Source organism: Spinacia oleracea, chromosome 4, assembly GCF_020520425.1.
Source record: "Spinacia oleracea cultivar Varoflay chromosome 4, BTI_SOV_V1, whole genome shotgun sequence".
Lineage (NCBI taxonomy): Eukaryota > Viridiplantae > Streptophyta > Magnoliopsida > Caryophyllales > Amaranthaceae > Spinacia > Spinacia oleracea.
Window position 1 is genome coordinate 79,469,962 of NC_079490.1, and position 68,752 is coordinate 79,538,713.

Genomic DNA, 68,752 nt, shown 5'->3' on the forward strand with positions numbered 1-68,752 from the left:
TAATCAAAAGTTAAGACCTTTTAAAGTAAATCGGCCATAGTTGAGACCAATAATATCAATTTTTCCTTTTAATTAATACGTAACTCTTATTTTCGAATCGTATTAGGAATAGGATTCTCTCGCAATTTCTATCTCATTTAGGATTTATGTTGGAGTGCAACACCTAATTCTGACAGGTCTCTATCTTTTATGACTTGCCACTTTTAACAACTACCCATTACGGTAGTTACTATTTTTAGCAGGTTTCCATAAATAGCAGGTTCCTATAAATAGCAGGTTTCGGGTGAAATGAAAAGGGGAATTGAGACTCGTTATTTTATAGGAGATGCGTTGCAAGTGGAGATTTATGTTCTCATCATCGAACCTTCCCTTTCGGGAATGGGGACAAAAGTAGGTGTCTACAGTTAGCCCCCACTTTGACTGAGTCTTGGAGTAAGACGATGGTCAAAGTATTAGACGGAGTGCGTCACACAAGCCATGGTGTCCTGTTTTTTGCGAGGGTCTCACGAGCCCCCGAGTTGATAACATTTGACTGAAGGGTCATCACTTGAAGTGTCGACATATCCCTCACGTGTCATTGGGATTTGTCAACGGATAGTATAGAAACTCCCTCACTTTGTCATTGGAAGTATCTAAAGATGCGTAGAAATTCCCTCACTTTGTCATTGGGAGTAGCTACAGATGTTTTCGAAATCAAAGCTATAAAGTGTAATTGGGCCTGGCCAAGCCCAACCACGAGGTAAAAATGTTTATAAAGATTCTCATTTTCAGGGCTAGCTAAACGAGAAAACCCCCTTGTTTTTATGGGACGTAAAACGAAGGAAAATCCAGCACATCGCTCTTTTTTGGAAAAAAACGGAAAACCAATCCTTTAATTTTTTGGAAAAGGGAAAACCAGAAAAAGTTATCGCTGCAGCGACTAAGGACCTGCGCGGTTAGTGGCGCAGACCTCGCCGGCTAAAGATGGCGAGCCTGTCCGCTAAGGGTGGACGCCCCGTCCGAAAGAAGTGGACGAATCTGTTTTGAAGTTTGTTTGCTTTATTTTGAAAATAAGGACCTACGCGGCTTGTGACGTAGACCCCGCCGGCTAAAGATGGCGAGCCTGTCCGCTAAGGGTGGAAACCCCGTCCGATAGAAGTGGACGAATCTGTTTTTGAAATTTGAAAATAAGGACCTACGCGGCTTGTGACGTAGACCCCGCCGGCTAAAGATAGCGAACCTGTCCGCTAAGGGTGGACACCATAGAAGTGGACGAATCTGTTTTGAAATTTGTTTTGTGTTCATTTTTTGAAAATAAAGACCTACGTGGTTTGCGCCGTAGATCCCGCCGGCTGAAGATGGCGAGCCTGTTTCATTTTTTTTTTTTTTTTTTTTTTGAAGACTTTTTTTCGAAAGCTGAGGATCTGCGCGGCTAGTGACGCAGACCCCGCCCGCTGAAGGTGGGCGAGCCCTGTCCGCTAAGGGTGGACGCCCCTGAATTCGTCTTTTCGATTTGGAACTCGCGTGGTTCGTGGCGCGATCTTGCCCGATTGAGGTGGGCAAGTCGTGATTTCTTTTGAGAATTTCTTTTATTCATTCTTGCAAGAGCGAATTCTTTCGAGGGATGCTCAGATTTAGTTGTAACCTGAATGTGGGTTGACAACGTGCTTAGACGGACCATTGTCTTGTGGTCATCATCTTTCATGGTTTTGAGCTAGTCTTTATGGCTCAATCTTGCCACTAACTGGGTCCTTGATTAGGGGATTATGTATAAGTGTCAATGGCGACCTTTGTCTTGAGGTCGTAAACCGGTTTTATTTTTTGAGACATCCAAACACGGGACTTCGTACAGCGTAGTCTGGGAATATTGTTTTAACTTTGCATAATATATATTTTCTTTCGAGCCCCCAAGCATTCGTGCTTGACGGTCATTTCTTGTCAAAGAGGTTCCTTGGGGATACGCATTTTGTAATGTCCTTGATCGTGTTTGGGATTGTGCTTGTAAGTGTGAGCGATCTTTGTAGTGGTGTGCTACTCTTAACAAAGCCGTGAGGTGCGACTTTCAGTAAAGTAATCGGCAATTTTCAAGTCGAATGAATATGGCAGGGCCCTATAGAAGTCAGGGGCCTTTTTGGGTCTGGGATCGTTTTCGGCGCCCATGCCTGGGCGTTAAAGATTTCGGCGCCCAGCACTGGGCGCTGAAAATGATTTCTGGCGAGTTTTCTTGATGACACAGTTGGCTTCTTGTTCGTTCGTTCGTCTACTTCACTTGGAAATTCTACGTATTCTCTTCTTTTTTGTTTTTTCTTTATTTTTTGGAACGTAGAATTTTATTAGAGATTATAATTAGTTGAGTGATGATTTCTCGAAAAGCCGTAGCCTATTGGTGGACTACGGTGTTTGTCGCTTTGGGGCGATTATTTTAAAGGAACTGTTGCTCTTTAAGGTGTACAGTTATTGCAATAGCTGGGTGAGTCTATATGGCCCGAGGAACATACCTTGAGGCGTATATTTTGATCGCTCGTATATATTTTTCTTTTGAACGCGTTCGTGAATGTTCGATGTATGTGCGAACGGGCGTTCATAGAATGGCCGTTGTGTGCGGTCCATTAATCAGTTTGCTTGAATCTTTTTTGAGCAATGACTGATTTTGAATAATTTGCTTAGAGGCTTGATAGGGTTCAGGCCCATTCACGAGATGGGCTCAAACATCGTGCCCTTTCGATTGTTCAAACATTTGCTTCGAGATTTTTTTTTATTTTGCTATGGTTGTTTCTTAGCTTGGAGCCCCCAAGTATGCATGTTGGGATGCTTCCTTTTGGCGTACGATTTTTGTAGGTTCTTTCGAGAAAGATGCCTTGGGGTTCCGCTCGTGTAGGTGCGAGCTATCTCTTCCGTGGTAGGTAATATTTTGCTACCTTTAAATGTAGAAGTCGTGTGGCTTGCATTTTGGGCGATAAGTAGTCTTTGCCTCTTTTACACATGCTCTTGGTCGTGCCCGCATTAGTGCAATATGCCTTACTCTTTTTTAGACTTGTACTGTGGGACGGTTGAACTTATGGTGCGACGTAGGCTTGTGTGGCCTAACGGCGTGTCTTAGAACATTCCTCCAGGTGTTGGGATATCGTCATTATTTTTTGCATTGGAGTACTTCACCACGCTTCGTTTAGGTGTTCGAGCAAGTGTAGCACCTTCCGCGTGGGTATGCACGGCTTATTACTTCGTTCGATGGGAGGATTCATAGGTGTTTCTTTCTTATATTTATATCTGGGCAAAACTTGGCTAGCAAAAAGATTCAGCGCCCAGGCTGGGGCGTTAAAGATATCGGCGCCCAGCTCTGGGCGTTGAAAATGATTTCTGGGTATATTTTGACAGTTCTTATCCTTGATTTTTTTTTCTTTCTCTTTTGCTTTGGAACGAGGTAGACTGTGTAACGGACGCTTGTAGGGCGAGCGTTATGTGCAGTAGTTTGATCGGAGTTTTGGTGACTCGCGATTTTCAGTTATCCTTGTTAGTGGGGTGACTTTATATATTCTAAGTAGTGCTTAGAATTTGGGAGGGATTGTAGCCATTCTAAGGTTCGTTTTACACGATTAAAGGTTAGGATTGTGCCCCTATTACGTGTGCATAGCATTAGCATCGAGAATTTGCGATAAAATTGTCATTTCGAGCATTTTTAGAGTGTTTTTCTCAAGCCCTTAATTGTAGCTACGGGATTGGCTTGGTGTTATAATGCTTGGCATACGTTTTTATGCATTCATGGTGACACGGATCATGAATAGTCTGAACCAGACTCGTTTAGTGCGAGGTACGTTCGAGTAGTGATTTTGCTACTTCTCTTGTAAATGTCGTATTGTGCGACATTGCCATGGTCAAGGTAGTCACATGTTGTAGTATGCCTTGGCCAAAACCTAGGTGCCTTTTTCTTTACCCATAATCATATTTAGAAGTCTTTTTGACTCACTTGCAACATCGAGATAAACGCATACTTAAATTAAACCAACGACTCTTTATTATGTTCGAAGAAGTGTTTGAAAATTATTTGGAATCCGAGTCCTATTGTGTACAATGCGAGGTGTCCTAAGTAGGTTGACTTATAGAAGGGTTCGTACAGGATTACATGAGTGAATCAAAATACTGTTACGATTTTTGGAATGCTGTCTAAGGATTTGCTGGAAGCCAGGGTGCAGGCGTCAAGATATACTGTGCCCGTTTGGCATATGCTTTCAGGCTTTTAGGGCCATCTTTTCCAGAATATAAACCGTTTCCAAATTGACTTAGATTTACTTGGTGTATTTCCGTACAAAAGGTCAAGGTATATTTAGTTCTTTCCCTAGCTCTTTCATTTCAATTTTGAGCCCCCAGTTGCTGTTATGTCTTCCCATTAATGATGCTTTCAGATTTCGATTTTTAGATGCCCGTGTCATATGTCTGAGTAGGGTGAGCCTTGGTTAAGTGCCAAGTCCTATTGACAATGTCTAATTTTTTTCAAAGGGGATTAGAAAGCATTTGAGTTACCATGAACGGGTGCCCTGAGTTCGAAGGAACGATGGGGCGATGCCGTAGAACAATCCTCTTTATTGCAAGCTTACTGCCTTTACTACTTGTTGGCAATTATGACTGTGTCTAGTGGTGAAAGAAGGTCTTTAAGCGAACGACTATGCCTGGTGGTGAAAGAAGGTCTTTAAGTGAGTTAGTTCGCTTTAGGGAGGGTCAAGTCGAGTACTTTAGAGGTCATGGACGCTTGCGCTACCCCCATTCAATTGAGGCAAAGCGATCTTTTGAGTCTTGGCTAAGTGCCTAGGAGTGCGAGTGCTCCTTCTGGCAAGGGTACGTGCCCTTATTATTTTTCGATGTGTGCTCGTTTTGGCATCTTGATGACTTGGATTCTTCCTTTGACTTAAATTTTTCTTTTGACTTGGGTTGCAAGTAATTATATTTCAATAAGGGACTCTATTTCTTATTCTTGTTATTCTATAGGCTCTAACATTTTTGCAAATTGGTTGGACCGAATCATGGATTGCCTACGTATCCGCCTTAAATAGATTTAATTTGGAATCAGGTCTTGCGTAGTTCTTAGCCAGAAAATGGTTTCTTAGAATGCCGAATTCGATAAGTATGTTCTGAGGTGGAAACATATCATTTGAAACGGTAGAATAAGTGAAGTTTATTATTATTTTAATCTGCCGCTTTGCCGTAAGCCAAAAATTTGTTTAATATTTTTTTTCGAGTACATGTATTTTTTGGTGGTACGTATATCTGAATACGTGTTGTACCCCTCCAAGTGTTCGTTATTGTTCCGTGTATGTGCGGATAAAATGACGAGCACTTCTGGACAAATTTTAGCAAGCAGAGAGATTCAGCGCCCAGGCTGGGGCGTCAAATTTTTCGGCGCCCAGGTGTGGGCGCTGGAAATGTTTTCTGGGAGGATCTTTTTTGGTGCGCTAAATGCGTCTTTTTCTTTTTTAGACGAACTTTTAGAGGCGCTTTGCAAAGTTTGCTTTTTTATTATTTATTATTTTTTGTACTTTTCATTGGTCTTCTTTTTTTTATTCGTGACTCAAGACGGTTTGAAAGATGGGTTGAATGAGTTGGGATAATTTGTATAGGTATTAGTCAAGCATGAGGATTACATCTGCTAGGGCTCACAATTTGCAGCTTCGTGCTAGTGTCACGAGTTTACATCAACCAAGGCCGATGAGTAGCATGGGGACGGCTCAAGGGTATATCAACAGGATGTATCCACACAAGTTATATGGTCATTATGCTAATGGTGGTGTAAGAGCAGGTTTTGGAAATAATGGGTATGACGCACGTGTCAATGGCCGTACGTGGTTTGCAGTTGACAACAAGTTCAAGAACAAGAGTCGAGTTAATGGTTTCTTGGGTTATGGCGATGAGAACATGGATGGGTTAAATGAGCTGAGCAGGGACCCCAGAGCGAAGGCGTCTAAGAGCATAAGGATTGGAAAGGGTAGACATCGTAGAATCTTATGTAGTTTTTGTGGCATGATTTGGTTGACTCAATTCTTTTCTTCGTTTTACTTGTGTAAATTTTGCGCTTTGGGAGGTACGGGCTAAGTATTTCATGGCTCGTTCTTTTCGCTCTCCCTTTTCTCTTTCTCTTTAAGTATTTCATGGCTCTTTTCGCTCTCCCTTTTCTCTTTCTCTTTTTTCTTTTTGCTTGGGATTATCTCCCCAACATAAATCCTTCAATCAATTTTTTATTTATTTGGGCTAAAAGGTAGATGGTTGTGGTCTTTGAGTCACGAGGCGAGACTGAGTGGGCCTCGTCTGGTAGGCCTATAGTGGACCTTTAATTTTAGTAGGGCCTAGGGTGGACCTTTAAATCATCTTACTTTGCAAGCGTATTTAGTCGTTTCTTAAAATGTGCAAATAGCGTAGATTCGAAATCTTGTTTTTACCTTATTGAAATTTAACGAAAGAATTGCATCGAAAATAACTTTTTTTTCCTTCTTTTCAGATTCCAGTTTCTGGGATTTAATTGGAAGTTGTGATTTAGACTCGAACTTTCATTCATCTTTCTGATTATAACACGTGTATGAATACAAGGAGGTGGCCTAGACTCAAAATAATGACGTGGCGTAAGCCTATAATACTTGACCAAGCGACTCTCAGACTTAGGCTAATTGGACCATAACTTTCGTTGGTTGACACTTTAGATTTTAACCCTTGGGTGTTCATTTGTCATGCGCCATTTTGCTTAATGTTGGCAAGGTAGTTAATTGGGGAGATCGAATTTCCATTTTTACAAGGCTAGAATCATTAGTGCGGCTTCTCTCTTAGTGTGTATTGCTTTACCCCAATGGTAGTCTTATGGTATGCCGATTTGGGTATTTTCATGGTTGGTCATGTTGCATTCATGGAAAATCTTTTAGTCCGTACTTAGGAGTATTTCAAGGAGCGAGTGGCTCGAGAGGACTATGATGGTCGTGACCCAATGTGATCATAACCCTTGAGGCCATTAATTTTTCTTGCCAATGGTATTGACACCTTAGGTTCACTTTGGGGGTTGTGCGACTATGGGGGAATGATTTTCAGAATGTGACTGTTTCCATTTTGCAAATACTATAATATATTATTTTTATTGGTGAGAAAGAGTATTGAGACCGTAGATTCTTAGCAAGGGATGACAATTACATATGGGTGTTTATTGATTTAAATGTTAGGAAGGGAGACTCAATATGGTTTAACCTTTTAACTTGCAGAACGACACCAAGCATTAGGACCGATTCTATGGATAAGACAACTAAGACTTTAGGATTTAGATTGTACTTTGGCATAGCCTAGTCTAGACTCGGATTTACTTTTTATTCGAACAGTATTTTTCCTTAAAAACTTCATTTGAACATTATTTTTGAATACTTTGCCCATGTGACATTCATAATTATTAGCATGTTCGGTTTTGATGCCGAGCATTGTCGTCGTATGAGGCCTAACAACGACGCAAAGAGTTATTCTTTTTTATGAGTCGCTTTTAGAACCGAGTGCTTTCCTTACGCCCTCGCAGCAATTTTTTTTACGAACGGTTTTTTGCTAAGTGTTTTCTTTTTCGCGAGCACCGAGGCTGCTGTGCCTGACCAGAAGGCCAAACAACAACTTCAGCGCCCAGCGTGAGAAATTCTGGCGCCCAGCCTGGGGCGTTGAAAATGCGTCCCTGGCTGGTTCTCATTTTCTGTTTGCGTCTACTTTTGTTTATGCGACTTCGATTTTGCGTGCTTGCCTAATAACGTCCTTTACGCGTTGTGCAGCGTTTGTGGGATTCGTTACAGGCCATCCCGAGCGTCGCTTATTTTTGTGGCGATCGTTCGGGTTTGCGGAACACGTATTTCGGTATAACTCTTTGGAAAATTGGTTTATGAATGTTTGGGCAATTTTTAAGGTCGTTGGTTTTTCTAGGATAGTTTGTCACACACAATCATATATTTCGCTACACATAACTAACATTCCATCATGAGGCAATAATAATATGTCATGTAGTTTATGATAGGCTTCTATGGGTAGTTATTTGTGCCTGGCTTGGTACCGCTTCTATCGCAGATCCACCACATGCCCCGGTCGGGGTAGTGCTTTCAACAGACGAATTTCGTCCCAGAAGGCCAACCCGCAAGTGCAAGCTAAGGGGGCATGCAGGCGAGAGGGACCTAGTGGGCAAGCGATTGGGTTTGGGACAGGTGTACTACTAGCGAAAGTGCCGAGTGGACAACATTCGAAGCGTATGCACCCCCCGGTTGGCGATGGTATCCTTAGTCCTAACTCCCGAGATGAAACACCAAGGGAGCCAAGATTCGTTATGCGGTTCTGTCCGTTCACATTAATATGCTGATTTTCGGGTCGTCCCAACTTGATGGGGAAATAAACGTGGGGTAGGATTGTTTCACCCTTCGGCTATTTTGATTACCTACGAGCACGTGTATTTCCTTCACTATCCCCAGTGGAGTCGCCACTGTGAGGGGGTCGAAAAAGCACGAGGCTAATGCGTGACCTCGTCCCTCGTGGGTGTGACGCTTCTTTTTGTCAAATCAAGTGTAATTGGATTTCCTGTGAGTTTAGACCCAATTGACTAGTAATATAGGAGTCGCCACTTAGTTTTTAACGACAATGAGAAAAACTGACAAAACCCGGTTATCGTGACATAAAGGGAGTGCAATTATGTTTGACCACGACGGCCGTAGGTTCCCTTGTGATCCCTGGTGGTGGGGATCGCTCAACGTACACCCGCAGGGTAGAGATTGAGGGTTCGGGGGACTATAACTACCGAGAGGAGTACTCGCTCTTCGATAACTCCAGAGGCAGGATATCCTTACTATCTCAGCATAAATAATTGAAGGGACATGCGTTAACTATTAAACTAATCTGAGTTGATTTTAACAATATGCAACATATAGTACTAGATCAAGCGCGTTTATGTGATTTAGATTGTTTTAAGGGACCTAGCATGATAATCTAGTTTTCCAAAAATATCATATTTATTAGGCGTGATCGAATAATCAGATTTAGTTAGTTTAACAGTTCATAAAAGGGGGAGGAAAGCAATTAAACCATGGAAAAGGGACACATTACGACTCCCCCTTGAGAGGTGCGTCACAGTTCTCAGAAAACTAACCACTTTGAGTTTGCTATTTCTCCTTTTATTTAACGAATCTCAAATTATGGGATGGGATACGTTCTGTTCGATTTATAGATCGATTGCGACAGAACGCGTGATCAGTTTTGCAGCGTGAGGCTTAGGCTTAGGGGTTCAGAGTCAATACTCAGAATAATAATTGTGTGTTGTGTCCTCTTCACGTTGAACTTAAGGCCCTATTTATAGAAAAGAGTTCATGGAAAGATAGAATTGTAGAACTTTAATCCACGAGGAACTAGGAAAGAACACGTCCCAGGTAATTTCAGCGCCTAGAGCCAGGCGTTGAAAATAGGATCCAGGCAATTTCAGCGCCCAGGGCTGGGCGTTGAAATTGATGTTTGGGCCGTTTCTTTGTCAGATTCGGATTCTCGGAATCCAGAGTGTATGAGACTTTCATCGAGTCTTTTAGTGCATATTAATTTTATGATGGAATGCATCTGGGCCCGTTACGAATTCTAGGCTCGTTAGGATTTTAATTAATACGTAACTCTTATTTTCGAATCGTATTAGGAATAGGATTCTCTCGCAATTTCTATCTCATTTAGGATTTATGTTGGAGTGCAACACCTAATTCTGACAGGTTTCTATCTTTTATGACTTGCCACTTTTAACAACTACCCATTACGGCAGTTACTATTTTTAGCAGGTTTCCATAAATAGCAGGTTCCTATAAATAGCAGGTTTCGGGTGAAATGAAAAGGGGAATAGAGACTCGTTATTTTATAGGAGATGCGTTGTCAAGTGGAGATTTATGTTCTCATCATCAAACCTTCCCTTTCGGGAATGCCCCTTCTTCTTGCAGTAGAAGCATTCAGAGTCGGCAGGAGAACGAGTTGCCCTTTTCTGTTTACCAGAACCGGCGCCATTGGACTTGGATGAGGGCGAAGCCTTGCCCTTACCCTTCTTGCCCCTTGTTCTTGCCTGATTTATTGAAGTTCTTGCCCTTACGCACCATAAGCATATCATGCTTATTCTCTTGCTTGAGCATCTTTTCAGCGGTTTTCAGTATACCGTGAAGCTCAGTAAGAGATTTCTCCATGTTGTTCATGTTGTAATTCAACTTGAACTGATCATAGCCATTATGAAGCGAATGGAGAATGATGTCAATAGCCATTTCATTTGAGACGTCAGAATCTAGAGCTCTCATGTTCTCAAAGAGTCCAATCATTTTAAGAACATGTGGGCTCACTGGTTCTCCTTTCTTGAGCTTAGTCTCAAGGATCAACCTCTGAGTCTCGAATCTTTCGATTCTGGCTTTGTCCTGAAACATGTTTTTCAACTCCGAGATGATTTGGTAAGCATTCGAGTTAATGAACGTTTTCTGAAGTTCAGGACTCATGGATGCAAGCATCACACATTTGACATCCCTGTTGGCCTGAATCCAACGATTAAGGGCAGCTTGAGTTACCTCCGGCCCAGCCTCTTCCGGTAACTCTTCCTCAAGGACATATTCCTTTTCCTCGTGCATAAGAACTATTTGTAAGTTCCTTTGCCAGTCGAGGAAATTGTTGCCATTCAACTTCTCTTTGTCGAGAATTGAACGCAAGTTGAAAGTGTTATTGTTTGCGGCCATTTTTTATTACTACAATCGAAAAGAATTTGCAATAAATAACCATTCATACAATTCAATAACTTTGAAATAAAAGCAAAAACATGCAATCATTAAATCTATTAAAACATTTCATTCATGCAAAAGGCAAAAACATGGCCCAAAAAATGAATGAAACGATTCCAAGACCCCAAAAGTCCTAAATCCTTAAGCAGCTTTAGCATGTCTTAAGTAGTTTAAGATTTTAGGTAAGCAAAACCTATTGCTAGTAATCTCCAAATTACTCTTGGTTAATAAATTAATGCCATAATTTATCCCATTGCCACAACTTAATGCCATTGTTGTTTGAGTTGCAACCACAATCAACGTGCTCCTTTAGGACGCCTTACCACCTAAGTCAACTAAAATAGCACCTCGCTTTAGCGTAAACCTACTATCTTAGATCCCTAGATTTTTGTAAGTGTTGATTTGGAAGGCAATTTTTAAACTCAATATTACTTGGACCTAGTTGTTTCTATGTTGGTTCGATTATTTAGTGAACTTAAAACTAATCGATTCATAGGAAACAACCTGTTCATGCAAAGCATACATACATTCATACATTCACGCATAATATATATATTAAAATAGCTTTTCGGAAATTAGTTCCGAAAAACATAATATACGATACGACCTTGCATCGGAATCGTATATTGTATCGTGAATATTCGTAAGCTGGGAGAAACGAATAATCGTGTCGTACGACGGTGATTCGCTGTGTACGGTACGATAAAGAATAGCCGTAAGGCGTTCGCCGCGAATACGAGCCGCAACGGAGCTGCCGGCCCCCAAGCGCGCATGCGTGCAAGGCCCAACGAGGCAGCGAGCTCGCATGCAGCAAGCAAGCCGGCCCGCAGCACAAGTGTGCGCGCACAATGGGACATCAGCAAGCAGCGAGCAAGCAATCGAGGCCTATGACCCATCACTGCTGCTCGTGCGCTGTGGGCTTCGGCCTGCAGTGGGCTGCGCGCATGTGGCTTGCGGTGTGTGTGTCTGTGGCCGGTCAAGGCCTTTTGTCTTGGCCGGTTACACTAATATAACTCTAGGGGTATATTCCACACACTAATCAGTTTTTCCACAACCCTAAACCTAATTATGAAAGTACGTTGTTTCAGTTTTGCTCTCTGCACAAAATTGTTCTTCCCAAAAGCAAACACTCTTGAATATTGTCTAAGCTACGTTTATTAACACGGATCTGAACGTGTCGGTGAAAAAAATAGAGGAACGACTATTGGAGTTCTTTGTTCGTGTTCATTGATACTAAACTCGGGAAAACGCGCTTCAAATGTAAGTATGCTTAATATTTGCTTTTTACATGTGTCCTGGCTTTGGGGATGTTCCGCACATGTTATATGTTTAACTGTATTCCCCTACAGCTTCCTTAATTGCATATCCTTACATTATCATGCTTTCATTGCATCTCGTTTTTCCTAATGAACTCAAACCGATCCCCGATTCCCTAGATTATTCATTTACTTTTCTTTGATTTTCATAGATTCATACATACTTACATACTTTTTCAATTCGAACTAGCTTGTGAACGCATTAGATTTAAAACTAAAATATATCCATTCTCTTGAGACGATCCCTAGCTTTCCACTATAGTCAATATAGTCGGTAGATTAGGTGGTTTATAAATATTGTTTGATAGGTGGATTCCGATTCAACGACACGGAAAAAGCCTCATCAGTATGCATCCCTAACTTATCCTTAGAATACTTCGACATCAATTTCCCCAAAAAGGTTAGATAAAATATAGGGAAGGTTTTGAGAGTGGATAAGTCCACAACCCATGCTGATCGAGGTAAATTTACAAGGCTAAGCATTGAAATTGATCTCACCAAACCTTTACTCTCTAAATATTGGCTAAAAGGGAAAATTTGGACAATACAATAAAAAGGTATTCGTATGGTATGTTTCAAATGTCGTAATATGGGTCACAATGAAGAAGAATGCCTTATGTTCAAACCCTCAGAAGCTAATCATGAGGATATGGATATAATCAATGCCCAGCTTTAACACACCTCGACCAATAAAGATGTTCTACTACCCAAAAGTCCAGAAGAAAAAGAGGATCTTGGTTCTTGGATATTTGTTAAGAAACTGGTACGGAAGCACACCACGAGGTAGGACCGAGGGGGAAAAACGCCGGAAAAAGCCAAACCGGCGGAGCTACGGTGGCCGGGAAAGTAGGGTAGAATAAGGAAAGAATTGGTGGACTAGGTCAACACGTAACTGATGGAGTGATTCAAGGGATTGGATCTCGTTTTACCTTACTAGCAAACCAATCCGATATGGGAGGTGTTAATTTCGGGGTGATAATTTAGAAACTATTATTAATAAAGATTTGGGATTAATTAAAGTCAACACTACATTCACTACAGTAAATCTTTGACATGATTCCCAAAAAGGAGGAAATCAAAAAGAGTAATATCCTAGTTGGTTAAACCTAAGGCGGATCCGAACGTGCTGTGGACTTTCTACGGAGAGGCAACGTTCGGGGATCTAAAGACTTATTCTTGTTCGGTTCGGGAGCAGCTAGGGAAGGCATGCATCACATTGTACGTAACCTAAATTATGTTAATTGACTATGTGGCAATTAATTTAGATTCTAGCTTTATGGTTTTTCCGCATGAATTATATTATTGTATTATTCATAACCTAACACACATTTCCCCTATTCGAAAATTTCGGATCGGATCGGATCTGATATCCGAAATTGAACACCCCTACCTGCAACACCACGAATGGATCACCTATAACTCATAAATGGTCCCTTTGAGAAGGGCCCAATTAGACCAAATCACCTCTTTTCACACAATATAAACAGTCAAAACTCTCACATTGAGAGATAAATCAAGTAAGCAAGCAATACTTACCAAAGTGGGAATCGTTGTCCTAAAGAGATTCCTCACCTCGGAAGCCCTAGGTCGCCTGCCTAAATCTCTTGTTGCACCCCCAGCAATTACCCACAGGGTAGCCCAAGTTCTGCCTCCCAATAGCAAGGGAAAGGAAGGGAAGATGCTCGAAAGCCCACAACTGTGAATGTACACATATCCAATCAAAGCAAAAAGGTATAGCTTATGAAATTAGCACCCCTAAAAAATGAAGAGGCACATACCACAATAAGTCGCAGCACGCCGCTCATCGAGATAGGTGTCATCCTCCTCCTACTTGGGTCTTCCATCACCCTCACGGCCCGGCTCATATGCCCGATCAGGTTCGCGTTAGCTGGATCACCCCAACGGTACGAACCTAGAGTGGCCATATTGGCGAATAGGGTGATGAACCAAGGATCGAACCTCTCAGATCGGTTTGACAAAAGTGTCGAAACCAAGAAATGCAAGTACAAGACGCACCCTTGTGGACTCCCGTCTCAATTAACGCGTCTCCCACGTCTCCTGAGACCTCGGTCTTACGATAGGGCCTGAAGCATCCCCCTCGTCCCCCGGGGCGGGAGGACGATCCTCCAACATACTATTTCCGCAATAAAATAGAAATATTAAGGCATGATAACCTAACTAAACGAATAGCACCGACTATTCTAAATTCAAAGCACATCCTGCTTCAATAGAGTCAAACAATTTAGTTCCCTAAGTGTGAACATGCTACTAAGTTAGAAATAGTAGTATACCCATGTGTGCAAAATCCACCCAAACAAACTTCAAAATTAAAGATTATGCATTTTTCTATCACCCATAGACCGCATATAACACATGCAACAAGCCAGAAGCATCTAGATTGCATCCCAAGCATCAAATTCGGAATATACTTGGGGGCTAAGTCAAACAAGCCATCAATCAATGAAAAATTGAAATACTTGCGGAAAATGACATGCATAAACACTTAAACATGTCACAAACATCAAGTTTAAGAAACTAATTGCAAGAAATTAGGCAAGAATCGAAAAGCCCCAAACCAATTTAAGCATGAATTTCGTACGAAATTTTACACAAAAATAAACTGAAACTCAAGAAAATTCGAAATCACTTACATAAATGTGGTATAGGATTACATGTGAACAGTTTTGGTGAATAGATCATCAAGAACCAAGCAGAAATCAGCAAGAACTGAGAGAAAGCTTGTGAAAATGGAGAAAATGGAGAAAAGAGAGCAGCAAAATGACGAAGAATAAAATGACGAAGAATCGCGCTCAGGCAGCGGGGCAACAATTTTCTCGTGCTGCGCAGCACTGCCCAAGAATACTTTTTGCGCTCAAAAAGTAATAGTGGAAGATTCCTTGCGGGCCAGTTACAAGCCCTCACCCAACTTCCAATCAACCGTTATACTTTACAATTTCCCTCCCGCGGGAAAAGTAACGGTTTTTCAAAATTATTATTTATTCAAAAAATAGTACTGAAAATCGTGGGCCCACCAACAGGCCACGACCTCTCGAGAAGCGATCGTGATCCACTAACCGGTCATGACTCCGATCTTTTTTCAATATTTCTTATCTTCTAAAAATTAATGAATATTTTTAAAATTACTTCAAAAAAAAATCGTTTTCAAAAAAAATCGAGAGAAGGTTTTAGAAAAATAAGATTTATGTTTCCAAAAACAAGAGTTAAAACTTTCTTTCTCAAAAGGCGAGAGCAAAAAATTTCCATTTTCTAAAAAACGAGAGCCAAAGTTTTAAGCATTCTTTCTCAAAAGGCGAGAGCAAAAAATTTCCGTTTTCTAAAAAATGAGAGCGACAGTTTTCCACCTTCTTTCTCAAAAGGCGAGAGCCAAAATTTTCCGTTTTCAAAAAAACGAGAGCCAAAGTTTCCCGTCTCTTTCTCAAAAGGCAAGAGCCAAAAGTTTCCGCCTTATTTCCAAAATGGCGAGAGCCAAGTTTTCCGCTTTCTTTCTCAAAAAAGCGAAAGCGAAGTTTTCTTCTTTCTTCCTTAAAAAGAAGGACCGCCAAGTTTCCAATCTATCATAAGTCTATCAAGTTTTCGAAAATCTCTGCCTTTATCTGAATACCTCCAATGACATTGTGAGGAGGTACAAGTTCATTCAACAAAATATCCAATGACTCGTAAGGAGAAATGTTGAAATTCCTAGTGATGACCCTTAAGTCAAATGTTATCACTCAGGGGCTCGTGAGACCCTCGTATCTGAATCAATTTCCCAAAATTAGATTCACTAGACGAACTCCGTCTACCAATACTTTGATCTTCGTCTTAAACAAACTCAATAAAATTGGGGGCTAACTAGAGACGCCTACATTTGGTCTCTGCCTATAACCGATAAGTTCGATGATGAAACAAAACATCCTCTTGGAAAACGCATTCATAATCAAGCAATGAACATTCTAAGACTGACTGACTTATTACCCAAACCTAAAGTTTCTAATATAGTAACTGCTATTTTTAGTAGTTGCCTCCCTAAGTATCTGCTAAAAATAGTAAACAGTCCAAGATAGATTTGTGTCAAAAGAATTTTAGTTGCATTCCAATTAAGCTTCTAAAGAATAAAGGAATATTAATTGCACTCCTATTAATTTCCTAGAAAAGATTGAAAAGCATAAAAGAATTTTAATTGCAATCCAATTAAATTCCTAAAATCCAAAAAAATAGAAAAGGATTTAAAAGAGAGTTTTAGTTGGAAATAACTGAAAATAAGGATTGAAACTCAAAAGAGTTTTAATACGGAAAAGACCGAATTAAACTCCAAATAAAAGAGATAAAACGCATGAAAAAGAGATTTATGTGCAAGAAAACTCTTGTGCACCGGGCCAAGCGCAGCTAAACCCTTGCGCCAGTATTCATACGCAAACATTATCTCGCGTATCAGTTATAATTCAACTCAAAAATAAACTCTAAAGCACATCTGGCGCCAACACTTATGCGCGAGACATTTCTCACGCCCTGGTGTTGTGAGAAAAAGATTTGTTGCACCCACATGCTTTTCAGCGTCCCTCAAATTATGATAATTCCTATCTGTAACGGGACTTATTTCCTATAAATAGGGCCTTAATCATTCGAGTAAAGGGCACCAACATTAATTCTCATACTATCCGCAAGCTACAAGCCTAAGCCTGATCTCTAAAGCCTAAGTTCGAGTACTCAAGACCATCGGTATTCTATGTGTTCCGCTGTAATTAACTCTTGTTAAGCGGAGCTCTGCCGATATAAACACTCAAATTAAGCCTGGATCCTGCCCAAGAGTCCAGTCAAGTCGAGGAAAGTTCGTTAAATAAAAGGAAAGCCAGTAAAGCCAAGTGGTTAGTTTTCTGAGAACAAGAATATAGGCAAAACTATATTGTAAAGTGCCTTAATCTGATTTATATCTTTAATCACCATAATAAATTTGTCAAACATAATCTGATTATTTATCTCGCTTAATAAGATATTCCTTGGACAATACGGATTATTTTTAGGTACCTTAACTCAATCTAAATCACCCTTTGATGATTGTTAGCTAATGTTTTTGCATTAAAAGCAACTCAGATTAGTAATGTACTCTAACGCATGTCATGTCTTCGTTACATTGATCTAGCAAGGACCGCTTCATGGGCTAATGCGTGGCACTCCCCGTATTAGTAAATGTTCCCTGAATCCTCAATCTCTACTCCGCTGGATGTATGTTAAGCGTTTCCCACGCCAGGAATCACTAGGGAACCAAAGGCCGTTGTGGTCAAATACGTTGAGCCTGGGTCTAACAAGCTTGTACTCACGTATAACAATAATCGGGTTTTGTAATTTTTGTAAAACTTAATGGCAACTCCTTAAACTAGTAAAAAAAAGGCTAACTTCCCACAGTTAGTCCGAAGTAAGAAAAGGCCCTAAACCCGTCTTTTCCGACCCCCCTTACAGGTATGTTATCGTTCGTATTAATATTCATATTACATTTATATTACTAGTAATTAATCATGTGTTTATCATAATATTTATTCTTGTCAACTTTTTCAATATTCCCAAAATTAAATTCTAAGAGTTACCCGAAATTACTTTCAAAAAATTTAAAAAATAGTTTCCGACATTACCAAAAATGTTCGAGATTTAATTTTTTACGGAATATTCAGGATTTATCATTTTGGATTTTTTCAAAATTACCCAAAATTTTAATTTTTTTCAAAGATCCAAAATGATAAAAAAAAATTAAAAACAAAATTGATTTTTGATTCTTTTAAATTCGGATAATTTTTGGATTTAATTTTGACATTTCTTTTCGATTGTAATTTTTATTTAATTAATTAAAAAGATTAAATATTAATTAAATATTAATTATGGTGTCATTAGTGGATTAATTGGAGTAAGTTAGGAATTGACATCAACTATTAGAAATGTTGGTAGTAAATAGACAACTTTCAACAAGTTAGGTAGTAATTGAAAATCTTTTTAAAACCTAGGTAGTAATTGACAAATTTTCCAGAAAAAATATTATAGAAGTTGATAGATTACATTAAATAATGAAGAAACTTGTTAACGTGATAGAGTTAGAACAATTTTTTTAATATAAATAATCAAAATGAACCTTCTTTCGTAGTTATTCTCATCACAGTTTTCGAATATCTTCTAATACCCTATCCCATCAAAAATGAATACGGAGTAAGTGACACATTAAAAAAAGGGTACACAAATTTTAATACATACATGATACACTAAGTTAAAATTTCCCGAATAAATTAATTGGATCCTTAAGCCCATTTGAAAATATTATGTTACTTCCATAAGTTCATTTTTCGACTAGATCACATATCTTGTTGTTTGATGAAAGCAGTTCACAAATCTAAATAATCAAATACATATAATCAAAATTAATAACGAATAATTAAATTCAATAATAAAAAGGGTAAATTGACTAAAATAATTTTAAAACTTACCTATGTACCAAAAATATGTTGAAACACAATGAAGGCGTGGAAGAACATGATATGTCGAGTTGCAGTAGTCAAATATTTTTTAATTATGAAAAAGGTTCCTTGGATTGGAAGCTAGAAGAGAAGAAAGATATTTCTTGTTAAATACACCATTTTGGTTTTCTGTTTTTGAGGGGCATATACACACCTCTAGGTTATTGTATGAAGTATATGTTTCCAATATATATACAAGGACATGTGGTAGAACCAAGGCAAATACCAATGGTGGTGTAGTACAAAAAACATAAAATGCAAATGCACTTGCTAGTCCTTTAAAAATAGATACAAATAGGAACATGATTTTACATGGGAAAATGTAAAGAATCTATGTAAACAAGTTAAAGACTCTATTAATGTTTTTATTATATACCAATCGATCAAAATAAGAAGTGTAGTACGTAGTAAAATTTATATGGAAAATAAATAAGTCCAAGTTTTCCATTATGTTATACCAATCTAGCTTCTCCTCTTTCTTTTATTATTTCTGATAATACACTCTAAAAAATAAAAAAGTAAAAAATTCTTTTCCGTATTAATCTCAGTTACAATGTTATACACAATTTCTGTGTAAGTTTATAACTAAGTAATTTACGTAAAAACATATTGTTGGATACCACGCAAGTATTTGTTAAATGTCATCCATGGAACATAGGCATTTCCCCAAATAAGACAATAATAGGTCCATCCCATAAACATAGCCATTTTAGGGTGGAAAAATGTCAAAAAAAGATGTTCATTGTTGTAGGGGCCTAATTTTTCCCTTCCAACAGAGTTTTCGGAAAAAACATTTTTGTAATGCAAGTTTTGATGGTTTAACAAAATTCTATTGAAAATTCCTAAACGCACCAAACATTGACTAATTTGTCAAGAAACATGATTGGCAAGAGTTGACTTGATTTTTTGTAAAATCTCAACCTCAACGACAAGAATCGTGTACAATGATGCATGATTTTTTAAACATTAGAAAATTGAAATTGGGGGATTTTGATGTATCCATTGATATTGAGGTTTTACCCCCGTCCCTCTTTGTTTACTGGTCTTAATAGCGCTCTTCGTAGCCACTTTTAGTATTAACGTGCTTCTTGTAATTTGTTTGTAGTTTCAGGTTTATTATTGTATAAATTATCATATAGGTAAATTTCCTACTTATTTGGACCACTACTAGAGATGATGTACTTTTGAGAGCATGAGTATTGAGTTGGAAGAGTATTAAAGCAAAGCTAATAGTGAAAGAAGTACAAAATTGACTATCGTCTACTCTTTTGATCATAACTAAAGGTCTAAAAATCCAAATCTAGTTATTTCAATTGGGTTGTATTCTAGACTTCAAGATCTTCCCAACCAGTGGTCATTTTATTAGTTTCAATGAATAACGAAGAAGTTATGGCGTTTTGAAGATAGAGATTTGTGCAGTTTTGCACCGAAGCCCGACCGGGCTTCGGAACCCGACCAGGCGCAAGTGAATTAAAACGTACATTCCATACTTAGACACGTTTTGAGGGGAAAAAGTTGAGGAAGTACCGAAAACCATTGGCACCGGGCATCCAAACCCGACCGGTTTTCGCTACATTCCTTTGCTTTACTCGGTTTTTTATTGTACGATTTAGGGGAAGCATATAAATACTCGTCTTGGTTCTTAGGTCATTTTATCTTAGTTTTTAGTATAGTTTTACCTGAATTTTCTAGTATTGAAAAACACCGTAGTTTTTAGTACCTAGTTTTCGCTCTAAACTTTTGTTGATTACATTCGTGATTTCAATTCAAGACTCAACTTTTATTTCATCATTGATTAATTACGTTTTTCATGTTTTCCATTAATTTAAATTCTTTAATTATTATTATAGGTGAGTAGTTTATTTTCTAGGGTTTAGGGGATCCATGAATGTATGATTGGGATTGGATTGGTTTTATCGTTGATTGAAAATCGTGATTTCTATAGTCTGCTTTAATTGTGCGTCAATTCTGTTCGCCCCGACTATTTTGATTCAATTTGATTGATCTTAGATTATGCGTCGAGTGGTATAAATCTGATGTTTAAGATATGTGACTATTATATAGGATTATTGCTAGTAAATTATGAGAGTCTGCTAGTTGTATTTCCTAAGGAACACATAAGCTAGATTCGAAAGATGCATATTTTTCATAGTTATGGTTTTTAATTGATTAATATTTTCCATCATCCAATCCTAGTTTGCATTCATGGTGAACCGCTGCCCTAGATTATCTTAATATTGTTATTCTCGTTATTTTATTATCGTCGTAGTTTTAATTACCAAATCAACCAATTTTCTTGTCACCGATAGTCTAGACCTGTCGATTAGTAGTGGAAAGAAAATTGTTTTCCTGAATTTGATCTTGACTTCCCTTGCTATTTGTTTAGTGAATTTAGGTTTATTTTTGATAAGGTGATACGACTTTAGCTTGTCATTCGACTCGGCCAATTATTTATCCAACAAAGATAATTTTATAACAAGTTCAACCAAAGTTATTATATTAAAATTTTGATTCAATATTAAAGCCTGATATATTCACAATACTACAACTTAATAAGATATCCAATTAACCTATGTGGATGTCAACTAGTTTAGTTGATAATGTTTTGAGAAATTGTTACCTAAGAATTGAGATCGAATACGGTTTACACCATGTACCTTCTCTCTCTACATCATAGATAATCAATTAACCTTTTTCTATTAGTAAAATGGATTAGATTAATGAATATTTGGTTCAATTTTTATTTAATACAACAGCCAAAAAATAACTTGATCTTCTGTTTCACCGACTTGTCCGTGAAACAAGCATCAAAAAATCACTTGGACCAAGTTTTTGAGAAAGTTTAGCATGTTTCCTTGCTCCGAGCACATACACCAACTACTATGTAGCATCATATCCATTCAAAATCAAATTATAGATAACATCATGAGTTTCAAAGTGTAGTTTATGTATTATCAACTACGGTAGGGGTTTTACCTTATGACCTAAGGTCATGAGTTCAATCCCTATTAGTGGTGGTTCATAGGTTTATGGTTTCCCTTATCCTTCCCTCCATTTCCAAGAGTTTGTCCTATCTAGCTAGGTTGATTTACTTGTGATAATAGTCTAGTAAGATCTTGTTTCTTACAAAAAAAGGTATTATTATCTCTTCCTAAATATTTGTTCCGTAATAACCTAACCTTATTACAACCTGAACATTGACCAATTTTTTCGAATCTAAGAGATATTTCCGGCAATAATAATAGAATATGTTAATGTTCCATAAATACGCCCCATGTTATGTTAATTCTCATTCTACCATCCACGTAAGCAAGCAACCCGGTCTAATTATGTTTATCATCCAACACGAAATCGCCAACTAAAACAGCGGTTTAAATTGGTAAACCGCTATCTCAATTGGCGGCTTCTCTTTTTACTAAACCATCATTTGGATTGGCAGTGTACATCCATAATCATTTACATCCTCATGATCACCATCATCATTCATCCCAAGATGATTCCATCTTTGTCCTAAAATCTGCAACAAATAATCACTCTCATCCTCATGAATCTTACGATTCTACGATCCAATTATGTCATATGATTCAATTTCAGGTTTTACAAAATTCTACACTTTTTTCTCGACAAGAGAAAACCTCGAAATTTTGAATCATGCTGAGAAAGTTATTATTAGAAAAATATTGTTAATTATTTATTATTTAACTATTAGACAACTATATGTTTCAGTTATTAAGTTTTTCACCTATATAAGAATTTCAAATGCATTTTGAGAATAAAATCTTGATTATACTTGTTCGTAGAATCGTAAGATTCTACAATTCAATTTTACGATTCGATTATTAGAGTCCCTTCCTATTCAAAGTAGAATCACGATTTTGATAACGTTCTCATCATCTCTCATCACCCCATTCCACTTTTATCAACATTCTGACGGTTTTGTTGATGAACAAAAAAAACTTCCTTTTTAATAATCGCATTTCCTAAATTTCTGATTATTTGCCCAGTTTACTTAAATCAAAAGCTTCCCATTTTACAAAACCCATTTTCTGAATGTCTTATTCTTTTCCCAATTCATCAAACCAAAAGCTTCATTTTTTTAATACAAAATAGGGGGAAAACAAATTACTCCCTCCGTATTTATTTAAGGGATACACTTGCCTTTTCCGGCCGTATTTATTTAAGAGATACACTTGCCATTTTTAGTAACTTATCAACTCCACCATCTAATTAAATAATCTATATAATATATCCTATGTCCCACCACTCTATTAAACAAATAATTTCATAACTACACCCCCCCAACCCCTAAAATGACATGGTCCCCACTTGTTTTACCTATTAAAATATTTACCCAACCCCACTTGTTTTATTACTTTATTTCATTCAATTCTTTTTCTTAATACCCGTGCCAGGCCAAGTGTATCTCTTAAATAAATACGGAGGGAGTATATAAAAAGAAGAAAAAAAAAATAGAAGAATAAATCCTAACCCTTATAAAGGCATGAACATCCATTCTATTTCTGTAACAGTTCAATAACTATAATACCCTTAATTTTGCTTTGTTTGACGTTCAGCCCTTGCCTTATAAGAATGCCACGTGACTATCTACATCCTCTTTTTTGACAACGTTCTCTTTTAATCTCCCTATCTCTGGATTCTTTAGCTCTAGCTCTCCTCTTCAGATCTGCCATGACCTTTCTCTTCTTCGATCATTGATCATCCTCATTAAAGGAATTAGGATTCAGGCGGCTCCATTGCGGTTAGTCGGCTCCATTGCGGTTAGTCGGCTTATTCGATTCGTTTGGTATGCTTTTCAATTTCTGGTTTCTGGGTTCGGATATTTTCTTCGACGATTTATGTGTTAGGGTTTCTCTGAATAGCTGGGTTTTCTTTGCAGACTTTCATTTTCGAGTTTTCTTTGTTTTGATTCCTGAGTTTTGTTAGTTTTGGTTTATTTTTGTTATTGATCGATATGAGTTTTTATTCAACTTGATTTAGTGGATACGGATGAGGTATTGGTTTGTGTGCTCTTTTTGTTCAACACTTCATATTAGTTGTGGTTTGGCTTAATTGGCTGTTAATTAGATTAGATCGTTTGGTTATTGATCTTCTTGCACAATTATTTACAAAGATTACTTCAAATTATTTGTGTTTAGCCTTATTCAGGTGATTATTATATTAATTTAAACGTTTTTAAATTTTCTGATTTTTGGGTTTGTGTGCTCTTTTGTTTGAACACTTCAGATTACTTGTGGTTTGACTTAATCAGGTGTTAATTAGATTATATCCTTTGGTTATTAGCCTTCTTGCACAATTATTTACAAAGATTACTTAAAAAAGTTTGTGTTTAGCCTTATATATCCAGGTGTTTATTATATTAATTTAAACGTTTTTGAATTTTCCCCTCAAATTAATTGTGGTTCGTCTAAATCAGGTGTTAATGAGATTAATGCAAACGTTTTTTGCATTTCCCCTTAATTAGGGCGATTATTGTCCTTGTTTTAAATAATTCCAATGTCTTAGGTGAAGGAAATAATGCCCTTGGTCCAAGTATGCATTAAATGATAAGTCTAATAAATGCGGTTCAGTATTAATTGACAAGTTAATAAATTCAGTGAGATCAAGTGAGCTGAATGCCTAGCTAGAGGCCGCTTCAGTTCAAGTGGAATTAATGATATTAATCCACAGCTTACTCTTGACTAAACCCGTAGGGTCACACAAATAGTACGTAAACGGATCAAGTATTTAAATGCATTAAATACTCCATCTATGGATATTCGGAATCGACAGATCTTGGTTTCAGTGGGAGCTGAGATCGTCAAAGGCAAGCAAGTGAATACTCCGGAAACGTTGATATTGCCGAAAACAGAAATATAGATCGTATCGGAAATATAAATATTATCCAAGTCGTAGATATTGCCGGAAACGGAAACATGGTACGTATCGGAAAATATTATCGGAAATGGAAATATTGCCGGAATCGGAAATATTGCCAGAAACGGAAATATTGTCAGAAACGGAAATATTATCAAAATCAGAAAATAATTCCGGAAAGGGAAATATTAAATATTTGTTCGAAACGGAAATTAATTCCGGAATCGAAAATATTAAATATTTTTCGTATCGGAAATGAATTCCAAAATCGAGAATTTAATTGGAAGCGTATCATACGAATTAGCATCGGACGAGGCCTGCCAGACGAAGGCCCAGCATGAAGCCGGGCCATTGCCCAGCAAAGCCACACGCATCACACATAGCCAAGCCCCGCCAGGCCCAACAAGGCCTTGCCGCGCGCGGAGCAATCATGTGGGCTGCGACTTTGGGCTGCGAGCGAGTGCAGACTCGCGTGGGCCGTAAGGCTTGCGCGGGTGGTGCTCGTGCTCGTGCTCGTGTACGGTTGTGTGCAATACAAATCCTAAAGCTATTAGAATTTGTTCTACGATTAAATCCTAATCCTAGTAGATAGATTTATTTAATAAGAGTCCTAACAGGATTCTAATTAAACTAAATTGGTATTCTAATAGGATTCTAAGTCCTTTTCCATAACTCTATAAATATGTGCCTAGGGTCACAAATTTATTTGATGTAAGATTAAAGTATTCAAAGGTAAGATTTTCAAGCAAAAATCAGCCACAAACACTTGCCCTATTAGTCGAAATTTATAGTACCTTAATGGCGATTCTAGTTGGTCAAGCTTAAGGCGGATCCGGACGTGCTGTGGACTATCTACGGAGGGACGACACTTGGAGTCGTAAAGACTTGTTCTTGTTCGGTTCGGGCGCAGCTAGGGAGGGCACGCTACAAAGTGTATGAATATGAATGATGCTAAATGATTATGTGTAAATAATATGTTTCCTGGCATTAAGGTTTTTCCGCATGATTTATGTTTTGTCATATGTATCATAACCTAAGACTAGGCTGTTCTTAATCAGGGGTTTTTATATATTAAATTCCAGTTGCTCTGATATTGTCCTTATTTCCCGATATTTCCTTAATTTCCTGCCGTTCATTGTACGAAACATTTGAATAGGCTTGTTTTTTTCAAAGCGTTTTTCCTGTGGTCCAGGATGGAGGGAAGTACAGGGGTGCAGGCGGTATGAGCAATATACTGTTCCAAATATTATTTATAGTACTCTCTTGCTTCATTCGGTGTTTAGTTGTTAATCTTTTGTTCCTTCAAGCAAGAAAGGTAGTCCCTTTTGCTTAGGTTTTTCCTTAGTCACTCTTTTATTTTTTTTGCAGATAACATACCTAATGATTTGGATCTCCATATGATGCTAATGTACCTAATAATATGAATTCCATGGACATGATTTCAAATAATGTATTGGTCATACGCTCTACCGAACTCATGCACATAAGTCCCGTTGTTTAGTTTCCCTATACTTACTATGGATCTTCATATTACATGCTGCTTGTTACGGTTTATTTCAGCTAATGCCCTTTTCTTATTGCTTTACGTTCCCTTGCAAACAGTTCTCTGTAGCATGAAGCTTTTATACTGCTGTTACGTTTTCATGGGGTATGAAAATCAATTTTTCTTATATTTCACCTGGATTGTTTGCTTAATCCTGCCCACCTTTATCAGGCCAAGTTTTCCCTTGTATGGAATCTTGTTCTATTTAGGCTTAAGGGTTTCTTATCTTTAACCTATAATATCCTTAATCTAATGCATAGCGTCATCCTGGCTGTTTGTTTAGAACATGATGTGAGATTCCCTAACCCTACTAATGGCCATCTGAAATAATTTGAGCCATTAATTTCCAGGTTGAAAAGCGGGTTTTCACCATATTTGTATGTTTGCCATCTTTGTATGTGTAATTTACTAAAATGAATGTGGGTTCCTTAGGTTTATGTGTTACCATCACTCATCTTGTAGAACCATACATCGGCATCGTGTTCGCTTCCCATTATTCAGAACTTTATATCAGGTTGTCGTGTTACCCACTGCTCCTCTACGCCTCCGTTTAGTGGTCTTAGGTCTTCTGTTTCAGTTGTACATTTTAGTTTGTATAGGATATTAGCCTCTTTGATGGTCGTCCTGCCCTAACCTGAATCTTGTTACCCTCCGAGTTAGTTCATTGTGCTTGTGCATGTTTTGGGTACTCTGCCTTTTTTTACCCCTTTTGTTTACCTACTTACCTTGTGGTGTGCACGCACCTGCTGTTACCCATTCCTCTTCTTTCTCTCCGTTATGGGGTCTTTGGGTATTTCATTAACCTCTAATGATGTGTTGCATGATTATTGTTTCTTTTCTTCACGGTGCCCTCGCTTTGTGGTCGCCAAGGTTATTTTGTTGTATCAAGGTACTCCTTTACTCTATTAAGAATATGTCTTAATATTTTGTTAAAAACCCCGCTTTAATGTTCATGTGTTCTTGTTTTCCTACGCCACATGCTTGATCTGTTTGTTGTCAGATTTAGGCGTCTGCAGTTTGTGGGTTGAGTGTCTGACCACCTGTTACCAAGGCCAATTCACGCATAGGTAGAAAGTGTATTAGAATTTTGATTTAATTTCTGTTTTCGTTAGTGGTTATCAACACTTTCTCGTTTTCCTTCCTTGTGTGCTATGATCTGGTTGATTTCTTTGTTGCTTATTAATGTATGCAGTGTTGCCTATTTTAAAAAATGCTATCTTGCACTCGCATTATTGATTTGGTATATTGTTGTTATACTCTAGCATCATCCCGTGTAGTGTTTATTACTGTTTGTGTTTACATTTTGCAATGCTCTCTACCTTCAGAGTTGGCTTCCACAAGGTCAGCTCCTTAGTTGGGAGATTTAAAGAGATGTTACCAAAGATTCACCAAGATGTTCATGCGATTGTTGTCTATGGAGTTCAATGGATGTATATTTGTTGCTCGTTCTTAAGAACCCTTAGGTTATGAGGTGCTAACCGTTCGACCTTAAACTACACTGTTTAGCCTATCGGGAATGCAATGTGCATTTATGTGTCCTGCTCAGATTAACCTCGTTCGCCTCTGTAGGGCTTCCTTCTCTTCAAGTTTCTGACCTCAAACGTAAACGTCAGATTATCCTCGTTCGTTCGACTCTACCTCCCTTTTGCCCGACTTGTTGAATTACAAGATACATATGTACACAAAAGCACTTGCAAGCATATTTTAAGAGGCTATGTATAAATCTGTTTTGCTTCCTAAAACCTTATTATTGTAATATTCAGTTAACTTTAAGTCTTTTGGATGTGGTTTTTCTAGAGGAATATGGAAGAGTTTAGAAGCTCGTGTACCTAGGAAATTCCCGTAAACCTTTTGGTCGGCAAGTGTACCAACTATCAGTGGTTGCCTTCACTTCCTTTAGGGCACTTCAAACTATTGGTTGAGCAATTAGTATTATGTAGCTCAAATCTTTGTTTTAATTAAGTCCACAATGAAGGGGTATTAACTTAATGTTTTTGATGCCAACTCTTTTTTTTTTTTTTTTTTTGCATCTGGTCTTTTTAATTTTTTTCTGATGGATTATAGTGGTAGTGCATGGTTGATATGAAATGAGGTTAAACTTGATTAAACATTGTACTTCCCCTCTTCAGGTACCAGGAGCTTCAGAGGCTTCCATCAGAAATTTGCCTCCTACTGCTATGGATCCATCCAATAATTTCGTTGTATACTTTTGCATCTAAAAACAAAGGAAGATGATTTCAAGCTATTGTGGAGCAGGTTCGTGATGGTAGAATAGTGCGAGTCTACTTGCTCCCTGAGTTTCAGTATGTTCAGGTTTTTGTGGTTGGAATCCAGGTACATAAGCTAGAAAACAAGTCTGATATTGTAGGTTTGCTTGATAGAGATGATACTTGTGCAAAAGAAGTTGCAAGCATTTCAATAGAAAAGAAATGTTTTAGAAGCTTGTCTATTATATGCAAATACGATTTATCATGACATTTCTCATTTATCATCTTTCTAGCATTAACCAAAACATCACAAGTGTCCGTCTTTTACAGAGATTTTTTACAAGATCATCTTTTATACCTTGGGGGACTGTGCGTGCTGAGTCTTTCGAATTTAGTATGGGGTATCAGTTTTTGACACTCCAACATAAGTTGTTGAACTTTTGGTATAAATTGTTTATATGTTATATAATCTATTGAAATTTCAATACGGAGTATAGGCTCCAGAATTTAATTTAATATCAGTTTTAAATTTCAATAGTGGCTACTTCGGTGAAAGTAGTCGAGATTAAGATAGTAATTTAGTTTCAAGCCGAGGCTGCTGATAGAATCACAATTCCTACACCAGCATCATAATCGGTTTGGACTCTAAATGTCTTCTATGCTAGGACAAATGCTTCATCTATCTGAAATATCATCGAAAATGGGATCAGTTTGCTGGCAGCTAAACATGATTGCAATTTGAGAAGAATTAATGGATTTTTTTGTTTGTGTGTCACCTTTTCTATTTTTGGCCTAAAAACCAACCATTACTTTCTTTTTCTCTTTTATGTAACCACCCTTATCTATTGTCTTTCATTTAGAGACCCATTCATAACATTCTGTTAGGAGACTTCGGACTGAAGGAGTTTACCACCTTATTCCAACCATTCCATTTTTGAACTTGACAAAATTGTGAAATTGTCCTTTCTTAACTATTGTTTTTTCTTCGAAATAATTAAATATTTGTGTCATTTTATGTGTTACCTAACAGATAAATGGGAATTGGATGGTAGGATGCTAAGAAATCATAGATAGCAGATAACTGAATTCTCTTGTTAGTTCTTGTGTTTGTTTTGCAATATAGTTAAATAACGATTCAAAGAGTGGTGAAATACCTCAGTGATTGAAGGAATTATTGGCTTGTGAATCATACAAAACTGATTCTCTCTTCTTTCCTCAGATTATGAGAGAAGTACATTAGTTGTAGTTCATAAAGTCATACGCAAAATCCTGAATGTGTATAATATATATCATAGGCTTGTGGACTAAAAGTATAATATTTCGTTTCATCGTCTACTTGGTAGTTTTTATTAAAGGTACTCTGAAACTGTTTATGGTTGTACATCCATCATACTCCTTTGCTGGTGGCAGGAGTTTTTAAACTATCATCCAAAGACTGTTATTTCCACTCCTTTGGCCTAAATTGAAGCGTCTTTACGTATATTGGATTACCATGTATCTTAAAATAACGAGTTTGAACATCGTAAGGCATGGAGCCATTTGAACCGCCCCTTTTGACCCTTTTTTTTTTGTAGATTAAAAGGTATTCAGAGTTGAATATGGTTTATATATGTCTCCTTCTACTTATCCCGCCAAATAATGTTAAGTCCACCTCTATGTAGCTAATCAATTTCCATAGCTGCATGCATATTTTCTAGAGCCTATTTAGCAGCTTTTGTTTTCGAAGTCAGTTATGGAAAAACGAAACCATCCCTTTTGTGTTTTCATCTTAGCTTGTTGATTAGATTCAAGGAATGTAAGCTCTAATAGTTTAGTTATACGAGATCATTTCTTCCCTTTTTGGGTTTGGCAATGAGTCTTTTTTTGTTCACTTGCTGTCTCCTGTTGAGAATTTTCTTAGTGGTGATTATGGTTTCAATTAGCCGGCAACACTATTTAAAGAACCATTTTTAAATTTCTTAGTGATGCTTATGATTTCAATTAGCTGGAAACGCTATTTAAAAAGTAAATTCTAAATTTCCATACAGGCGTAAAGATGCTCAGGAATTTTTGGCATGATGAATTACTCGAGCTTGGAGGACAAGTTTTTGGCATGGATGCAGGAAAGTTGTCATATGTGGGTATGAATGGGAAATTATTGGTCCTAAAAATAAATCCGGAATGACAAGAACACAAAGCTTTTTCCATCAGAATTGTATTGGATGACAATTGAACAGTGTTGTGAAGGAAAGGGTAAGCTATAACTTGGGTGATTGGGTCACATTCATGTAAATTCTTAGATTTTCTACTTAAGTTCTTTGTTAAACTGCCGATAGTTGGTGCATTTTCCCTTGACTGTGACACCTTCTTTTGTTTGTCTAGAATTTTGTTAAAAGTAGTTTATGGGTGGTGGTTTGAAGGTTACTATCCAAAAGAAAAATTACGATTGTTGTGTACTTATAATTCTTGTCTACGTAATAATAATACTCCGTCAGGTTCTTGCTTCTTTCAAGTAGTTCATCTGAGATCGTGTGAGTGATTTGGTACTTAAAATGTAATGTATTTAGATTTCATGTTGCCCATTACATGCAATTTCATCTTATGTGTGACGTTTAACATTTTTCATTGCATTAACCCTGGAATTTTATGCCCGTGTTTTACGTAACGTTTATATGGAATATATTTATATATCTTGGGGGACCGTGCGCGCTAGCGCGCGGTCCAACAACTAGTGACCAATCAAAAAGGTAAATTTAATTTTGAAGCTTGATTTTTCCCTAACTTTTTTCGGATTGTGGGTTGTGTGGGTTTTCAAGGTGGGTGGAGTTTTTCCAGTGGGTTGTTGGTTTTCTACTTGCGATTGGGTGGGGGTCGGTGGTAGTTGGTAGTTGGTGGGATTTCAGGTGGTTGGGAATGGTTTTAAGATCAATGTTGTGTTGTGTCGGTTGCAGCTTTAGGTGGTTTGTGGTTTCTTTAAGGAAGAAGATGTGGTACCATGCTTGGATGGTCGCGGGGTTTGTGATAGGTGTGATAATTCTAAGGTGATCCTCCTATTTAGGACCACCATAGTTTTTTTTTTAATCTCTCTTTTTTAAAATTTCTTTTCTTATTTTGTTGAATAATTTGTAATATTTGAAAAACATTTCGTAAATTCTAACACTTCTGGGCAAAAATATTTCCTAAAAATTTAAAACACTAATTAAGTTAATTACTGTTAATTTTATCAAAAAGATAAACTTATCCGTCAGCCCAACCCAACCACCCTGGCCCTGAACCACCACCACCGAGAACCTCCAACTACCGGAAAATCTACGCCGACGACTTACAACATCATTCCGGTAGTCACAAAATCTCTGCCCATCTTCCTATAAAAATATAGCCACCCCAATCAACTAGGAAAGGATAAATCGAGAAAGGAATAGGGGTGGTGGTGTTCAAATATGAATAAAGACGGTTTTGGTGGTCGGAGAGCGCCGAATGAGGAGAGAGGGAAGGGGAGGAGAGACGGCAGAAGAGGAGAGGTTGGGGAAGGGGAAGAGAGGAGGGGGGAGACGTCGCTGACAGCCCAACGGTGTTCAATTGGGTCGCGAAGAGGATAGAGGAAATAGGAGAGAGAAAACAAGGATAAGCATATATTATTGTACATAATTCACAAAAAATATTGCTGGAATAGTGGTATTATGAGAGTGGAGGAGTTTGAGAACTAGGGTTTGATTCCCTACAACAACCAATGATACTTAATTTTTGCTTCCAAATTTATTTTTGTTAACCCAATTTTTTATACATCTTATGACTTCACGTTAGTCCCTCTATATTTATTTAAGGGATACACTTGCCTTTTCCGGCCGTATTTATTTAAGAGATACGCTTGCCATTTTTAGTAACTTATCAACCACACCATCTAATTAAATAATCTATCTAATATATCATATGTCCCACCACCCTATTAAAGAAATAATTTCATAACCAAACCCCACCCCCACCCCCTAAAATGACATGATCCCAACTTGTTTTACTTATTAAAATATCTACCCAACCCCACTTGTTTTATTACTTTATTTCATTCAATTCTTCTTCTTAACACCCGTGCCCGACCAAGTGTATCTCTTAAATAAATACGGAGAGAGTATAATCTAGTTTACGATATTTTTTAATTCAACTCATCCTTGAGACTTAAAGGCCATGAAAGCTACTGGGAAAAGATAATGAATAGTGCGTGCGTTAAGATGGAAGAAGACAATGACAATTGCTAATTTTATAATTAATTACAGAACTATGACCATTACCAAACATTAGGTTGGACATTACCAAACAAACCATCAATTTATTGGAGATTGGAAATGATCATACATAATACTAGACATGATCAAACCAATACAATTTAGGAAAATTTATCAACAAACATCACAAGTTTGAGTTGACATTCGAACATGTGACTTGGATCTCGAGAATACGATGACGCTGAGGGGAGAATCGATAAACTTGAAAAAAAAACGAAAATAAAATATTAAAAGTACGAGTTACAAAAAGGAAATAAAAATATAAATTAAAGTTCAATGTTCACCAATTATATCATTTCTTGTGCAGACCTACGAGTTGAAATCAATAAACATAACTTTTAAGTCATTCTATTTACAGCTAAACAAATGATTTTCCATTTACAAATCACTTTGATTGATTATTAATTTCCTATAGTTTGTTTGCTTAAATGAATACTTGGGTTGGACTTAAAAGTCAATTTATTTAAGATTATGTTAGCATTTTCATAATTAAATTGTTGAGAAAAGAGAAAAAATAAATAAATAAGTGAACTAAAGAATTTAAATATATAAAACTTGAAAATAAATAAACGTTGAGCTTCAATGAATAAAAGTTGAGTTTATATGTATAAAAGTGAAGCTTAAATGAATAATCGTGGAGCTTAAATGAATAACCGTGAAGCTTAAATGAATAAATGTGGAGCTTAAATGAATATAGTTCATCTGAAATGAATAAAAGTTGTGATTAAATAAATAAAAGTTGTGGTTAAATGAATAAAAGTTGAGAAATAAATAAAAGTTGACCTTTTTTTACGGGAGTAAACATTGATCTTTTTTTTTTTTTTTTTGACGGGGTAAGGGAAATTTTCATTAAAATAAATCCATACGGCATCTACAATCAACTTTTTCCCTAGACAAGAACAGGAACAAATCTAAAATATAATAACAAATTCTTTTTTGCAAATAACTAAATGAGCAAATACTGAAGAACGGCTCCCAAATCATGGTATATGTGTAGCCATGAAATAACTTCGATGTCAAAGCATCTTTTCGTTGGATGGAGGACCTCGTTACAAACGTTATAGTCATCTTGAAAAATGAATCTGCTTCATATCCCGGATTGATCTTGATCTTCAAAGTGCATACATCATAGAAACAACACAATTTCCACCATGAAATACACAAATAACACCCATCGACTCGATACCGACGCAAAAGCAGAAAACCTTTCGAAAAGATAGGAGATAAAACCCTCTCTTTCAAGGGAGAAATGTTCCTCTCTAGAGGAAGAAGCATTATTAATACACCTACAAAAACAAAAATTAAAGGAAACAACACAAGAAATTAAAACCGTTGGGGCTTTCCACTGTAAAAAAAACCGATGGAAGCCCCTCAAAAATTATAAATGGAGACTAGGGTTTGGAGGAGAGAGCCAAAGAAGAGAGAGAAAAAATTTGTGCGGCAGTAAACATTGATCTTAAATGAATACAAGTTGAGCTTCAATGAACAAAAGTTGAGCTTACATAAATATAAGTCAAGCTTAAATAAATAAAGTTGTGCTTAAAAATTGTCAAATTTCTCAACAAAACGCAAAAGATCAGTTTGCATAAGACCAACTACGACTTCGGTCACTACCCTCGTATTGTTTTAAGTTGTTTTAAAAAGAAAAAAAATCCACTTAAACTCTCATACGCGAACCCAGTTGTGGTCATCTTTCCCATATATCGTACGTGGTTGTGCAAACTATGATAATCTTTCTTACTTAAAATCTTTAACAATAAATTTTTAATCGTTAAGTTTAATGTAATTTAAAGAGCTCTGATCACGGTTATTTTTTACAAGGGCAGTGGTGTTGTTGGATCGATGATTGGTGGCATGGGTGTTGTCCGAGAGAAATGAGCGACATGTATGGTTCTGGTGAACTACCACGTGGGAGCGAGAGTAGATATTTATTTTTAAATTTGACTGTTATAATTGAAGTAAGCTAAAAGACGAATGTTTGGGAATTCCCAAATTACCTTTATTCATTACCAGAACGTAAAAATACAGTTTGCATCTCACCAACTGCGCTTTTGGTCATTACCAAACAGTTATTGTGTGCAATATCAAATAAACACATAATCCAGCTAGATTCGTCTAATTTATGGCCGATTGAACATATTGACTTTTAGTTAGGACCATGGTTGTTTTTATTTTAAAGATTTTCATTTTTAATCAAACAAAAATTATACCCTAATTCATGACTCATATGGTTTAAATCTTTATTTTTTTATTGTATTATAGTTTATTGTAGGAGTATAGTTTATCTTATTATAAGCTTTAAACAATAATTACTATGTGTAGGGGTTTTTTTTGTACTTTGTTTGGACACCCTACGGGGTTTTGAAAGATTTTGGATTTCGAAGGAGTCGCCACCAAACAATTTTTAAGGGTCTGATTTGGAAAGACCAAAGTTGACTCATTGTGGATAAGGCATTGAATTTTAGAAACGGATGGGTGAGATCCGGTCAAGGGAACGAAGTGCTTATTCTGCGAGCTTTTAAAACTGTATTCGAATACATGACAAGAAGCATTTTCGGATAACCCTAGTCATGATACTACGGTTTGAACATGCATTTAGGACATAGAATTGCTATTTGTATGTGATCACTTTGCTTTAAAGTTAATTAAAGGAACCTAAGGCCGGTTTGTCCAAGAATTATCTTTATTAAGCGTGATGTAACTTTGTATTTTGTTGGATTAAGCATGTGAGGTGATGAAAGCAATAAACAAGTAAAGCAACATCACAATAAGTAAAGAAATTATTGAAAGTGCGTACAAAACCACATCACCTTAAAATAAGGTGAGTAAAGAGTGCGGAATTGAAATTGCAATAATAAAGGTGCGAAACTGAAATGTGATATTGAAGTGCAATATTGAAATTGCGGTATTGAAATTGCGGTATTGAAAGGTGAGATATTGAAATTGCGGTATTGAAAGGTGCCATATTGAAATTGCACTATTGAAATTGCATTATTGTATTTGAGATCCGAACGCCAAACGACTACTTAATAATAAGTGCGTCCGACACGGATTCAATTCTAAAAATCTCAACTTTAAGATGAGTTGCTCATCACAAAGAGTCTTAGATTTTGGTTGTTGAAATTGAACTTTGAATATTGAATCTTGAATATTGAATATTGAATATTGAATATTGAATATTGAATCTTGAACTTGGGAGGCTAAATTCTTAAAGTCCAAATCTTTTAATTTGAAAAAGATCTCAACTTTAATATGCTTCACAACTTTGACATTGATTCTAGTTTAAGGAAGTGATTACAAACAACCTTTAACATCATTGAATCCATAACTTGTATTTGAGTCATAAAAGGGTTTTGATTTTGTAAAAATGTGTGATTGTTGTAAGTAACACTTTTAAGAGTAAAAGTGTCAACTTCACTAATCATTTTTGGAATAAAGATTGAATCTTGTATGACATAATGGAAATGGTGTTTTGGAAAATCATTTGGAGAGGGTTTCAAGAGTGAAACCTCCCAAAGATGACACCTTTGGCATAGTTTTTCCTAGTTAATCAAGGGTATGAACCTTAATGATAACATCATTGGATTTTGTATTTAGAAAGGTAGAAGAATAAAATGCATTGTAGATTTAAGTAGGGATTCGGAATTACCTAGTTAGGGTTAGGTTGGATTTCCGATTAGTGCTGCCAATTGCTTAAATACTTGAAATTGTATAGGAATTTGTAGTTTAGAATTTGATTTTTGTATTTTGATTTTGAGAGCAGATTTTGAAATTACGACGTTGTGTTTTTTATTTGCTGCCCCAAATGCTTAGAAATGAGGGCTTAACTAGAGAATTAATCGGCTAAAATCCAAATGCTAGCTGCGCCTGGGGCAAGGCCTGCGCCTGGTGCTGGTGACGTGGCTTAGAATCCGCCAAAGCAAGGACGATGACACCATCCTTGCCTTTGTCTCTTATGGTTGTACCTTTGTACGAATTGTAAGAAGTTGGCACGTAGTGAATGCTTTATTAATAAGGCTTGATTTTGCGTCTAAAAACAAGCCGTTTACGGGTTTGAACTAGGTTTTACGGGACAGGGCCCGGCATGCTCGGTTTTTTGGGTCGGCGCCCAAATTTGGATTGTTTAGTGTCATTTTGACTGGAAAAGGCCTTGTAAAATCAATGGAGAGGTTTATTGGGTGAGATTGTGTTTGGATTTTGAAATTGATTTATGGAAATTGAATTTTGTACCGAGTTTGGTAATGGGAACGGGCTCGGGAATTGGACTTTGGATTTTGGATTTTGGAATATATTTTAGCAATTGGGACTTCCGCACGGAGTTGCACCAACCACCTAGCAAGAATAATAGTATCGTCATCATCCCATTAGGTAAGACAGGATTTAGGTGTCTACAGTATGCGCAGTTGCACCAACCACCTACTATTCACAGAACGACTTCGGCCATTTTTTGTGTTTCATGCGCAAGTAAATTTTATTCATGTGGGGTTATGTTAGACTTGTATCGATATATATTTTATAAATATTAACTTTTTATAATTTTTACTTGCACACGATTAGAGATATTATGAGTCAAAGTAATGGGTAGAAGAGTAAAAGTCAACCATGATGCGATATTTCCTGAATGGAGGAAGTATTAATATAATAGGCAATGTCTACATTTGGTCTTGGACATAGCCAAAAATCCTTTTAAACTTACCAAGATGAATTTTTACCTTTTTTGTTTTTGTACTAAACATTTTAGGGGACCGCGCCCAACACAGGGCTGGGTTATATAAACCCCCTCGCCGCGCCCTTGTAGGAGCACATTCTCTTGTTTTTTCTTGCTTCTTCAAAGGTCGATTACTCTCTCCCCTTGGTTCCGTTGTTCTTGCCTTGTCCAGATAAGTTTTTCATGTTTTTGCTAATGAAATAACTTTTAGGATTGCATGTAGTTTCGATATTTGCACTTGAAATATTCTTGTATTTGTTGATGTGGTAGGCTTCTTCTATCTTGTAGGAAGAAAATTGTTTGGTAGCCACTTGAACTTGAACTGTTGGAACTGTGTAGAATTTTGGAACTTTGTTTTTATTTTACTTTTTGTACTTGGCATGTGTAGATAGTGAGTCTACTGGTGACCTTGTTGGGTCTTGTAGGAGAGTAGGCTAGGATAGCCCAGGTGTTGTTGTAGAATTTTGAATATTTTCTTCGGCATGGATAGCCTAGGCGTTGGTGTAGAACTTGAATACCTGTTTCGACGTGGATAGCCTAGGCGTTGGTGTAGAACTTGAATACCTACTTCGACGTGGATAGCCTAAGCGTTGGTGTAGAATTCTCTACTGAAGTAGAGGTCCCTGGCTAAACTTTTATTGCCACTGGGGATTTTTTAGAATCTTGATTTTGTATGGGCCAGTATAAGATAGCCCCCAGGTTTGGGTGTTGATTGTTTTGTATTTTGAATGCTTTAGCATGCCTCGTGATACTTGGAGGAAGCTCGCTGAACGCTCGATTGTTCTAGCGGAGCGGCTTTAGAGGACGCTTCAGACAATGAAGCGGCTGAGGCGGACGTGCCACCGCCTAACATGATACCACGGAAAAAACCCGTTTTCGAGGGGGACAACTGGCGGTTCTCAGATCTTGCATTTCGTCCCGAGTTTCATCTGTCTCACCGGCCACGCGTTGGCTTGGTAGGTTTTGTATTGTGCTTTGAACTTGCTTCTCGAACTTTTATAGGTTTGAACTGATCCACCCGTTTTGTAGGCTGATGGGGAGGCGATGCGTACCTATTGGTCCTTGAAGGATCTTTGGACCATTTACCCGACTGTTTTGACGCCGAGACTCGAGCGATCTGGGATCAAACGGGCTTGGCTCCTTTCTGGGAGGCTATGAGAGGCTTTCGAGGGAAGGAGGGCGTCAAAGCCCGGAAGCAGGCCCTACTGGAGCGGTGGTGGGATACCACCAACACCTTTCACATGGTCTTGGGAGAGATTACCATCACCCCTTTCGAGTGTGCTATGATTACGGGCCTCCCTTTTTCCGAGAGGGAGGTGACTTTTGATCCTGACTTGAAATAACAGTCGGATGGCGTCAGGGACTTGATTGGCCTTATCGTCGATTTGACTACGGAGGGCACCCATACCTCTGTGGCGGTGATTATGGCTAGGCTTCGCATGACTGACATATCAGCGGAGCAAAGGGTTCGACTCTTCCTTCTGGCTCTTGTAGGTAGGGTAATAGCCCCGGGCCGGAATAGCCGCGTGCTAGTGGGCTTTCTAGGATCTTTGAGGGACTTGAGGGATATTTCAGGCCTCAACTGGGGTGGTCTGGCATACAACCACCTTTTGTACGAGATGAAGAACGCCTCCCGGACTGCACCGGAGAGCAAGGCGAGTGTAGCTTCCTTGTGGAGAGTGTTGGAGGTATTTGGGACTCCTTGTATTTTGTATTTCGTACTTGCATGTTTGTATGTTAAATTTTGTATGCATAAGACTTATTGATGCCTTGTTTGCTTTTGAAGATTTGGGCGTATGAGCATCATTCGAGCTTGGCGCCGGATCGCCCAAGGGTTGCGGCTTACCCGTTTGCTGCCTCTTGGGAAGGAGCGCAGCGTAAAGATGTGTCTTTAGCGACCTTTCGCAGAACTTTGCGGGTCTTGCCTATTAAAGAGGTATGCCTTTGTACTGTTCAGGATCTTTGTCTCCGTTGTATTTGTATATTTGAGCTGTCTGACTTGTAGGTGGTATGGCGCCCTTTTGACAATGCGCCTACACCTGCTTCTGCCATGCAGGCCCATCACTTGTCTGGACGGCGGATGCTGTTCCCGGGGGTGTACAGTCCTATGTGGTGTCTAGGTGAGCGGCAGGTTCGTCCCTATGGATCCTCCAGAGTCCATGCCGGCAAAGATTGTTTCTGTTGCCCGACTTTATGCGGACGCCATGGAGGCTTGGGGTGAGTCTATTTGTCTCTCGTGGGAGAGCTTTGTGGATAAGAGGAGCAGCTACGAGGACCTCTTGGCGAGACTTGCTCCACCCGTTCGCTTTGTGCCGCCGGTGAGCTTTTGGATTTGAATCTTGTATTCTTGTATTTTTGTAGTTTTGTATTCTTGTATTCTTGTATAATCGGATCATTGTATGTGTGCTTGTAGGAGGAGGAGATAGACCATGAGGATGTTACTGTTCTCCGCTATGAGGACTCGGACGGAGAGCAGGTGGATGTTACTGTTCCGATGGCCTCTCCTCCACATCGGATGGCGTACGATGCCCTATCGGAGTATTATGCAGTTGTGACTGCTTTTGTATCTTTCCGAATTTGTTTGTATTTTTGTATCTGGAAATTGATCTTGACTTTGTATGCAGGCGCCTCAGATGAGAGTGCATCGATGGATGCTTGTGATTGATTCCTTGAAGAGGCATTGTGTCAATTTGCGCAAGAAGCTTGCTGGTCGGGACAGAGAGGTGCGTTCATTGACTGTGAGGTGTTTTTATTCTTGGAACTTGTACATGGATACCTGATGCGTGAATTTTGAATCTTGTATAGGAACGCTGTCGAGGTTGCAGGTATTTCGTGGACAGGGGTTCCCCGGTGGATACTTCGAGAGAGCAAATCGGGCGGAGCTTAGGTCAGGGCCCGAGTCCTAGTGTTGGTGAATCGTCAGAGGCATTCGAATGTCAGTAGGGGAGATGTCCCCTATAATTATGTTTAGCCTAGCAGGCATTCGTACTCTGTTGAAGGTATGGGCAGCCAGATGCCTTTCACGCATCCCGCTGGTGTTCATTTAGGAACGAGTAGCTCCCAGCCTTGGAGTGCAGAATCTTGGGCTCACTAGTATGAGATGGAGCGGAGGCGTCAGGCCTATAACTTCGAGATGCAGCGTCGATTTACGATGACCCCGCAGGCTTATCACTATCCTCCCTATCAGCAGGGAACTCAGCGGCCTTCCGGTACCCTTCGTATTTCGGAGCAAGATCCAGTTACCTCTGGGATGGAGCTAGACCAGGAGCTGGAGAGGTACATGAGCCGGAGCAGGATCAAGGAGCCTGTGATTGACGTTGTGGCTAATGATGACTCGGACTGACCCTGCATGGTAGCGAGTTCCAACTTTGCCTCGATTGGGTTTTTTTATGAGGATATTTGTATGGATACTTGTAGTTTGTATTTGTATTTGGAATTGTATGGCTTGTATTTGGATTTTGTATGGTTTGAATTGGTAAGGTTTGTATTTGTATGGTTTGAATTTTGCTATGTGTGTTTTCCAAGGTTTGAATTGAATTTTGTATGCGTTGTGTGTGTATTTTTGAAATTTGTGGCTATATTTATGCATGCAAAATGAAAAAAATTGCCCATTTTTTTGGGTGTACATACCTACTATAAGCCCCCACTTTGACTAAGGTTTTTTGGTAAGAAAAAGAGCAAGTCAAAGTATATTCAACTTTTTCTTATGCACATGCTGATACTAAAAAAAAATTGCCCATTTTTTCGAGTGTACATACCCACTATAAGCCCCCACTTTGACTGAGATTTTTTGGTAAGAAAAAGCGCAAGTCAAAGTATATTCAACTTCGCTCATGCATATGTTGACTCGAGTTAGGACGCCGATCTAGGACTAGAATATTTTGAATTTTGAACAGATTGACCCGAAATTGACCCGAGTGCTGATTCGGACTGCTTGAAATTGCGCGGCTTGCGGCTTTTGGAATCTTCAGCATGAAATTATTGGGGATGATCTAGCTGCCCAAAGCTATAAATAGCGCGTACTTGGAGTCATAAAGTGGACGTTGAGCTCGTCCTTCTTGCAGGCCCTGCGCCTGGCGCAAGCTATGGCGCCCAGCGCAGGTGGTCCTTTCAAGTACCACCATAAGTGCTGGTTTTTGTATAAATATGGAGCATTCCGGATCACATTTCTTGCACCATTCCTTCTCTGCTCTTCTTTACCTTCTACGTCTTCACAAAAAGAAAGCAAATGGTTATATCCTTAGAAAATGCCTTGAACTCTTGGCTTGGTTCGTTAGGCAAACTAAAGAAAAGAGAGCAAGATGGCATGCATCTTGGGGTGCTTGTCTCTTTCCAGTTCGTGAAGCTTGACGTGCATTTCATTCAAGCTGCTTTGGAGGCTTGGGATCCGATTCACCACGTTTTCCGCGTCGGTAACAACGAGGTATGTCCCCTCTTTGAAGAGTTCAGTGCCATATTGGGATGGCCCCTTATGATAGAGCCTTGCATGCCTAGTGTTGAGGAACACTTTTTCTTGGCTTTTGAGAGATATTTGGGCTTGAAGCCCCCAGTTTTGAGTGTTGTTGTATATGGCGGATGGGTGGATTTGTCCCTCCTTGTCACTTACCTTGCTGGACTTGATGTCCCTAAGGTCTACCGCTTGAGGGCCCTGAGTTTTGGTATCTTTGCTCGCTTCCTCTTTTCGAAGCAAGGGTTTGGCGATGGCGATGCCTCCCTAATAGAGATTGTGGAGTGTTTTTCTCCTTGTAGGGACCCAATGTCACTCGTAATAGGTGAGACATTGATGGGACTTGATATGCTGAAATCGGACCCCTCTTCCATGCCATCGAGAAGCCCGGTGCTACTCCAAGTAAGAATCTGGAGCTTACTTGTAAATTATAATTCGTACTTGTATTTTGAACATTGAATTTTGAATTGATTTCTTGAATTTTCCCCAAGGTCTGGCTTATGGAGAGACTCATGCTGGTGGCACCACCAGAGAACGTGGCAAGCTATAATAGGAAGGGGTTCACTGTGCGGCCCATGATGTATGGCTGACTTTCACTGGATGAGTGGCGCTGCACACTCTCGGAGATTGGATCTTGTATCAGGTGGGTAGTTCCTTGGTGGGGAATTGTTGCCATGAGATATGCACCTGGCTCTACTACTTTGAGGGTGCCTAGCCTTACAATGTTAGTCTTCTACTCTCCTGCTCGAGTGATAAGACAATATGGCGTAAGGCAAGAAGTCCCGGACTGTGCTGAGGAGCATCCGAAACCTGTTGTACTGAATGTTGATCATCTTGAAGTTTGGAGGCGGTATTGGGTTACCAAACCATTCTTGAATATTCAATTCCCACCTGAGCCCATTACTCTGTCTGCGGTGTATATTGTATGGATGAAGGGTCCAAGCCAAAGGGACATTTCTCTCTCCGGGCCAACGGGAGCCCGAGGTTCTAGTGCTAGACGCCCTGCATCAACTGATTATAAAGAAGGTGAAAGAGTATAGCCCGTCCGGTGCTTGACCGTTCTGGGTCCAAAGGAGGTTCGCCATCCTCCCGTCTTGGGAGACTAGAAGTTCCTTCTCCTGCCGTTTGGGCAAGGGGAAGATTGATGAATGATTGCGGGAAGAGCCAGGGGATAGTACTGAAGGTGCCAAGACTCAAGAGCATAGTCTCCCAACTCCAGATCTTTGTAGGTTTAATGTGTTTGAAATTGTATTAGTAGGAGATGTGTTCAAGAGTGTGTTTAGAGAATGTTTTTAGGAAGTGTGTTTAGTGGAAGTGAAAAGGCTTTGAACTTTGCTTCACTTGATTCCAACCTTGTAATCGAATTAGCTTTGATGGAGGCTTTAGAGACAAATAAAAGTTACTGTGTTAAATTGCACTTGAACATGCTTCGCACGTTTGGAATAAAAACAACAACAACAATTGAATTTTGAATTTTGATTTGATTTTTAGGATGCCCTTAATTGAGGAAACTTTGAATTTTTTTGTATTAAGGTGGCCGGGCCTCGGAATGAGGTTGCCAACGTGTCCCGTTAAGGAATCATGCCGAACGTAGTTCTAACGTACAGAACTTTTTGAATTTGACTTTTGAATTTTGAATTTAGAACTTAGACATAAAACTTCTTGAGCTGATCCAGGTTCGCCAAAGGACGGAACTCAGTCCCATCGACATTTGTCAATTCGACGGCTCCTCCGGAAAGGATATTCTTGACAATGTATGCTCCGGCCCAGTTAGGTCTGAATTTTCCCCTTGGGTCCATGACGCTCTTGCATAGGGCTTTCAGGACAAGCTCTCCTTCCTTGATGTTTCGGGCTCCGACCCTCTTTTTGAAATATCTGGCCACTCGGCGCTAATAGACTTGTACATGGTGAGCGGCTTGAAGTTGGCGCTCATCGAGCATGACTAGCTCGTCATATCTTGCTTGTACCCATGCAGCTTCTGGGATTTGCTTTCGAGGACTATCCTTAGAGAAGGTATTTCTAGCTCAACAGGTTATACCGCTTCCATTCCATAGACCAATGAAAAAGGAGTTACGCCAGTTGAAGTGCGGATTTGAAGTTCGATACCCCCACAATGAAAAGTGCAGCTTTTGGGGCCAGTCTTTGTAATTTGTTGTCATTTTCATGATGATGGCTTTGAAATTCTTGTTGGCTGTTTCGACTGCCCCATTAATTTGCGGGCGGTAAGGCGAAGAACGGTGATGTTGAATTTTGTACTCGGTGAATAGATCTCACACTCTCCTTGGAAATGGGTTCCCTGGTCACTAATGAACTCGTGAGGAACGCCGTATCTGCATATGATGTTTTCTTGTATGAATTGGGCCACTTGCTTGGAACCCAACACTTTGAATGACCTGGCTTCGACCCACTTGGTGAAATAATCGATTGCAACCAGTATAAATTCATGACCCTCGGTGCCGGTTGGAGTGACTTGTCCGATGACGTCGATACCCCAAGCTTAGAATGGCCATGGTGATGACTGAGAATATAGCAAGGATGGGGGAATGTTCTTTAGGTTCTCACACTTTTGGCAGATAGGACATTTCTTGACAAACAAGTAACAGTCCCGCTTGAGGGTAGTCCGGTAATACCGAGCCCTGATGACTTTGAGGGCTAGCATCTTCCCCTTCATGTGAGTACCACAGACCCCGACATGTACGGTATCCATGACTCTTTGTGCTTCAGGTTTGTCGACACATCGAAGATTAGGGCCGTTAGAGTACCTTTTGTATAGAACGCTTCCTTCTAAGATGAAGTTGGATGATTGTAGGCATAAAGCCCTTTGACTTTTTCTTGAAAAATGCGGTGGGTACTCAGAGTTTTGTAGATATCTTTGAATGTCTATAAACCAAGGCTCATCTTTGTCAGGCTCGACGTCGCCAATAGCATGGACATATGCTGCTTCTTGACGCGTTTCAATTATAAGGGGCATTTCAGCCATGCCATTTGGAATGTTGATCATTGATGCCAGTTTTTCCAGTGCGTCGACGAATTGGTTCTCCTCTCTTGGGAGGTATGTGTAACGAAGCTCTTCTACTTGTTTAGACAACTTCTCAAGATAGGTCTGGTATGGGGCTAAGCCTTCGCTTCTAACTTTCTGTAGGGGGGTTTTCCTTCCGCTTTGGTATTTCCCTTAAGGAAGGCTTTTGTAATTTTGGATTTCGAAGGAGTCGCCACCAAACATTTTTAAGGGTCCCGTTCGGAAAGACCAAAAATGACTCTATTCGGATAAGGCATTGAATCTTAGAAACAGATGGGTGAGATCCGGGCTAGGGAGCGAGATGCTTATTCCGCGAACCTTAGAAATATATTCAAATGCTTGGCATAAAACCTTTTCGAAAATACCCTAGTCATGACACTATGTGGGTTTGAATTTAGAACTTGCACAAATAGAATTTCTACTTTTGTATTGTGACCACTTCGCTTTAAAATTAATTCAAGGGAACCTAAGGCCGGTTTGTCCAAAAAGTATCTATGTTAAGCGTGGTGTAACTTGTATTTTGGATTTAGCATGTGAGGTGATGAAAGCGATAAATAAGTAAAGCAACATCACAATGGAAAATAGATGCGTAATTAGTATAATACATCACCAGCTAGAAAGGGACTAGGTGGGACTAGGGGTTTGAACATAAAAATTGAATTTCAAATATTGAATCTTGAACATTGAACTTGTATATTGAAATAAGGAGTCTTGAATCTCAAAGATTAGATCTTTTAATGTTAAAAATATTTTATCTTTGATATGCTCCATGTATTGAAATAATTCTAGTTTAAGGAAGTGATTACAAACAACCTTAAACATCATTGAATCTTGAAATTTGGAAACTTGAACTTGTATATTGAAAAATGGATTCTTGAATCTCAAAGATTAGAGCTTTTAACATTGAAAAGGCCTCACCTTTGATTACCTCATGGTTTGAAAATGATTCTAGTTTAAGGAAGTGATTACAAACAACCTTAAACATCATTGATCTTGAAACTTTGTATTTGTATCATAGAAAGTGTTGATTTTGTAAGAGTATGTGATTGTTGTAAGTGACACATTTAAGAATAAAAGTGCCAACCTTACTAATCATTTTGAAATAGAAATTATAGAAACATTGTAGATTAGGATTGGGATTCGGAAATACCTAGTAAGGTTTAGGCTAGAATTCCTCTTGGAGCTCCCAATTGCTTAGAAATTTGAGATTTGTATGAAGTTTTTGAAGAGTTTGTATTTTGGATTTTGAGAAGCAATTTTTGTATTACGACGTTCTGATTGTGTATTGCCTCCCCTAAAATGCTAAAAATAGGAAAATGAAGGGCTAAATGACAGCTGACGCCAACGTCCAGCGCAGCTGACGTGGCACAGAAGCTGCGAAACAAGGACGAAGATGTCGTCCTTGTGCTTGGCTTGTAGTGGGCGTACCTTTGTACAAATTATACGTTGTTTGGCACGTATTCTTGCTTGGGGATTAAGGAAGCTTGCGACTAAAAACTAGCCGTTTCCGGTTTTTGAATTCGGTTTTACGGGACGAGGCCCGACTTGCTCGGTTTGTGGGTCGGTGCCCGAATTTGGATTGCTTAGTGTCATTTTGACTGGAAAAGGCCTTGTAAAACCAATGGAGTGGTCCATTGGGTGAGATTGTACTTGGATTTTGAAATTGGTTTTCGGAAATTGAATTTTGTACCGAGTTCCGGAATGGGAACGGTCTCGGGGATTGGACTTTGGCTCTTGGATTTTGGAATATATTCTAGCAATTGGGACTTCCGCATGGAGTTGTTCTAACCACCTAGCAAGGATAATGGTATCGTCATCATCCCAATGGGGAGACACGATTTAGGTGTCTACAGAAGCCCCCACTTTGACTGATCGTCCGGTGAGGAAAGCGCAAGTCAAAGTTTTCGACTCGGGACGGAGAACGATCAAGATGTTCTGCAATCAAGACCATTCTTTGTACGCCGGTACCTGCACAAAACAGGCGTTAGAAAAAAAAAAAAAAAAAAAAAGGACAGAGTCTACCTCCTTGTGGGTGTGACGACTCTGGTTTGTACTTGTACTGCTCTTCCGCCTCTGGTTTAGGACGGAGTCTTGACATCGAAAATTTTGAATCTTGGATTTTTTAATCTTGAATTTTGAATACCCGGATATTAATCCGTTAGGGATGTTCTTCGCTGGGGAGAAGAGCTTTTTATTGGATCTTGAATTTTGAAATTTTGGCTGACTTTCCTGGAGCTTGGGTCCGTTTGGAGTCGAACGCCTGAATTCTTCTATTTTTTGGACTTTGTATTCTTGAGATATTTATCTGTCGGTTCTTGGAGACACAGGTAAGTACCCGCAATTTCGGAGGGTAGCATGATTTGATGTTTGATGGCTGGGGCAGAAAACCGTAGCAGCAAAGAACGTGCAATCAGCACGGAGGACCGTGCGCTGAAGACTTTGCGCATGCGGCAGCTCGGCGCCCGGCGCAGGGCCTGGCGTTTGGCGCGGGGTTGGGCTATAAAAGCCCCCTTTGTCGTGCCATTTGAAGAGAAAATACTTCCCTTTTCTTGCTTTTTTCTCTCTCAAAGGTTGAATAGTCTCCTCTCTATCTTGTTGTTCTTGCCTTGTCCATGTAAGTATTTCATGTTTTGCTTATGAAATAATCTCTAGGATTGCATGTAGCTTTGATTTTTGTACTTTGAAATGCCTACTAATATGATGCTTGTATGATAGTAGGCTTCTTGAATCGCGTAGAAAATTGTTTGATAGCCACTTGAACTTCAACTGTTGGAACTTGTAGAACTAGAATTTCTGTAGAATCTCCAATTTTAAAAAAATTTCTCATATGGAACTTGTAGAATTTCGAAATTTCCCTTGAACTTTGTACTAAGTATTTGTAGATAGTGGTCTCACTGGTGACCTTGTTGGGTCTCGCGGGAGAGTAGGCTAGGATGCCTAGATGTTGGTGTAGAACTTGCATTCCTGCTTCGGCATGGATAGCCTAGGCGTTGGTGTAGAACTTGTATACCTGCTTCGGCATGGATAGCCTGGGCGTTGGTGTAGAATTTGTATGTTGAAGTAAAGGTCCCTGGCTGAATTTGCATCGCCACTGGGGATTTCTATAATTTTGACTTTTGTACGGGCTAGTATAAGATAGCCCCCCATCTTGAATGTTGATATTTTTGTATTTCGAATGACTTAGTATGCCTCGCCACACCCGGAGAAAGCTTGTCGAATGTTCGGCGGTTCGAGCTGCCATGGAGGATGATTCGGATGACGAAGCGGCGGCAACGAACGTGCCGGAGCCAGGCATGGTACCGCGGAGGGTCCCTAACTTTGTCGGCAATGGCTGGAGGCCTTCCAATCTAGTGTTCTGACCGGAGTTTCATTTGTCCCAGCGGCCTCGCGCTGGTTTGGTGAGTCTTGTACTGTGCTTTGCCTTTTGAATTTGTATAGATTTTGAACTGATCCGCTCATCTGTAGGCTGATGGAGAGCCATTGCGTACTTTTTGGTCCCTTAAGGACCTTCATGATGGTTTTCCGGTTGTCTATGACGACGCGGAGACTAGGGAGATCTGGTTGCAGATGGGCCCGGTTGATTTCTGGCGTGCCTTGGGAGATGCTCAAGGGAGGACGGGCGTCAAAGCCCGACTTCAGGCCCTGTTGGAGCGGTGGTGGGATACCACCAACACTTTTTATATGGCATGGGGGGAGATCACCATTAACCCTTTCGAGTTTGATATGATCACGGGCCTTCCCTTCTCTGAGAGGAACTTGATTTTTGATTCTGAGTTGAAGTGGTATTCGGGCGGTCACTAGTAGAAAAACGTTTAATTGCATCCCCGCATTTGCCACGCCATTCTGAACATGTGACGCAAACGACAAATTTTAGCTTAAAATTTAGTCATTTGCGTCGCAGCTTTGTTAAACTGTGAGGCAAATGACTCTAGGATGCCCCCCAGAGTCATTTGCGTCGCAGATTAGTAAAACTTCGACGCAATTTACTCAATCAAGTGTGTCGCAGATTTACTAATCTGCGACGCAAATGACTCTAGGAGCATCCTAAAGTCATTTGCCTCGCAGATTAGTAAATCTGCAACGCACTGTGTTATTGATTTATTTTTTTCTCAAATTCCCGCTCACGCTTAATTGCTTTCAAGCTTCATTCTGACTTAGGTTTTGCTTGACAAACAACCAACACTGCTTCACTCCCAAACGAAACCAACACCAACACTGCTTTGTTCTCACCGGCGGCTTCACCCTGTTCACTGCCGTCGTTGCTTCACTGCCGCCTTTCGTCGTTGCCTTCCGCCGTCCTTCACTGCGCTGCACTTCACTTCTTCACTCCTTCGTGCTCTGCTCCCTTTTTAGAGTCGCCGCCCACTTCCAAGGAAGTCAACTCACTCCCCCACAATGTACTGCTCACTACCCTTAAGCCGGCCACGCCTAGGGGAACGCCACCTCCCCTGCTCACTGCCGCCCCTTTCCCCCTACTCACTTCCGGATCTCACACCCTTCAATTGCTTCGTGAATGAATTAATTAGGTACATTTAAATTAAGTTTGAATTTTTGTGGATATTAAGTTTGAATTTTTGTGAATATTATTTCAATTGAATTTTAATTTGTGCATTTTAATTATAATTGTAGATATTATGATTGAATTTTAATTTGACATTTTAGTTGAAGTTTAAGATTGCATTTTATTTGTGGATATTATTTAATTGAATTTTAATTGTGTACATTTAAGATTTAGGTTTTTGATGAATTGTAATAGGTTATTATAATAGTTGGTTTCGTTGAATTTATTTGTTTATTACATTTAGGTTTTGTTGAATTGAGGTTATGAAATGAATTTTTGGGTTTGTGTAGGTTTATGAGATGGTTTGTGTAGGTTATGAAATGAATTTAGATGATGAAATGATGTGTTGGGTTTGCTACAAAATTCGGGTTTGTGAATTTGTGATGTGAAATGAATTGTACTATGGGAACTTGTTATTAGTTATGGTAGGTTTTGTTGGAAGCCATGGATTTATAATGATATAAATAGCCTAGTTTATATTCTAACCTTTGACAAAATTTGGTCATATTGTTTTATCTTTAGTGGTTGAAAATGGATCGGAGTTGGATGTATGGTAGTACACGATTTTCTACAAGGTTCTTACAAGGGATTCAAGAGTTCATTAAGGTTGCCTTGAAACATCAATCAGAACATGAATCAAGTTTAATTCTGTGTCCTTGTTGTGATTGCAATAATTCAACGGGGTATCGGGATATTGATGATATTGTTGATCACATAGTTCGTCGCGGTTTTAAGGGTAATTACACGACGTGGACATGGCATGGTGAGAGCATAGATCATGGGGAAAGTTCTAGTATGCCGATCTCGAGTCAGCATAATTATTGTGATAATGGTGATGAAAATGAAATTGAGGATGATATTGGTGTTGAAAGTGAGGAAGAAGAGGAGAAGATAGGATAGATGATATGATGCATGATGTGGAAGACCATCATTTCGTTGAGCGTCCCCGTATGTATGATAGTATAATCAAAGCTTCCGCAACACCGTTATATCCTGGTTCTACACAAACTGTACTTGATGCCGTCATCGAATATTTCAACTTAAAGGTGGAAAACGGTTGGACCAACAAGAGTTTTTCACAGTTTTTGGAGGCCACGTCCGGTAATCTTCCTGAAGGAAACAAACTTCCAAGGTCTAACTATGAGGCCCAGAAGCTTATGTGTCCTTTGGGTATGGATTATGAGAAGATACATGCGTGTCCAAATGATTGCGTGTTGTATCGAAAGCAGTATGCAAATCTGCATGAGTGTCCAAGATGCGGATTGTCCCGTTACAAGATCGTGGAGAATGATGCAACATCAACTAAGAAGAAACCTTCTGCGGCTAAGGTGCTTTGGTATCTTCCAATTATACCAAGATTTAAGCGCCTTTTCTCAGAAGAGAAAACTACAAAACTCTTGAGGTGGCATGCCGAAGGGAGGAAGAAAGATGGGTTAATGAGGCATCCTACTGATTCTCCACAATGGAGGAACATTGATCGAAAGTACAAGGTCTTTAGGGAACAAGTTCGGAATCTCAGGCTTGGTCTTTGCACGAATGGAATGAACCCATTTGGGACACTTAGTACCCAATATAGCACTTGGCCGGTTCTTCTCACCATATACAATTTGCCTCCTTGGTTATGCATGAAGCGTAGATACATCATGTTGTCGCTCTTAATCTTTGGGCTTAAACAACCCGGAAATGACATAGATGTGTATCTAGAGCCACTCATTGAAGATTTGAAATTGTTGTGGGATGAAGGGGTGTTGATGTTTGATGCATACACCAAAACCAATTTCACTTTACGTGCCATGATTTTTTGTACGATAAATGATTTCCCGGCTTATGGAAATTTGTCAGGGTATTCTGTAAAGGGAAAGAAGGCATGTCCATTTTGTCATGATGATTTGGTCTCGAGGCGCCTAAAATTTTGTGGGAAAGATGTGTACATGGATTACCGGATGTATCTTCCTGAAGATCACCCCTTTTGAAAAGAGAAGGAAGCTTTTAATGGAGAATTGAAGATGAGAGAAGCTCCTGCCCCCTTATGTGCGTGTGAGGTTTATGAACGGGTTAAAGACATTGAGATAGAGTTTGGTAAGCCTTATAAAGGTCAGCCAAGTGGTGGTTACAAGAAGAGGTCTATCTTTTGGGATCTCCCATATTGGAGAGATTTGGAAGTCAGGCATTGTTTGGATGTAATGCATATTGAGAAAAATTTTTGTGATGCCATTGTTGGGACATTGTTGAATATGCAAGGGAAAACGAAGGATGGGCCTAAAGTTAGACAAGATATTGCCGCTATGGGTCGCTCCGAGTTGGCACCTCAAGAAAGGGGAAAACGCTGGTACCTTCCCCCAGCTTGTTTCACCTTGTCTAAAAAGGAGAAAGCTAGTTTTTGTGAGTCTTTGCATGGCTTAAAGGTCCTTACTGGTTACTCTTCAAATTTTCGTAGACTTGTGTCCATGTCTGACTTGAAATTAGTTGGAATGAAATCTCATGATTGTCACGTGTTGATGCAACAATTGCTTCCGGTTGCAATTCGAGGGATATTGCCGCCAAAAGTGAGGTATACCATTACAAGATTGTGTTTCTTTTTCAACACAATTTTTAGCAAGGTGATCAATCCAACAATACTGGATGATTTGCAGGCCGATGTACTTGAGACCATGTGTCGGTTTGAAAAGTATTTTCCTCCATCATTCTTTGACATGATGCCTCATTTGATTATTCATCTTCTTCGTGAAATTAAGCTTTGTGGGCCAGTTTGTATGAGGTACATGTATCCCTTTGAACGGGAAATGGGTACATTGAATGATAGAGTGATGAATCCGGCCAAACCTGAAGCTAGTATTGTCCAACGAACCGTCGCGGAGGAAGTTGCTGCATGGGTTTCTCAATATATGGCACGTTTGAAAGAAGTCGGAGTACCAAAGTCTAGACATGATGGGAGACTTGGGGGGTCAAGGTACAATTGGCAGGAAAAGGATATCAATCGGTTCTGAAATGATGTGTAAGGTTGAGCTGTTTGTGGTGCAAAATCTTAGTGAAGTCCATCCATACGTGGCTGAGCACATGAACTTTCTAAGAGAGCACTATCCTTCAAAAAATGGTCCTCAACTGATAAAAGAGCATAATCGTTCGTTCCTCACATGGTTCAAGAGTCGAGTGATGTATCAATTTTCCGACACGCCTATTGAGGTATCTGACATGGTGAGATGGTTGGCATATGGTCCTAAATGTCAAGTCATATCTTATGAGGGGTACGACATCAATGGCTATTCTTTTTACACGAAGCGACAAGATGACAAAACGACGATGCAAAATAGTGGTGTTACGGAAATATGTTTGTCTTCGGAGTATGCTAGTGTAAAAGATAGAACACTTGTAGATAAGACGAACTCTTACTATGGAGTCATTGAAGAAATATTAGAGTTCGAATATAAGTATTTTAAGATTCCTCTATTCCGGTGCAAGTGGGTTGATATTAGTCGCGGTGTCAAAAAAGATGAACATGGGTACCTGACACTTGTAAACTTTAGTCGAGTTGGGCATCTTGCAGATCCTTTCATATTAGCATCACAGGCAAAACAAATCTTCTATATGGTTGACCCTGCCGATCGTAGTTGGTCAGTTGTTCTGGAAGGCAAAAGAAGAATACTTGGCGTTGAGGATGTAGATCATGAAGAAGAATATGATGAGCAGTTTAATGAGATTCCACCTTCCTCCTGGCATATCCCTCAAATAATTGACGATGTTGACATGAGTTATAAGCGCCGAGATCATGATGAAGGATTTTATGTTGAAAAAGAGAAATAGTGAGATAGGTACTATTTTGGCAACTATTTTTTTCACCAAGTTAATTTGTAGATTAGTTAAAAGTTGGGTTCGAAAACTTCATTTTTGCCTAAATATGTACTATAACAACCCAATTAGCCTTAAATGTGGAATAATAGATTAGTAAAAGTCTTAGAAAGTTATAACTATGCATATGAGACATGTAATAAGTTTGAAAACATTCCTTAAGTTGTTTAGTTAAAAGTTGGGTTCGAAAACGTCATTTTTGCCTAAATGTGTACTATAACGACCCAAAAGAAGAATACTTGGCGTTGAGGATGTAGATCATGAAGAAGAATATGATGAGCAGTTTAATGAGATTCCACCTTCCTCCTGGCATATCCCTCAAATAATTGACGATGTTGACATGAGTTATAAGCGCCGAGATCATGATGAAGGATTTTATGTTGAAAAAAAGAAATAGTGAGATAGGTACTATTTTGGCAACTATTTTTTTCACCAAGTTAATTTGTAGATTAGTTAAAAGTTGGGTTCGAAAACTTCATTTTTGCCTAAATATGTACTATAACGACCCAATTAGCCTTAAATGTGGAATAATAGATTAGTATAAGTCTTAGAAAGTTATAACTATGCATATGAGACATGTAATAAGTTTGAAAACATTCCTTAAGTTGTTTAGTTAAAAGTTGGGTTCGAAAACGTCATTTTTGCCTAAATGTGTACTATAACGACCCAATTAGGCTTAAATGTGGAATAATAGATTAGTACGAGTCTTAGAAAGTTATAACTATGCATATGAGACAAGTAATAAGTTTGAAAACATTCCTTAAGTTGTTTAGTTAAAAGTTGGGTTCGAAAACTTCATTTTTGCCTAAATATGTACTATAACAACCCAATTAGCCTTAAATGTGGAATAATAGATTAGTACGAGTCTTAGAAAGTTATAACTATGCATATGAGACATGTAATAAGTTTCAAAACATTCCTTAAGTTGTTTAGTTAAAAGTTGGGTTCGAAAACGTCATTTTTGCCTAAATATGTACTATAACGACCCAATTAGCCTTAAATGTGGAATAATAGATTAGTACGAGTCTTAGAAAGTAATTATAACTATGCATATGAGACATGTAATAAGTTTGAAAACATTCCTTAAGTTGTTTAGTTAAAAGTTGGGTTCGAAAACGTCATTTTTGTCTAAATATGTACTATAACGACCCAATTAGCCTTAAATGTGGAATAATAGATTAGTACGAGTTTTAGAAAGTTATAACTATGCATATGAGACATGTAATAAGTTTGAAAACATTCCTTTGGTTCTTTAGTTAAAAGTTGGGTTTGAAAACGTCATTTTTGCCTAAATATGTACTATAACGACCCAATTAGCCTTAAATGTGGAATAATAGATTAGTACGAGTCTTAGAAAGTTATAACTATGCATATGAGACATGTAATAAGTTTGAAAATATTCCTTTGGTTCTTTAGTTAAAAGTTGGGTTCGAAAATGTCATTTTTGCTTTCTAAGACTCTTTGATTTTGCTATTAAACGTAAACTTTTGCTCTCTCTAATTTTGCAGATAGGAGTTAGAGTGGTGATGCTTGGGTAGAAGAAAAAAGAGAGGAAACTATCCAAGATAGTCAAATTCGTCATACTGAAGGTAATTAGAGCTTGTTTTGGTGTACCGTAAGGGAAATGGGGTGCGAAAATCTGCACGGAACTGATCAGAACTGTGCACTGATCTGCACAGTTCTGATCTGAGCTGTGCAGATCAGTGCACAGAACTAACCAGAACTGTGCACTGATCTGCACAGCTCAAATCAGAACTGTGCAGATCAGTGCACAGAACTGGTCAGTTCTAATCAGTTTTGTGCATTGATCTGCACAGCTCAGATCAGTTCTGTGCAGATCAATGCACAGAACTGATCAGAACTGAACTGACTAGTTCTGTGCATTGATCTGCATAGCTCAGATCAGTTCTGTGCAGATCAGTGGACACAACTGTTAGGTTATGATACATATGACAATTCATAAATCATGCGGAAAAACCATAAACCCAGGAAAACATATTATTTACACATAATCATTTAGCATAGATTAGATGCATACTCTTTGTTGCGTGCCTTCCCTAGCTGCGCCCGAACCGAACAAGAACAAGTCTTTAGGACTCCAAGTGTCGTCCCTCCGTAGATAGTCCACAGCACGTCCGGATCCGCCTTAAGATTGACCAACTAGAATCGCCCTTAAGGTACTATTATTTTCGGCACTTTATAGGCAAATGTGTGACTGAATTTTTCTCTCAAAAACTCACTTTGAATACTTTGAAACTTGTGTTATAAATTGTGAGCCCTAGCCTTATATTTATAGCGGTATGGAAAGGGAATGGAAATCCTATTCAGATACAAATTAATTAAACCTAGAATCCTACAAGAACTCTAATTTAATTAATTTATCAAATAGAATTAGGAATTTAATCATTAACCGAACTCTGCATGTTTTAGGAAACGTGCACGAACACAAACACTTGCACACACACGCACGGCAGCCACGATGGGCCCCATGCGTGCGCGCGAGCAGCAGCCCACTCAGCGCCCGCGCGCGCTGCGCGCTGCGCGCAGCCTGCTGGGCCTGGCCTTGCGCTGGGCCTGGCGTGGCTGTTTGTGCGGCGCGCTTGGCTTGCTGGGCGATGGCCTGGCTTCGTGCTGGGCCTCGTCCGGCAGGCCTCGTCCGATGCTTATTCGTACGATGCGCTTCCGATTAAATTTTCCGATTCCGGAATTCATTTCCGATACGAACAATATTTAATATTTCCGATTCCGGAATTAATTTCCGTTTCGAACAAATATTTAATATTTCCGTTTCCGGAATTATTTTCCGATTCCGGTAATATTTCCGATTCTGACAATATTTCCGTTTCCGGCAATATTTCCGATTCTGGCAATATTTCCATTTCCGATAATATTTTCCGACACGTACCATGTTTCCGTTTCCGGCAACATCTACGACTTGGATAATTTTTATATTTCCGATACGATCCATATTTCCGTTTCCGGCAATATCATCGTTTCCGGAGTATTCATTCCTTGCCTGTGACGATCTTAGCTCCCACTGAAACCAAGATCCGTCGGTTCCGAATATTCATAGATGGAGTATTTAATGCTATTAAATACTTGATCCGTTTACGTACTATTTGTGTGACCCTACGGGTTCAGTCAAGAGTAAGCTGTGGATTAATATCATTAATTCCACTTGAACTAAAGCGGCCTCTAGCTAGGCATTCAGCTCACTTGATCTCACTGAATTATTAACTTGTTAATTAATACTGAACCGCATTTATTAGACTTAACATAGAATGCATACTTGGACCAAGGGCATTATTTCCTTCCGTCTCCCACTTGTCCTTAGGGACAAGTGTGCATTTCCTAATTCCTTTGTCGCTCGATGCTTGCTCTTGAACATAACGTAAGAGTTGTCATCCTTATTATGTCCAGAGGTGTTCCTCGGTTTCAGAGTTCAACTGATCAAATAAACAGATAATCATAGCCTATGATTCATCCGAGCACGGCCATGCATTTCACAGTTTCTAGCTCTCCGAGTGGCCTTGTACAACTTTTAAGCATCTCATCCCGATTTATGGGAGGACAATCCCAATCTTGCGATCTTGAGATTAGACTTCGTTTGATAGGTGATTACCTGAGCGTTGCCTTTATAGCCTCCTTTTACGGTGCGACGGTTGGTCAACGTCAAAGCAACCAGTTCTCAAACAAGTAATCTTCAAATCACTCAGGTATTGAGGATTTAGTGTCTAATAATTTAATGAAATTTACTTATGACAGACTTTCATCTCTTACAGTAAAGTTTCATAGGTCTCGTCCGATACTAGTCTTCCCAAAGTAAGTATCTATGCAAATGATTATGACATTGCCATGTCCACATAGTTCAAGAAACAGAACTACTAGTCATCTTGCATTCTAATCGTCTAACGTTTTCTATGCGTCCAATTTTATAGAAAACTCCGATTAGGGACCATTTTCAACCTTTGACATTCAAGTTCACTTGATAGACATTTCTTAGTCACATGACTGGTCCTGACAGTCTATCTTGAATATATCGTCAAATTGAAGGGACTCATCATTTAATAAACCACAAATTAAATGGAAAAATGAATTCTTTTCATTTATTGTGAATGATTAACCAATAATGTTTTACAAAGATTTAAACTCTAAAACTTTAAAACATTAAACAGAGACATCAAAGCCATTCTCCAATATGCTTGATTCCCATAGCTGCAGTGTGCGAGTTGTGCTTCGCCTGCGGCAGAGGTTTAGTTAATGGATCTGATATGTTGTCATCAGTTCCAATTTTGCTTATCTCGACTTCTTTTCTTTCAACGAACTCTCGTAGAAGGTGAAATCTACGAAGTACATGCTTGACTCTCTGGTGGTGTCTAGGCTCTTTTGCCTGTGCAATAGCTCCGTTATTATCACAATACAGGGCTATTGGTCCTTTAATGGAGGGGACTACACCAAGTTCTCCTATGAACTTCCTTAGCCATATAGCTTCCTTTGCTGCTTCATGTGCAGCAATGTACTCCGCTTCAGTTGTAGAATCCGCAATGGTGCTTTGCTTAGCACTTTTCCAGCTTACTGCTCCTCCGTTGAGGCAGAAGACAAACCCAGACTGTGATCTGAAATCATCTTTGTCGGTTTGGAAACTTGCGTCCGTATAGCCTTTAACAATTAATTCATCATCTCCACCATAGACCAGGAAGTCATCTTTGCGCCTTTTCAGGTACTTCAGAATATTCTGGGCAGCAGTCCAATGCGCCTCTCCTGGGTCTGACTGGTATCTGCTCGTAGCACTGAGTGCGTACGCAACATCCGGGCGTGTACATATCATAGCATACATTATTGAACCAATCAATGATGCATATGGAATCCCATTCATTCGTCTACGCTCATCAAGTGTTTTTGGGCACTGAGTCTTGCTTAGAGTCATTCCATGAGACATGGGTAGGTAGCCTCGCTTGGAGTCCGCCATCTTGAACCTATCAAGCACCTTATTGATATAAGTGCTTTGACTAAGTCCAATCATCTTTTTAGATCTATCTCTGTAAATCTTGATGCCCAATATGTACTGTGCTTCTCCTAGATCCTTCATCGAAAAACATTTCCCAAGCCAAATCTTGACAGAGTTCAACATAGGAATGTCATTTCCGATAAGCAATATGTCGTCGACATATAATACTAGGAAAGCAATTTTGCTCCCACTGACCTTCTTGTATACACAAGATTCGTCCGCGTTCTTGATGAAACCAAAGTCACTGACTGCTTCATCAAAACGTATATTCCAGCTCCTGGATGCCTGCTTCAATCCGTAGATTGACTTCTTTAGCTTGCATACCTTTTTAGCATTCTTTGGATCCTCAAAACCTTCAGGCTGTGTCATAAACACAGTTTCTGTTAAAACGCCGTTTAAGAAAGCAGTTTTGACATCCATCTGCCATATTTCGTAATCGTAATATGCAGCGATTGCTAACATTATTCGAATAGACTTTAGCATTGCAACTGGTGAAAAGGTTTCATCGTAATCCACACCGTGGACTTGCCTGTAACCTTTTGCAACCAATCTAGCTTTGAAAACTTCAAGTTTCCCATCCTTGTCCTTTTTCAGTTTGAAAACCCATTTGCTTCCAATGGCTTGGTAGCCATCTGGCAAATCGACCAAATCCCATACTTGGTTTTCAGACATGGAGTCTAATTCAGATTGCATGGCTTCTTGCCATTGCTTGGAGCTAGGGCTCGTCATAGCTTGCTTGTAAGTCGCAGGTTCATCACTTTCAAGTAATAGAACGTCATAGCTCTCGTTCGTCAAAATACCTAAGTACCTTTCCGGTTGAGATCTATATCTTTGCGATCTACGCGGGGTAACATTTCTAGATTGACCATGATTCTCACCAGATTCTTCTAAAGATCTCTGAGTTTCATCCTGAATGTCATCTTGAGCATTCTCTAGAGTTTGTTGTTCGACTCGAATTTCTTCGAGGTCTACTTTTCTCCCACTTGTCATTTTGGAAATGTGATCCTTCTCCAAAAAGACACCATCTCGAGCAACAAACACTTTGTTCTCAGATGTATTGTAGAAGTAATACCCCTTTGTTTCCTTTGGATAGCCCACAAGGATACATTTGTCAGATTTTGGATGAAGTTTGTCTGAAATTAATCGTTTGACGTATACTTCACATCCCCAAATCTTAAGAAAAGACACATTTGGAGGCTTTCCAAACCATAATTCGTATGGAGTCTTTTCGACAGCTTTAGACGGAGCTCTATTTATAGTGAGTGCAGCTGTATTTAGTGCATGTCCCCAAAATTCTAATAGAAGTTCGGCCTGACCCATCATTGACCTGACCATGTCTAGCAAGGTTCTGTTCCTCCGTTCTGACACACCGTTCCATTGTGGTGTTCCAGGAGGAGTCAATTCTGATAGAATTCCACATTCTTTCAGATGGTCATCAAATTCATAGCTCAGATATTCACCGCCTCTATCAGACCGCAGTGCCTTAATCTTCTTGCCTAATTGATTCTCTACTTCACTCTGAAATTCCTTGAATTTGTCAAAGGATTCAGACTTATGCTTCATTAGGTAGACATAACCATACCTACTGAAGTCATCAGTGAAAGTGATAAAGTAGCTGAAACCACCTCTAGCATTTGTACTCATTGGTCCACATACATCTGTATGGATTAAACCCAATAGTTCATTTGCTCTTTCTCCAACTTTAGAGAAAGGTTGCTTTGTCATTTTGCCAAGTAAACATGATTCGCATTTACCATAATCCTCTAAGTCAAATGGTTCTAGAATTCCTTCTCTTTGAAGTCTTTCTAAGCGTTTCAAGTTTATATGGCCTAATCGACAATGCCACAGATAGGTGAGATCTGAATCATCCTTTTTGGCCTTTTTGGTATTTATGTTATATACTTGTTTGTCGTGATCTAATAAATAAAGTCCATTGACTAATCTAGCAGATCCATAAAACATCTCTTTAAAATAAAACGAACAACTATTGTCTTTTATTATAAAGGAAAATCCCTTAGCATCTAAGCAAGAAACTGAAATGATGTTTTTAGTAAGACTTGGAACATGGAAACATTCTTCCAGTTCCAAAACTAGCCCGGAGGGCAACGACAAATAGTAAGTTCCTACAGCTAATGCAGCAATCCGTGCTCCATTTCCCACTCGTAGGTCGACTTCACCCTTGCTTAACTTTCTACTTCTTCTTAGTCCCTGTGGATTGGAACATAAGTGTGAGCCACAACCTGTATCTAATACCCAAGAAGTTGAATTAGCAAGTATACAGTCTATAACGAAAATACCTGAAGATGGAACGACTGTTCCGTTCTTCTGATCTTCCTTTAGCTTCAAGCAATCTCTCTTCCAATGCCCCTTCTTCTTGCAGTAGAAGCATTCGGATTCAGAAGTGGGTTGACTGACCTTTCTCTTTGCAGATTTGGCGCCAGTTTGCTTAGTTGGGCTGGCTTTGTTGCCACCTTTCTTAGCATTCCTCTTCTTTCCAGATTTCTTGAACTTGCCCCCACGCACCATAAGCACATCCTGCTTATCACTTTTGAGCGTCTTTTCAGCGGTCTTCAGCATACCGTGAAGCTCAGTGAGCGTTTTGTCCAGACTATTCATACTGTAGTTCAGTTTGAACTGATCATACCCGCTATGAAGAGAATGGAGGATGGTGTCTATAGCCATTTCCTGAGAAAATTGCTGATCCAGCCGACTCATATTCTCAATGAGTCCAATCATTTTGAGAACATGTGGACTTACGGGCTCGCCTTTCTTAAGCTTGGTCTCAAGAATTTGCCTATGAGTCTCGAATCTTTCGACTCGAGCCAGATCTTGGAACATGTTCTTCAACTCACTGATGATTGTGAAAGCATCTGAGTTGATGAACGTTTTCTGCAGATCCGCACTCATGGTGGCGAGCATTAGACATTTCACATCCTTGTTGGCATCAATCCAACGATTGAGGGCTGCCTGAGTGACCCCGTCGCCTGCAGCTTCGGGCATCGCCTCATCTAGGACATACTCCTTTTCTTCCTGCATAAGAACTATTTGCAAGTTCCTTTGCCAGTCAAGGAAGTTTTTCCCGTTCAACTTCTCCTTTTCGAGAATTGATCGAATGTTGAATGAATTGTTGTTTGCCATATTAAAAACTACAATTGAAAAGAATAAACAAATAAATAACCATTCACAGTTTCTCTTAATAAACTTAAATTCTAGCATACAAGCATAATTCAATGTTTATTAAGCATTTTATTCAAATTATGTGTTCCGGCAGGTGTGAATAAAATGATTCCAAGATCCTAAAATCATTGAAGAACTAAGCACAGTTTGTCGACTTAATCCTAGAACATCTTAGGTAAGCAAAAGCCTTTTGCTAATAGTCTAGAAACTATTCTTGGTTGATAGGTACGTCTAAGAACTTATTAGGTAAACCTATCGAATTTGCCACGACATAAAAGGACTCCTTACTTATATCGTTGAGTTTCACCAAAACTAACATGTACTCACAATTATTTGTGTACCTTGCCCCTTTAGGACCAATAAGTTGAAGGAAATAATGCCCTTGGTCCAAGTATGCATTCTATGTTAAGTCTAATAAATGCGGTTCAGTATTAATTAACAAGTTAATAATTCAGTGAGATCAAGTGAGCTGAATGCCTAGCTAGAGGCCGCTTTAGTTCAAGTGGAATTAATGATATTAATCCACAGCTTACTCTTGACTGAACCCGTAGGGTCACACAAATAGTACGTAAACGGATCAAGTATTTAATAGCATTAAATACTCCATCTATGAATATTCGGAACCGACGGATCTTGGTTTCAGTGGGAGCTAAGATCGTCACAGGCAAGGAATGAATACTCCGGAAACGATGATATTGCCGGAAACGGAAATATGGATCGTATCGGAAATATAAATATTATCCAAGTCGTAGATGTTGCCGGAAACGGAAACATGGTACGTGTCGGAAAATATTATCGGAAATGGAAATATTGCCAGAATCGGAAATATTGCCGGAAACGGAAATATTGTCAGAATCGGAAATATTACCGGAATCGGAAAATAATTCCGGAAACGGAAATATTAAATATTTGTTCGAAACGGAAATTAATTCCGGAATCGGAAATATTAAATATTGTTTGTATCGGAAATGAATTCCGGAATCGGAAAATTTAATCGGAAGCGCATCGTACGAATAAGCATCGGACGAGGCTTGCCGGACGAGGCCCAGCACGAAGCCAGGCCATCGCCCAGCAAGCCAAGCGCGCCGCACAAACAGCCACGCCAGGCCTAGCGCAAGGCCAGGCCCAGCAGGCTGCGCGCAGCGCGCAGCGCGCACAGCACGCGCAGCGCACAGCGCGCACAGCGCGCACAGCACGCGCAGCGCGCAGCGCGCGCGGGCGCTGAGTGGGCTGCTGCTCGCGCGCACGCATGGGGCCCATCGTGGCTGCCGTGCGTGTGTGTGCAAGTGTTTGTGTTCATGCACGTTTCCTAAAACATGCAGAGTTCGGTTAATGATTAAATTCCTAATTCTATTTGATAAATTAATTAAATTAGAGTTCTTGTAGGATTCTAGGTTTAATTAATTTGTATCTGAATAGGATTTCGATTCCCTTTCCATACCGCTATAAATATGAGGCTAGGGCTCACAATTTATAACATAAGTTTCAAAGTATTCAAAGTGAGTTTTTGAGAGAAAAATTCAGTCACACATTTGCCTATAAAGTGCCGAAAATAATAGTACCTTAAGGGCGATTCTAGTTGGTCAATCTTAAGGCGGATCCGGACGTGCTGTGGACTATCTACGGAGGGACGACACTTGGAGTCCTAAAGACTTGTTCTTGTTCGGTTCGGGCGCAGCTAGGGAAGGCACGCAACAAAGAGTATGCATCTAATCTATGCTAAATGATTATGTGTAAATAATATGTTTTCCTGGGTTTATGGTTTTTCCGCATGATTTATGAATTGTCATATGTATCATAACCTAACATAAGTAACACCTCGCTGAGCGAAAACTATTACTAGATTGATGTAAAGGATATCCAAGCAAGTGTATATTTTGGAATGGCACCTTTTAACTCAATTTTTAAGTTTGGAACTTAAGGCTCTTACTATGTTGGTTAGATTTTAAGTGAACTAAAATCCTTAATCATGCAACATAATCAAGCTTTTGATCTCATGCATTTTAATACATATTTAAAACAATAAATAACTTAAAACATGCATAAGATATTTGTGATCTAGTATGGCCCGACTTCATCTTGAAGCTTTGACTTCAAAGTCCGTCTTGAAAATCTCCGTGGGAGGCACCATTTTCTTCAAATAGGATAAGCTATAACTAATTACAACTATTTGATGGTTCGCAGACCATATTTGAATTGAAAAATAACTTTGGTACTTTAGACCAATTACATTCAAATTAATGGTACGCAGACCATATTTTCTATCCTATTTGGCCATACTAGTCACTTCATAACCTGCAAAACAGTACATATACAATATATACCATTCACCCATTCATTATCATGAATGGCCCACATAGCTGGTTAGTAAAACACATTATGCATCACGTAAACATTTGCAGCAATTAATCAAAGGCACCAATAATCTACCAATTATTCAGTCCTTATTAATTCTAATCAAGTTGTTTTAACCTTAAGGATTTGTAGACCTAATCAAGAGTTTATGACTAAAAAGCGCTCCCACTTAAACCAATAAATTCATATGCTTTACCAATTTTAAACATAAAAATGTATTTCTAGTCTAACCGGAAACATACAAATTTAATTAAAATTTAAAGCTCATATAAATTTATAATTGAATCCAAAAAGTTTAATTTAATTTCAGTCGCATTTAAATTAATTCATGATTTTAATTTTAGTAAAATAATTAGAATAAATAACATTTATTATAATTATAATATTCAAAATTAAAATCCAAGAAAATAATTTAAATTATTAATTTTAAAATTAATTAAAATTACGTGAACTGAAATTTTCAAATTAAACATTCAAAACGATCTAATCGTAACGCAAACACCCTACGCGTAGCACGCCCATGGGCCGCACGCACACAGCCATTGCTGGCCATGTGCGCGCAGCCCATGCGCTCGTCGCATAGCTGCTGCATCCCTATCGCAAGCCTCCGCACGCATTGGTGCTCGCTGCGCGCGCCAGCGCTCATCGCACGCGGGCTATCGCTCGCAGTGCGCGCGCGACATCGCTCGCTGCGCGCGCGACATCGCTCGCTGGGCGCGCGACATCGCTCGCTGGGCGCGCGAGCCATCGCTCGCTGGGCGCGCGACATCGCTCGCTGGGCGGGCGACATCGCTCGCTGTGCGCGCGAGCAATGCTAGGCGCAGCGCTCGTGGCACGCGAGCTTGCGCTCGCTGCGCGCGAGGCTGCGCGCTCTTGTGCGAGGCAGCGCGCGTTGTGGCGCAGCTCGCTTGCTGCCCACACGCGACTGCCTTGGCTCGCCCTACGCCCATGCCCATTCGTCCATTGGTCGTGGCACACGACACAAGGCAGGGCTGTTGCCTTGTGCTCGTGCACTACGCCCTTGCTCATTGCATTCGTGCCGCATGGGCGACGAGCTCCCTTGCTCGTCGTCGCATGCCCGCATTATACAACACCCCTTAAGGGTAACACGAAGCGTCCATTGCTTCGTGCGTGCAAGTTATATGAACGAATCGCATAAAATTTTAAAATTTATATTTAAAATTAATGACAAATTAATAAATAATATTAATTTCATAATTTTAGGGCGAAAAATCGAAAATTTATTATCCAATTGATTTCCGATTGTTATGGATTCAAGTCTAGGTCATAAAAATTTAAAATTTATCGTAAATTTACAATTTTTATGGTGGTTTTTAATCATAGGTTTCTAATTAAATTACAATTAATTATGAAAATCAAATTAATTCTAAATTATTCTAATTTTCAACAAATTAATCATAAATACAAATTAGATTGCATAATTAACAAGACTAGGCATTCAAACTTGTTAAACATATGCAGTAGGTCAATCAAAAATTCAAGATTTATCAACAAGAATCGCAAATATTTAATTTAACATCTTAAATTTACGAAATTTTGCATTCGAAAAACTAAAACCTTCGAAAAGTCATAGTTAGGCTTCGAATTTGAGAATTCTGGGTTCGGCAGAAAAATAATCTTTTTGTCAAAATTTTAGAATGCCTTTTACATGCGGAATTGACACAAAAATCACTCAATTCGGATGAGTAACGAAGAAACTGCCGAAAAACTGCGTACGTATAATTAAATAAACGCAATTTGCAATTAATTAACAATTACGAAAATTAATCACCCCTTTTAATTCTTGCAAATTTGTAATATTTAACCATGTTCATGCAATTTAGATTATGAAAATAATAAGGGGCTCGTGATACCACTGTTAGGTTATGATACATATGACAATTCATAAATCATGCGGAAAAACCATAAACCCAGGAAAACATATTATTTACACAAAATCATTTAGCATAGATTAGATGCATACTCTTTGTTGCGTGCCTTCCCTAGCTGCGCCCGAACCGAACAAGAACAAGTCTTTAGGACTCCAAGTGTCGTCCCTCCGTAGATAGTCCACAGCACGTCCGGATCCGCCTTAAGATTGACCAACTAGAATCGCCCTTAAGGTACTATTATTTTCGGCACTTTATAGGCAAATGTGTGACTGAATTTTTCTCTCAAAAACTCACTTTGAATACTTTGAAACTTGTGTTATAAATTGTGAGCCCTAGCCTTATATTTATAGCGGTATGGAAAGGGAATCGAAATCCTATTCAGATACAAATTAATTAAACCTAGAATCCTACAAGAACTCTAATTTAATTAATTTATCAAATAGAATTAGGAATTTAATCATTAACCGAACTCTGCATGTTTTAGGAAACGTGCACGAACACAAACACTTGCACACACACGCACGGCAGCCACGATGGGCCCCATGCGTGCGCGCGAGCAGCAGCCCACTCAGCGCCCGCGCGCGCTGCGCGCTGCGCGTGCTGTGCGCGTTGTGCGCGCTGCGCGCAGCCTGCTGGGCCTGGCCTTGCGCTGGGCCTGGCGTGGCTGTTTGTGCGGCGCGCTTGGCTTGCTGGGCGATGGCCTGGCTTCGTGCTGGGCCTCGTCCGGCAGGCCTCGTCCGATGCTTATTCGTACGATGCGCTTCCGATTAAATTTTCCGATTCCGGAATTCATTTCCGATACGAACAATATTTAATATTTCCGATTCCGGAATTAATTTCCGTTTCGAACAAATATTTAATATTTCCGTTTCCGGAATTATTTTCCGATTCCGGTAATATTTCCGATTCTGACAATATTTCCGTTTCCGGCAATATTTCCGATTCTGGCATTATTTCCATTTCCGATAATATTTTCCGACACGTACCATGTTTCCGTTTCCGGCAACATCTACGACTTGGATAATTTTTATATTTCCGATACGATCCATATTTCCGTTTCCGGCAATATCATCGTTTCCGGAGTATTCATTCCTTGCCTGTGACGATCTTAGCTCCCACTGAAACCAAGATCCGTCGGTTCCGAATATTCATAGATGGAGTATTTAATGCTATTAAATACTTGATCCGTTTACGTACTATTTGTGTGACCCTACGGGTTCAGTCAAGAGTAAGCTGTGGATTAATATCATTAATTCCACTTGAACTAAAGCGGCCTCTAGCTAGGCATTCAGCTCACTTGATCTCACTGAATTATTAACTTGTTAATTAATATTGAACCGCATTTATTAGACTTAACATAGAATGCATACTTGGACCAAGGGCATTATTTCCTTCAACAACTGGTCAGAATTCAAAACTGATCAGTTCTTCTTTTTTTTTTTAAATCCTGCTTTTGAAGGTAATTAATTTTGATGATTTTCCAAACTGCAGTAGCGTAAGGCATGGATGAAGATCAACACGCAAATTCAGGGCCAACTAACTAATCACCAAATCAAGTGCCCCAAAAGAAAAAAAGGAAGCCAAGAGGCCCTACAAAAGGGCTAAAATCCATGCCCGGGGTTCCAAGAATAATTGAATGGGATCACTTGGACCGACCCACAGGGAAATGGGCAACGGATTACAAGAATCACATTGGCGAGATAAGTCGCGCAAAGGTTTCAATATTGATCAGAACCTGGGAAGATGTTTCGCAAGGAATAAAAGACACTTTGTGGGAAGATGTCAAGGTAACCGGTTTTATTTTGCAACTTCAATTGTACTTGTCTACGTGTCTTTTCCATGTGCTAAAAGACTTTCTTGTTCCTTTTCTTTTTCTTTCATTTAGAGAGAATTTCATATCACAGATGAAACTAAGAAAGAAGTTGTCTTAAAGAGTTGTGATAAGCGTTGGAGGGAATTCAAATCAAGATTGGCGACTGGTTAGATCCGGGGTACAAGAAAAAGGCCAAAATATGAAAAGATGCCATATGATTTGTATAGTTATATAACTGAGGATATATGGAAGGAATTTGTGAAGATACGTACCTCCGAAGAAGCTGAGGTATAAAAACTTATTCTTAATTAAAGTCTTGGTATAATCTAAGTTTTATTTTATTGTAATAATTTCTTTTACCCCCCTAAAATTAGGAAATAAGTGAGAAAGCAAGACATGGTCAATCTTTCAACAAATATCCTCATCATATGGGACAGAAATCATATGATGAAATGACAAGTGAATGGCGTAGAAAAGGGTACATTCCTTCAGTTTCTTCGTCATCTGATGGTTCCACTACGTCTACAATTGCTTCAAGTTTTCCGAGTAGGACATATTTATGGCTTCTTGCAAGATCGGTAGCAGATGAGAAAGGAAATCCTTACTTGCCGAATGAGGGCACACAAAAGGTCAAAGAAAATATTGTAAGTTCATTAAACGATACACAATTTTGCGTAATGTTGTGATTCCTCTAATTTCATTTATGTTCTTAAATATGGAACCAAGTGTTAAACTTTTCTTAAAACCATTTGATTTCATGTAGGATGAATGGAAAAGGAAACAAGATGAAGGGGAATTTGTTCCTAAAAGGCTTGATGATGTCTTATCTCGTGAACTTGGTAAGACTCAAGAAAGGAGACCAATAACATTTGGTGGTAGAGTAGGCATCAAAGCTGTGTGGGGGACCGGAGAGCGGAGTAGCTCTCGACGGTATGGAGATGCGGAGATGGAGGAAATGGAAGCCAAAGTGACCAAAAGGGTTAAAGATGAGACAATACAAGAGATGAACTCCAAGATGGATTCCATGGTTATGGAGAAATTTATCACATTTGCTAAAGAACTTGGTGTCCAAATACCAAGCCAGATGAGGATAGACGCAAATGTTCATAGTAGTTGTCGTTCTGGGGGTTTAGATCCATTTGCCGACATTACGGTATGATAATTTGTGTCTTTCAAGTAATTTGTTTCTATTTAATTTTATTGAACTTTTCTAACATGTTACATTGTATTTGCGCTATTGTTCAAAATAAATAATAAGGAACCAGTCCCTTGCCATCTATACCTGAACATAGGCTCCGAGAAAGTCTTTGTTGCCAATGGTACCATATGTCCAAAGTTGATCCTTGATCACCACAAAGACGTCAATTCCGATAATGTGAAAGTGAGCGTTTATGATTTTGAGCCCGCGTACAAAGAAGCTCCCGTCCCCGTGCCTTCTCAATATATTAAGAAACTTGCTCAAGCTCATGGTACCTTCACTTAGTGGCC

At 39.1% G+C, this 68,752-nt stretch overlaps 1 long non-coding RNA gene across 2 annotated transcripts; it reads left to right on the forward strand.

The window, feature by feature from the left end:
• The first annotated feature begins 23,119 nt into the window (after positions 1 to 23,119).
• Positions 23,120 to 30,683, forward strand: LOC110801309 (uncharacterized). Of its 2 annotated transcripts, none has more exons than XR_002536868.2 (3): positions 23,120 to 23,359; positions 28,102 to 28,306; positions 30,207 to 30,683. It is a non-coding gene; the product is annotated as an uncharacterized lncRNA (long non-coding RNA). The 2 variants fall into 2 exon arrangements; XR_002536869.2 differs by having other exon boundaries at positions 23,123 to 23,333.
• The last annotated feature ends 38,069 nt before the right edge of the window (positions 30,684 to 68,752 follow it).